Here is a 71,199-nt window from a genome sequence, read left to right on the forward strand (position 1 = left end):
AATGAATTCGATATACGAAATATAAGGTTTTCAGTGGTTTAAAAAAAAGTATAAAATTAATTAATTATTGATGGTAAATTAACAATATTAAAAGCATGATGTAAACATTAAAATAATTCATTACTGGCAAATAGATTTATTATTTTATTTTGATTATTACTAAAAAATAATTAATTCAAATTAATGGTGAGTAAAATACTGATTTTATTTTGAGTTAAGCTTTACATAACCAATGATAGATAACTCAATGGTGCGATAACAAAAGATTGCTTGTGATGGAAACTTTCAAGCTGAATTTACTGAAGTGTAAATTATTTATAAACTTTAACATCGTCTTCTGTCCTAACCAAGATTGACATCTTCAATGTGAATTGCCCCCCCCCCCCCCCCATTAAAGTCTGAGACCCAGACCTACATAGAGAACCAGGAGTTTCTTTAAAAATTAAAATTAGGTCTAAAATTATATAACAAAAATAATCCATCGAAAGTATTACTTTAATCGGGCATAAAACATCAATTGAAATTATAAAACAAAAAATCACACCTTATTTAAATAGTGGTTGTAAAATAAGTAACTTCTTTAAGCTGGGCACAATTTCGGTTAGGTGGTGTATAATTGAGTCATTGTTCAATTCACTTAAAATATTGGTTTTTATTGACAAAAGCAAAAGGGCTCAAGGTGTGTTGAAGACAATGAGATTAGCAATCGATTCTTAATGTATTTCAATTTAGGGAACGTTCATGGGGGCCCTGCGGGATTTTAACCTGGGGGCCCACCGGAAGTTTCCCGGTAGACCGGAGGGGCTACCTCCCTTAACGACCGACCTCACGTGAATGGGGGGGGGGGCTTTGGACTTCAATAGGTGTTTCCGAGGGTGTGACGCGTGAAAACAACAGCAAAACGTTATTGCATGAAACCGCTATTCGCGAAACGGCCCTTGGGCAAACGGCATTCGGGCAAGTGTCCATTCGGGCATTTGTCCTATTCGGGCAAGTGTCCATTCGGGCGTTTGTCGCATTGGGTCTAGTTTCCATTCGGGCGTTCGTCGCATTCGGGCTAGTTTCCATTCGGGCGTTTGTCGCATTCGGGCAAGTGTCCATTCGCGAAAACGGCCTTCGGGTAAACAGCATTCGGGCAAGTGTCTTTAGGGAAAACGACCGGCTCCCCTTTTTACTCTCTAGAGCTTTAAAACATTAAATTCCAATTTATAAAGGGCTTCAAAATTTACATTTAAAAACTTTCATTTAAAATTCAAATGCACTTCACAAATAGTTCATTAAAAATATTTTCCTTTAATGAAATATCATTTTATAATAAAATAAACAAATAAAACTACTGTGCTTAATTACAAATTGATTACTGTGACTTGTGGCTAATTAAGCTGGGGTTAATTAGGACTGTCAAGACCTGGGGTAACTGACTACAGTGCAGGCCTTGAAGAAATTGTTCCGGAACCCGGAACTCATGTTGTAGTAGATGAAGAAATGGATGGAGGCGTTGCTGAAGTCAAAGACAGAGATGCTTGCGGCCACCAGGACAAACAGCTTGTTGTACTTCCTCAGGAGCTGGAACTCCGGCTCCCAGAGCTGGGCGATGTAGAAGATGAGGCGAGGAAAGAGGTTGATGATGTAGACTAAGATAACAGCCAGCAACGTTTTCACTACCTGTTTCTCTCTGTTGGATATAACACAGACTGGGTTGTTCAGCTTGTGGTCAGTTTTATGTTTTAAAAACTGTGTCGATTTTCTCAGGTAGTGGACAGTGATGGTGGATGATATGGTCAAGATAAAGAACCCGGATGTCGGAATTAGAATGGCCATTACTTGGTAATAAGACATTACGATGTCGGATTTAGCGTCGTAGAAGTTACTGTGAATGTATTTGGCCACACTTGTGTTAAAAATCTGGCTATACTCGAACTGTATGTCGTACATGAAGTAGACAACGATGTAGGCCCCGCTGGCAACAACAGAAATCGAGAGCAGGACGGTGAGTGTAACCTTGGGCGTGATGATCTTCTTGGCCGTGAATGGCTTGCTCACACACAGACATCTTTCTATGGAGATAAACGCGGCCAGAGCAAACGAGACGTACCCTGCGTACATGCCCGTGAACTCGACATACGGCAGGGTGATGTTTTTCCAGGTGAGTCCTAAGGCAGGTGAGACCAGCCCCACCGGGCCTCCGAGTCGGTAGCCGATGCCACAGATGCACTTGAAGAGGGACCAGAAGGAGAGGAAGGTCATGGAGATGGTGGCGCCCTCGTGGAACCCTTGTTTGAAGAAGACGGAGATGTTGATGGAGTTGGTGATCACGCCCACACAGCACACCCCGAGCATTGTCCACACGGTGACGTAATTGATGAACACGTCCATGGCGTCCATGATGACGGTTTTAACTTGTCAACAAATATTAGCTAGTTTTCTATTTAAACGACGAATTTTCTCAATTTTATTCTTTAAAAAATTGTATGTATATAATTCTATTTTTTAACAAGATGAATTTAAATATTAAATGTGTGTATTAGAATTTCTATCGTTTTGTTTTTTTAATAGAAATTTCAATCTTAATTTTATAAACTCCAAAATTTTGGTATTATTTGTGAAGATTTATTTTCTTAAAGTCAACCTTGTCAAGCTACTTCACACAGTTGCTTGACTTAATTTCTCTGTATTCGACCAGAACGTGTTCTTAACACAAGAGCGAGTGTGATAAAAAAAAAAATAACGCAACAACATTTTTTTTAGAGATCAACGAACTAAAAAATCTTTATTTTATAAACTGTTGACTACTATTACACTTTTTTATTGAATGTTAGACGGACAAAGATATTCTTTTAACCCAAGATGATATTTTACTGAAACATAATTGTACTAAAATTAAAATTGATCAGAAAACTATGTGTTTAACATTTTATTAAAGCGTTATTTAGAACCTACTAGAAATTTTGTGGTCCAACATGTCATTAAACGAAGTACTAATTATTTCAAACATTGTGCAATTTTTTTTTACTGTTTAATTTATAAATTGATTTCTTTGTGAAATTATTTCAAACATTGTGCTATTTGTTTTAACTTTTTAATTTATAATTTTTAATTTCTTTGTGAAATTATTTTTCTCAAAAAGTCCTGATGCTCACATAATAATTAAATATAGTTACATCAATTATTTCGCCCTTTCATTATTTGATCATATATTTTCAGGGATTTTTACGAATCGTACAAGATAAAGCTTTGTCCGTGGCATTACCAGATTCGATTTTACTTTTAAATGTAGAGCATGCAAGCCAAGAAACGTGTTTGCTGAAATTTAAAAAAATCTTTTTACAGTTGTAGATGACAGTTGTGTTTGTTTCACAATGCTAAACAAATGTTAGGTTTAATGTGTTCCATATCCAAGGCTGTGGGCTAATTAGGTAATTATTAGTGTAACTATAATTAATACTTCAAAGAACTCTTTAGCCCTATATCCAGGGGTGGACAAAATAAACGCCTAACCCCCCCCCCCCCCTCCCCCACCCTGACTTAAATTTCCATCGTGTACTTATTTATTAAGGCCCGGGGTCCGCTAGGCCTATATATCACTGGTCACGTTACAAATTGCAATATAGAAGAACAACAACAAAAAATCTGAAGTTCAATTTTTAATTAGACATAAAACCTCATGAACGAACTGGAGTTGAAAACCAAAATATCAGTTTTTACCATTATACTAAAAGTGTTTATAGTATAAGTAGCTTTTTTAAAACTGGACAACTTTTCGGCAACATTATCATTATTTAGTTCCCTAAAAATGTGAATTTATTTTAACATAGATATAATATTCAGTGTGTAGGCCATAACAACTATCTTTGTAATCGATTCTTTATGTATCTCACATCATATGATGATCTCTCACAAGTTATGAAAACTGACGATAGTCAGTAAGAGTCTAAAATCAATAAAAAGCATGTTGTATGTATGTATGACCAAAGAAGTTATATTTATGTAATACAGAAGAGAAGCAGACAAGATATTTTTTCCACACGATTGGGATTTTATAATTTCCTCGATATTATTGTATTATCCACACCTGGGTCTTCCCAGAGTCCGCGTTGTGAGACGTCACTAGGTCGCTAATTAACCAGTAATATAACATTTTTATGGCCTTCACCGTCTAGATATCTAGAGTCTCGGCCTTAGCCATGTATTCGGAATGTATGAGTATTTGAACGCCATAGCCCGCAATCAGTCAAGTAAAAACTGGCTGGCACAATCGGGTGATGGTTAATATCGCGTCACATTGATCACGGATGACAATGTGAGCAGTTTCTCGTGCAGAATGAAACACTCACTTCTGATATACACTTGTTTCTTTCTTTTTCTTCTTCTTCGTTCTTAATTTTAGTGTTGGAAGGGATCCCCTCCAACACAATTAAGCACACGTGTCAACTGGTTAGGCGCCATTGAGGCCATTGACTCCGTTTTCAGCCTACTTTCCTTTTTGGATTTTACAGTTGTTTGATAACACCATCTCTTCGCTCCCCCAGTGTTTCTTCCAGACTTTTTTCTCCGGGGGGGCACTTGAAATTTTCGGGGGGGGGGCGGTAAACTTTCTTCGGGGGGGCGGACACTGTTAAAAGTATATATTTTCTATATAAATTATATAAATTTCATTTCGTTCGGGGGGCGGTAAAAATTTTTCGGGGGGGCTTCGCCCCCCCGAAGAGATGCCTGGAAGAAACTCTGCGCTCCCCCCCCCCCCTGAAAAACGTCTACCCGGAGAAAAAAGTCTGGAAGAAACACTGAACACCATGTTATGTTCTAAGCTTGTAGAAAGCCCCCTCGCTGTTCATGCAACTTCAAAAGACGTCTGTCATCTTCTGGTACGCGTACATTATCTCCAAATTTTGTTGGTGGAAATTTTGCGGGTGTGTTATTTAGCTACATGGCACTTAGAGTTAACAAAATAGCATGAGTCTGATGATGTCTGATTTTTTGTTCAATGATGACATTGCCTGACAAGAAGCTCTCCACTCATCTCCTTCATTGGTTACTCCACAAATCGCGAGGTCATAGTTGTCACAAAATCCACGAGAATAGGCTAAACTACACTCTTACACCGGCTGGTATTTAGTTCACACTATCTGTTTGTTTGTTTGTGGGATGTGGCAAACTTGTAACAAACTTGATACACTTGCCTTACACCCGTACGTACAGGAAAGACTTCTGTAGTCGACATTTCAGACCTTCATATGAGGACAGAATGATGTTGACTTTTTTTCTATAGCAACCATAGTGCCTCTACTATTACTACATTGACGGTCTATCCAGCCTATCAAAGGATTTCTCGTTATCTATGAAATTAATGTAGAGAGATGAGTTCCACTATTGGAACTGTTCAATGATGATGCGCAGGGTAGCAATTTGGTTTCTCCGTGTTTTTTTTATCTTGTTTAATAATATTCTATTGAATACTTTGTATAGGTTGGACAAAAGTGTAACCCCTCTATAGTTAGAGCATGCGCTAAGTTCGCCTATCTTTGTGAGCTTTACGGGTGAGTCCCTTCTTCCTCTCCTCTGGTATTCGTTCTTCTACCCTCACATCTATCTATATATATAATTCTCTTCTGGGAGACGCTAGAAAACAAGCTGTAAACTCGCTCCCTACCATCCTCACCCCTACATGGTCTTAGTGAGCAATGGTTCACGCTATGTTTACCTTCGTGGAGTCGGGTTTAGTGACGGCTATTAGGGGCAGATAATTTAGTTTGAAACGATTTTAAACGTTGGGGGGGGGGGGGGGGGGGAGAAGGGAAGGGGGGGGGGGGAGGTTATGGTCCTTAACGAGCTACTTATAGTGTTTTAAAGAAATATTTTCAGTGTCAGCGTTGGTACTGTCGAATTCACAAATTATGAATTACTGAAAAGTAGAAAAAACTAAATAGCGGCGTATGTTATGCCGCGGGAAGGCTCGTTTTCTTTAAGAGTGTATGAAGTAAGGTGCAATATCTGCCGTCAGTGCTGTAACGTTAAGTCCAGGTATTGCGTTGAGTACGCGACATTTTTAATGCTTACAAAAACCATATTCTGGGTGACAAAAAAAACTTTAAGATTTTACGCTCTTAAAATAAATAAATAAATAAATAAAAAAAAAAAAAAATATATATATATATATATATATATATATATATATATATATATATATATATATATATATATATATATATATATATATATATTTATTTATTTATTTATTTATTTATTTATTTATTTATTTATTTATTTATTTATTTATTTATTTATTTATTTATTTATTTATTTATTTATTTATTTATTTATTTATTTATTTATTTATTTATTTATTTATTTATTTATTTATTTATTTATTTATTTATTTATTTATTTATTTATTTATTTATTTATTTATTTATTTATTTATTTATTTATTTATTTATTTATTTATTTATTTATTTATTTATTTATTTATTTATTTATTTATTTATTTATTTATTTATTTATTTATTTATTTATTTATTTATTTATTTATTTATTTATTTATTTATTTATTTATTTATTTATTTATTTATTTATTTATTTATTTATTTATTTATTTATTTATTTATTTATTTATTTATTTATTTATTTATTTATTTATTTATTTATTTATTTATTTATTTATTTATTTATTTATTTATTTATTTATTTATTTATTTATTTATTTATTTATTTATTTATTTATTTATTTATTTATTTATTTATTTATTTATTTATTTATTTATTTATTTATTTATTTATTTATTTATTTATTTATTTATTTATTTATTTATTTATTTATTTATTTATTTATTTATTTATTTATTTATTTATTTATTTATTTATTTATTTATTTATTTATTTATTTATTTATTTATTTATTTATTTATTTATTTATTTATTTATTTATTTATTTATTTATTTATATAGTTTTAATTCCCTCGTAAAAATAAGCTATATTAATGCCTACTAAATAATTTCCGCATAAAGTATTTTTAAAATGTTGTTACGTCCCTTTGTAATAATAAGCTTCATTCAAGGGAAAATACTCTTCATTACATGCCATGCTCAACAAAAGAAGAAAGTATTTAACAAAATCAACGTATATACTATAAATATTTCTCTCATTATATAAAACTTATAGTTTTGCTTATTATTTTTATGTAGATGTATATTTTTTTAATTAATGAAATTTATTAAACAGTTTATTTTAAAATAAGCCGCCTTAGTTAAATATCTATAATTTTATCTATAGAAAACATGCTCAAACATTTTCGGTATGCCTTCGCGGCCGATACGATTCACAAATTTTATTTCGATCCCCACACATGAGGGAAATAAGCTGTATTGAATGTCTAGACTCTAGAGTCTAGCTACCATGTAACAATTATTGCAAATTAATATATTGCTGAATTTTTTAAAGTTGAAGATGATAGTTGTGCTTGTTTACACGATGTTAAACAAATGTTAGGTTTAATGTGATACATATTCAAGGCTGTTGGCAAGTTAGGGTAATTATTAGTGTAACCATAATTAATACTTCAAAGAACTCCTTAGCCCTATATCCAGGGGTGAACAAAATAAACGCCCCCCCCCCCCCCAACCATGACTTAAGTTTTCATCGCGCACTTAATTTATTAGAAAAAAAAAAAAAAAAAAAAACATCTGAAGTTCAATTTTTAATTAGACATAAAAACCTCGCGAATGGACTGGAGTTTAAAAACAAAATATCTGTTTTTACCGTTATACTAAAAGTGGTTAAAGTATAAGTAGCTTTTTTAAAACTGGACAACGTTAGGGTTACATTGGCATTATTTAATTCCTTAAAAACGCGAAGCCCCCCCCCCCCCCCCCACGAAAAATTTTTACCGCCCCCTCCCCCCCCCCCCCCCCCCCCGAACGAAATGAAATTTATATAATTTATATAGAAAATATATACTTTTAACAGTGTCCGCCCCCCCCCCCCCCGAAGAAAGTCTACGGCCCCCCCCCCCCCCCCCCGAAAATTTCAAGTGCCCCCCGAAGAAAAAAGTCTGGAAGAACACTGGATAGAATATTCAGGGTGTAGGCTATAACAAAGATCTTTGTAATCGATTCTTAATGTCAGTTGTTTCTTTCTTTTTCTTCTTCTTCGTTCTTAATTTTAGTGTTGGAAGATATTCCCTCCAACACAATAAAGTACACGTGTCAACTGGTTGGGAGCCATTGAGGGCCATTGATTCCGATTTCAGCCTGCTTTTCTTTTTGGATTTTACAGTTGTTTGATAACATCATGTTCTGTTCTAAGCTTGTATAAAGCAACTTCAAAAGGCGTCTGTCATCTTCTGGTATGAGTACATTATCTTCAAATTTCTCTGGTGGAAATTTCGCTGGCGGAAATTTCGCCGGTGTGTTATTTAACTACATGGCACTTAGAGTTAACAAAATAGCATGAGTCTGATGATGTCTGATTTCTTGTTCAATTATGACATTGCCTGACTAGTAACTCTCCCTTCATCTCCTTTATTGGTTACTCCACAAATCACGTGGTCATAGTTGTCAATAGTTGTCACAAGACAGAGGCGTAACGAACCTTCCTGGGGACAAACTTTCAATTTGGCGCCCCCCCCCCTCTATATTTTTATATATTTATAATGCAAAACTTCAGCTAAAATGAGCTTTTAATTTTTTTTTTCCAACCCATTTTGGCGCTCCCTAGGGTCGGCGCCCGGGGACATATGTAACTCCCCACCCCCCCCCCCCCCCCCCCCCACCCCCCACCCCATATAATTTTTTATATTTATAATGCAAAACTGCATCTAAAATGAGCTTTTAATTTTTTTCCAACCCATTTTGGCGCCCGCTATGATCGGCGCCCGAGGACATATGTATAAAAATCAATATATATATATATATATATATATATATATATATATATATATATATATATATATATATATATATATATTTGTATAGTTTTAATTCCCTCGTAAAAATACACCATCTTAAAACGCCTACTAAATTATTTCGCATAAAGTATTTTAAAAATGCTGTTACGTCCCTTTAAGGAAATACGCTCTATTCAAGGGAAAATACTCTTCATTACCTGCCAAGCTCAACAAAAGAAGAAAGTATTTAACAATTTCAACATATATGCTATAGATATTTCTTTTATTATATAAAGTTTATAGTTTTACCTATTATTTGTATTTAAATGTATATTTTTGTAATTGATTAAATTTATAAGACAGTTTATTTTAAAATAAGCCGCCTTAGTTATCTATATATAATTTTAACTATAGATAACGCGCTTAAACATATTTCTGTACGCCGTCACGGCCGATTTTACGTACCATAAACGATTTAAGTTTTTTTCGTTCCCCAAACATGAGGGAAATAAGCTCAATTGAATGTCAAGTTATGTATAATTTAGTGCAAATTATATTGCTAATACCAAATGGTTAAAAAAATAGAGAAAAAAAAATAAAATAAGCATTATTGAATGTACTAAACTTTCAAAAGGTTGCATACCATTTTGGAATCGTTAGCCTTAAAATTCCTATACGAAAACAATACTAATTAAGGAATGGCGGAAATCAAGTACCCTCCGCTTGAAATGCCCCAAAACACCGCCAACTCATCAATTAGTACAACATTACATAGGAACACAAAGACCATAAAAAATAAGACAGCACCATACTACTGTGGGAATGAGATGGACAGCCCCGTAAACAAATTCTAGCAATATTTAAAGGAAACAAAAAAAATTATAATAGGAGACAACATGCAGAAAATTTAATACCCTAATTATAGGTATAATAAAGAAATGTTACGTTACTTATGTTGTAACCTTTAAGTAAATATAGATAAATGTATTGTCTTGTATATTAACACGTTTTTATTCTTTAGTTTGGTTTTAATATTTTTAGTTTGGTTCTAATATTTTAGTTTGGTTGTTCTAATATTTTTAATTGGTTCTAATATTTTTAGTTTGGTTCTAATATTTTTAGTTAGGTTCTAATATTTTTTGTTTGGGTCTAATATTTTTAGTTTGGGTCTAATATTTTTAGTTTGGTTCTAATATGTGTAGTTTGGTTCTAATATTTTTTCTTTGGGTCTAATATTTTTAGTTAGGTTCTAATATTTTAGTTTGGGTCTAATATTTTTAGTTTGGTTCTAATATTTTTAGTTTGGTTGTTCTAATATTTTTAGTTTGCTTCTAATACTTTTAGTTTGCTTCTAATATTTTTAGTTTGCTTCTAATATTTTTAGTTTGCTTCTAATATTTTTAGTTTGGTTCTAATATTTTTAGTTTGGTTCTAATATTTTTAGTTTGGTTCTAATATTTGTAAAGTGTGTACTTGTTTCTTTCAGGTTTTGGTAAACCTCCATGTCCCAACCAGGGTGTACGGGTTGGTGGACACTAACAACCCAACCCCTACAGCTGGTTGCCGATTCATAAGTTATTCTTGTACACAAATACGCTTTACTTTCCTAACCACTAACCAAATCCTGATCAGGACATTCAAGATGTCAGTGTCGCCTAAGATGCAGCATATGAAAAATAAGAAAAACCAATCAGGGATCAAAACGCTGTTTTTGTTTTATGATCGACATTTTCACAAATCTCAACGCTTCAGCATCTTTACACCTTTATTAGTCGAACAAAAAAAATAGTTTCGCAGTCTTGACTGAATGTCTTTCTGTCTATACGCAGGGCTTCCCTCAGACGTATTTTTCGGGGGGGGGGGGGGGGGGGGGTGACGACGACGACGACACTGTTTTAATTTTCTATGTAAATTAGCTCTTTATATTCCTATTTTTATCGAAGGGGGAGGGGGAGTTACCACTGCAGCTACCACTTCTAACCCAAGGGAACCTGAACTGAAAGGGGCTTGACAGAACTGATTATCAATTCAGGTCGTTGCTACAGAGTAACTCTACTTCATCGCCTTTATTGACAATCAAGTGAGAAACGACAACAGTAATCTGTCATTGCTTTCCACTTAAAATTTTCAGTAGAGATTTTCGCTCTTGGTTTACTTGATTGATTTTAGTTCTAATCCCGGTATTCGATTTGCACCCCCCCCCCCTTCAAACTTTCGATTTGCACCCCCCCCCCCCCTTCAAACTTTCGATTTGCACCCCCCCCCCTCGATATTTCGATTTGCACCCCCCCCCCCTCAAACTTTCGATTTGCACCCCCCTCAACCTTTCAATTTATTTTTCCAACCCATTTTGGCGCCCCCTATGGTCGGCGCCCGGGGACATATGTCCCCCCTGCCCCCCCCCCCTCGCTACGCTACTGATTCGCTAGTACTCTGATGATAATTTTTTTATCTATATCAACCCGAAAAAAATTAAGATACAAACATCAATACTGAACAAATCCTCAATGCTTTTATATTACTTTTTTTTTCAAACTAACAAACACATAAGATAATTAGTTATATATTTTCAGTAAAAATTTTAATTAAATTTTCCAAAACTCGACCAAGCCCGCAATAAATCGAATCATGCATTGATGATGCTCATTTGTTTCGTGGTTTCTCCTTTAGACATAAGATGTTTTTAAAGTGACGTCTAAAGCTTGAACTCATCCCGTGAAAGAGAAACAAATGAATGGAAGCGTTCAGAAAGTCTAGGATAAAGATGAAAGACACCGTGACAAAGAACAGATCGTTGTATTTCCTGAGCAGGTAGAACTCGGGCTCTACCACCTGAGCAGGTAGAACTCGGGCTCCACCACCTGAGCAGGAAGAACTCGGGCTCTACCACCTGAGCAGGTAGAACTCGGGCTCCACCACCTGAGCAGGAAGAACTCGGGCTCTACCACCTGAGCAGGTAGAACTCGGGCTCTACCACCTGAGCAGGTAGAACTCGGGCTCTACCACCTGGGCAGGTAGAACTCGGGCTCTACCACCTGAGCAGGTAGAACTCTGGCTGCACGACCTGGGCGACGTAGAACACGACTCGGGGGAACAGGTTCAGGATGTAGACCAAGGTCACGGTCAGGAGCGTCTTGACCACCTGCCGTTCTCTGGCGGAGATCATCGCTGTGGACTGGTCGTTGGTGGGGTCGGACTTGTGTGTGACGAAGCGTGACAATTTCTTCAGGTAGAACACGGTCAGGTAGGAACAGGTAGAGATGACGACAAAACTGGCGGAGGGGGGGGGGAGATGATGGCGATGGCCTGGTAGTAGCGCATGATGACGTCAGACTTGTTGATATACAGCTGGGTGAAGGCAAGTTTGGCCACACTGGAGTTGAACTCCGGGCTGTATTCGTACACGACTTGGTATATACAGTAGATGATGGTGTAGGATCCGAAGACTAACGCTGATATCGCCGTTACACAAAGCACCGTGACCCTACGAGGGATGAGCAGCTTGGCTTTGAAGGGAATACTCACGCTTAAACATCTCTCTACTGAAATAAACGCGGCCAGCGCGAAGAAAGTCTACCGCCCCCCCCCCCCCGAACGAAATGGAATTTATATAGACAAATTTATACTTTTCACAGTTTCCGCCCCCCCCCCCCCCCCAGATAATTTCAAGTGCACCCCCGGAGAAAAAAGTCTAGAAGAAACACTGCTCGGGAGAGTAGTGTCTACAGTTGTGAGCCTTTGTGTGTCTTTGTTATTTTTTTTTTAATCAAAAACTCCATGGCATTTCCAATAGGCCTACACATAGCATGTAAATTGGGACATTGGAAAATACGAAGGGACTTTATCCCGTCACATATAAAACGGAATCTTTTAGTGTATTAAGTCCCCTTTTTCAAGGTAAACAATGTCGGTGACAACTGAAATAAAACCTATACAATCCCGAACAGTGAAATGTACCAACATTGTTTACTATAATTTTATATCCCACCCTATTTAAAAACTAAAAAAAAACTTTGGCCCAGTTTAAAGCTTCAATATTTGAGATGTGTTTGATTTTGAAAATAAATAATTGTTCAAGGACAGTTGAAGAATCAAAATATTTGAGGAGCAAAATAAATCATTTTGACCAATCACCCCAATGTGACCCCATATAGATCTAGTCTAGACATACTATTAATATTACATCCTGCATTTCAATAAAGCGTAAATGGCCTAAATAAGCCAGCCCGATTATGTAGGAAGAAACATTTAATTATTATTTTCAAAATGCCTACATAGTACATGTGTGTATATTATTCTTCTGATATTTTAGTGAATATAATTTGAATATTCTTCGTTACAAATCGATAGTGGAATTATTTCCGCCTACATGTCTGTCAGGCAGTTGCATCATCACCTTAGGCCTAAGTATTCTACTACACAAGTGTAATGTATTTGTTAGTTACCTCCCTTTGAGTCTACCATGTTCGCTAGCAGCTAACACATGTCGGAGTTGATACGCAGTTGGCTTGGGCGGGAACGTGTTGCTACGTGAAATAACGGTATTGTAATTTTTTAATTTTTGTTTTATATGTTTGACTATCAATAACCATCTTCGCGTTTTGATTTTTCTAAACTTCCAAATGATCTAGAAGATACTGTTCGGTTGTAGATTCTAGATCTAGATCTACGGCTAATTTACAAAAACACAACACTCCTAGTCTCTAGAAAATCTGGTCCTACGGCCTACACACAAACGCCACGGTGTGTGTCAGTGCTTAGTAACTCGTGTGGTTTTGTTAGGCCGGCATGTCAATGATGTTGCTTCACACGTGGTTTGTATTTTAGTACTGTTAATAATTGTTAATAACTGGCAGCCCAGTATTAGCGGCATATTTATTATTTGGATCTGGCACTGTCTTAATAAATAAAAAAAGATTTTAAAAACTAGTCTAGCTAACAGGCCCCATCCATAGGTCTAACTCTAACGGTCCCCTAAACTCTAAACTGAGAAGATGTCTAAGAACTGCTGTAATTGACTGTAAGTTACAGTTTACAGTACTTTACAGTAAAGTCTAAATCTAGCAGGCTCTACACTACATTTAACTTATCACTTCTTAGGTCCTAGATCTAGCTAGAAGTCTAGGTTAACTAGTTAAATCTTATTTATCTATTCTAGATCTTTGTGACTCAGGCATGAGTGTGTCTCTAGATCTATTAATCTATAGTATAGGCCTACCCCATTGGAAATTAGGGCCTAAATCCTGTCATGGTCTCCCCATTGGACAGTGTGGCCTAGTGGTAGAGCACTAGACTGTTAAAAGAAAGAGTTCAAATCCGGGTTCTAGTCAGTAGAGCATTTCTGAGCCCATTCAGCTCTAATGGGTACCTAACCCATATTAGGGAAAGTAAAGTAAAAATGGCTGGGCATAGTGTTTGTTAGAAATATTTAGTTCATCCCATCATTGTATCATGTATTGAGTATTTACTATTTAACCTTCCTGTTGTCCTTTATTTTCTTTTTTTTTTTATGGGGATGTATTTTAACTAGGCTTACTGCCTAGTTTTTAAATGACATTTTTCTTTAAATTAAAAAAAAAATTTGCTTTGAATAGCCTTCATAGTGAGGATATATTTCATCTCTTTACTGCTTAATTTTTTTTTTAAATATCCAAATTGAGCTTGAATAGTCTTTTGAGTTTTCAAAGTCAATCACACTAAAGAAGCAAGATGTAGACGTAGTAGACTAAAATTAATTACTTTTACCTACCTAAATTGATTACTTATAATCAATACTCATGACTCACAAATACTCTTTTTAAGCCTTTATTTGGAGTTTTTCATTCATAGTTCATAGATACTTGATAGTTCATTGTGTTGTGTTCTTATTTAAATTATAAATAATTAGGCAGTCTGTGTACTAATAAGTAATTAATGTGCATAAATTTTACAAAGTATGTACTTAACATTCACAGCTGAGTTGATGATGGCTTCCTGTTGCTGCTGATGTTGTAATGATCTGACAGATGTTGTGACCAATACAGAGGTCCTATTCAGTTATTCTGGACTGATTGTTGAATCAGGACATATTTTTTTTTTTACTTAGTGAAAGAAATTAGAAAAAAAAATGTCTGACGGCGTGCAGTTAAAGAAGCAAATCACCCTTTTCCAGGGTGTAGCCATTATTGTCGGCATCATCATTGGTTCGGGAATTTTTGTCTCCCCTGTTGGGATTCTCATGCATGCGAAATCCATTGGCCTGTCCATGATCATGTGGGCCATCTGCGGAGTGTACAACACTTTGTGTGCGCTGTGCTACGCTGAACTTGGTGCTTCCATGCCACAGTCAGGCGGGGAGTACGTGTACATCAAGCGTGCTTTCGGAGATTACCTGTCCTTCGTGTGCTTGTGGATCAACTTCACTTTGATATGTCCAGTGGGCATTGCTGCTCTGAGTCTGATAGCATCACTCTACATTCTGCAGCCGATATTCCCAGACTGTGAGGTTCCACAACTTGCTGGGAGGCTAATAGCCATCGTTTTAGTGTGTGAGTAGTCTTTTTGTTGCACCTAGTGTTTGAATAGTTTTTTTGTTATTTCTGTTTAGTGTGTGAGTAGTCTTTATATCACCTTTGTTTAGTGTGTGAGTTTTTACCTCTATTTAATGTATGAGTAGTCTTTTTGTTCCCTCATTTTATTGTGTGAGTAGTCTTTTTGTCACTGTTGTATGTTAAGTCAGTGAATATATCCTTTTAGTTGTGCAAAAATTGGAATTTCTTTTATTGAAAGTTTATTATTTAAGCCATTTTAGTTACAAAGCTGATATTTTTGTAAACTGTTTTAAAATTGTAAAATACTAGACTACTACAGTCCAACCTATATTTATAATTTAAAAAAACCCACAATATCCAGTACATTAGTGCCTTGTACAACAGCTCACAAGATAAGGGTTAGGATCTATATGTGATACTGACTGGGTTAGTGTAGTGACAGTGTTATGCCCAAGTGGCTATAACTGCTACCCAACTGTCTTCAGCTTAAAGCTCCATTTTTGTCAACATGGCCACAACCTCAGCTCATCAAGCTTTATGTTAGGATTGATTGACTGTTTCTGTTTTAGTTCATTTCCAGTGTTCTCTTGATAACTGGTTTTTATCATGCAATATTATTTTACAAATAGAGGTACTAAAATATTCTTTTACAATACTGAGGCATGATACAGGGTCCATTTGTCTTGTCCTTAGCACAAGGCTCAGGCAATAAATCATTCATGTTTTCTACTGTGTTATGCTAACACAAGCTTGGTTAGAATTGTGAAGTACCTGTAGCTGCATTACAAGCCTCTACATTTAAAAACGTGTGTATGTGAATTGAGATGCTTTGTTAGAATGTATGTTTTAAATATGGTCTTGAGATTTTAAGTGGCCAGAAAAAAATTGTTTTTGTAAACTAGTATATAGATCTATCAACTGAGTTGCCAGTTAGAATATAGTATTTCTAGCATAGGGTGCTACTGCTATGATATACTTTCTGATTCTTCTATAGCAACAACCATGCTTGAGTGGAAGGGGTGTGCTAATGGCCTAGCACTCCCTGTAAGCAAGGCTGCTACAGCTCTTTGTCTGTATATGTAGCTAGGCCAATGCCGCTGCCGAGAAAATCGGACAAATCGGCTTTTCCCTACCCCCTGCATGTTCAACTCTATTTTTTGCATGCTTTTATTGTGTTTATATTAACATGTTATACACCATTCTGTTCGTAATTGAATAACCTTTTAAACTGTATAAGTTTGATTTTAATATGATTTCAAACGTTGAAGAAATCGCCGATTGAATCGCATTTTTTACCCCCCGCGGCGACGTGCCGATTAAGGGGGAGGCTTTTTCACTTTTTTAAAATAGGGTGGTTACTTTGAGTCTATAGACTCTTCGAGTTTTCGCCCTTCAACAGTGAAACTTGGCAGAAATACAGATTAGATGCAGACGTATACAGCGCAGGGTTCGTCGTCAAAATATATTAAATACTTTCGGAGATATCGTACAGCAAAGTTGAACCAAGTTTCCCGCGTTATTTATAGACCGATTTTTAATTTGAACCCTGCGCTGTATTGCTGAAATCTGGACGTTTATAAATATGTATGATTTGTACTATAATGCCCTAAGATAGAGACGTCTATAGACTTTGAAGTGGACCGAAAATCAAAACATGACGCGCCGACCGCTGTCCGACTGAACCGCTCGGCTGTGCTTCGAATCGCCGTCTTTAAACAGACGACGCGTTACAAATTTTTTATACACGAATCGAGTTTACATACTACAACAGTGAAACTTGGCAGAAATACATATTAGATGTAGGGGTATACAGCGCAGGGTTCGTCGTCAAAATATATTAAATACTTTCGGAGATATCGTACAGCAAAGTTGAACCAAGTTTCCCGGGTTAGTTACAGACCAATTTTTAATTTGAACCCTGCGCTGCATTGCTTAAATCTGGACGTTTATTTATATGTATGATTTTTTCTACAATACCCCCAAATAAAGCCGCCCATACACTTTAAACTGGAGCAAAAATTAAAATTAACGCGCCGACCGCTGTCCGACTGCTTGCTCTGCTGTGTCGATCTAAACACAGTGTGGCACATCCGAATGCCTGGTCACGTGACGCTAGGCGGTCGATCCGATTGGATGATACTGTAAACAATTTCTAAAGATAGATAGGCCTACATGTGTTCCCGTGTTAGACTCGACGGCTATTTCTATTTTATATAGATTAGGTCTATAAGCCGACAGGCATGTTTCATAATTTTGTCCTTACCCATTTAAACGGGAAAAAAAGTCTTATTAATATTTACGGCTCAGGGTTAAAATTTATCTTGTTTTTAAAATTAATCCAGATGGTTACTGTCCGATTATAACAATTGTGCGTTTTGCGCACCCTAATTTCATTTAAAATTAGAGCATTTCTTTTCATAAAAACGGCTTTAAATTTTTTTCCCGGTCCCCCTTTTTTTTCACTACACATTTAGAATCTACATACGCTTAACAACGTGGAGGATAGTAGCCTGCCAAATTGACCAAAAAGGGATGGGGTGGGTGGGCATTCTGTATAACACCCAATGTAACACCCATAGCCTACGTAAGCCTCACCCCGCCCCCACTAGTCCGTGACGCGACGAGCCGACGGTCGTAGCCTTTGATGTTGTACAACACCCGTACGGTACCTACTCAGTTCGTGGTGGTTTCATACCCCACCTACCTCCCCCTTCACTTTGTGGAGTTGATGTTACTAACCCTCGGGCAAAGATCAAGAAATCTTGCCAGACTTTTGTCTCTGAAATTACATAATATTCGTCTGACACGTTCATCGGGTTGGCCGACTAGCCTATCCAGCGGTCGTGTTTACGTAATAGGGCAATAAAATTCGTTGGTCAGAAGATTTGGCTAGTCAGATTAAACAAAATCTAGGCAAAAGCTGGTGGTGGTACACGTGTCTGTGTATAGGCAAACACGGTAATCTTACACAATTTCTAGAATCTACAAGATCTACACAGTCAAGCACTCAAACACGTGCTTTTTTCTTAAGAAAATTTTTAATTGTAAAAGGCCTACAAAATACAAAAGCCTACTTACTACTAGCATAAACATTGGGCTTAAATAAAATTTATGTTATAAACCTATAACTTACACTAGATCTATACCTTGTGCAAGTTTAAAAAAAATATTTTCCTCCAAAAATTATTTTATTGAAATTGTAAAAATTATTAATTTTAATATGGATAATAATATTACGTAATTATCATCAAGCACACTCTGATTCCGATCTGACACATTTGTAACTAGACTAATTCTATAGCAAAAAGTTGTATGATATTTAAAATAACAAGAAATAAAATTATAATGAAATAGGCCTACATTTTTGGAATAGAGTAGGCCTATAGTATTGGACATAGATTACATAACATCTTTTAAGAAGTTACATAATCACAAATTTACTATTGTAATAGCATTCTTCTCTTTGTATTGTAAAACTTGATTAGTTATATTTTCTTTAAGTAGGCTATTAACTTGAAGTTAACTGACAAAAGTGATTTCAAAACTAATTCATGGTATATTTTGAGCAAAGGGTGGTATTACATAACCTTAACATTTGATAGTTATGTAACAATGTTGGACCATTTTAAATACTACCATTATCTTCAGCATATATAAATATCATATTATAGATTAAAACAGTGTTACATTTAAACAATGACTTCTTATCACATTGATTATTAGATGTTTTAAAAAAATTTAAAGGGGGGTATTACATAATCTATGAGATTAGTCGATTATGTAATTGAAGGACACTTTTTAAAACAGCGTCATTGGATTCGGCATACAAAAATCTATAAAATATCCTAAAATGATATCAATTGGTGAAGTCTACTTGCTTTTATACCACTTTTAGTGAAAAACTCTTAAAAATTTGGTCCATACCCTCCCAGTATTTTTCCTCTTTCAGGGTCTACCCCGGTTGTCTGAAAAAACTGCTGTTTTTTAATGACAAAAAAATTCATAACTTTTTTGTTTATGGTCAGATTTTGAAAATTCAAACTGATCTGTAATCAGATTGACAGCCCCTATCCAAATATGTAACTATTATATTGTTTTACTGAAATTAAATTTTTGCATTGGCCTAGCTAGTATATGGGAGTGGGCCATCCCCCCTTTTTTTTTACTGTTACCCTATTTCTAAAAATATATACACGTGCTCCTTTTAGTACTTTTTTTTAGCCTGTAAAGGGTTGGGGTTAAATAGTATAACTAGATTGGTTTGCTTTGAATTTTAACCACATGTATTTACATAAGTATTTACCAGAGTTGAAAGTTTTTGTGCCACTATTATGGATGTAGGTAGGCTACAAGTACAAATAATATCAGTGTTTAAAGTACTAAATGAGATAGCTGGTTGTTTTTCTGTTGAACGCCATATGTTGCATCTTAATCAATGTTAAACGCTGCCTGAGGTACAACCTGTATCTCAGTGTTAAACGCCCCCCCCCCCCCCTGCGGTACGGCCATCCGAAGAGTGCACGTGTACGTTTTTATCGTCTGCTTACATTGGCGGAACAGAGTTGTTTTGAAATTATTTCAACAAAATTAGGCTAGTTAAATTAGGCGTTTGTCGGGGTCATTAACTACTTGAACAGATGGTGTTGTTGATTAACGGTCGTTAAAAATTTGCCCAACTTTCGAGATGGTGGGGGGGGGGGCGAATTGAGGTCATAACTTATTCTTGCCGTGAAATTATTTAAGTTACACCTTTGAACCAGATCCCCCGAGTGTTACCTTGTGGTGACGGTTCTCACCTGCCTGCAACAGATTCCAGGTCTTAGACCTCACCTTCCATATCACATCATCATTTTTCTTCCCCGCATTCTTCTCTGATTTCTGGTTCAGAGTTCTATGGACGACTTTTTCTCAACGGTTTTGCCTTCTTTTTGTTGAAAGCATTGACCGAAATACTCAATTCAATCTGTGCTTGATGGAAGGTTTGTCCACTTTTAGTACCCTTTACCCCCGGCCATTGTCTGATTGTTTGGCTCGGCTCCTGGGCAAAGGGAATAGTTTTATTATTGTATTGGGGCGAGGGGCTAGTTTTTTCACAGTAAGGGTTGACATGGGTCATAGGGTCATTTTTTCAATACTCGGGGTCGTGGTGGGTCATAGGGTCATTTTCTCGATATTCGGTTGGGTCATGGGATAGTTTTCTCATTATTGGGGTCGTGCTGGGTAGAGTTTATTCTTCTCATAGCTAGTCTGCGTTATCTCCACGACAGTCGGGTTATCAGCCAGTTAGTTTGTCGTGGACTATGGAAAGTACCCCATTGGTAATACATTATTTAGTTGTCTCTCCTTCTTTCCCCCACCCCCCTCCCTCACTTGTCAGTGGGATATTTTCCTCCTGGTCATTAAACTCTAGGTCACGATGTCAGATACCGTTAATTTATTTAGGTCACATCGCAAACGGTGTGTTGCGCTGTAGATAACGCTCACTCGCTCTATCAAGGGGAGGTGATCCTGACCGTCTAGGAGAGTTACGTCCCTTTGTTGTGTTTGTCTAACAATACACCGTCTTAAAACCCCAAGAATTAGCCCGTGGTTACAGCTATTGTAAGAGACCGATGTTTACCAGGAGACAGGATAAAATTAACCTTCAGAACCGTGGGCTTGTAAACCCACCTCCCTGCATGCTAATGTTAACCTTGAGAAAACCTAGAAACTTTGCCAAAAACTTGTCTGATCCGAAAATGTCATTGACGCACGTTCTTAAACGGAGACTTTAATACAGGTGTAAAGTACGCTGTGTTCACCGGCGGTCTACAATCTTGTTTATGCGTAGATTGTTTAAATGGACACTCGAACATGCATTAACCTTTAAAACTAACCTCAGTTATTATGACTTGAGTCAAGATAACATCTTATCTTTACCTTCCCCCCCCCCCTGTTGTTGTCTAGAGACGCTTGTAATTGACGTCAGAAGATATTTTTTAACACATGTGGTTTTAAGAAAGGCTATAACATTTTCAATTCCTAAACAAAACAAAAAACATTTTAACTTTTGGCAAACAATATTCCTCCTGTTTCTGGATAGAGAAGTAAGTCCCACTATTGTAATAGGTATTTTTAAAATGCTAAAATCCCTTAAAAGAGAAAGAGAATATAGTCTAGTTTTACTGTTACATAGACGTTTGAATGTGTATGTTTAAAGTCCATCAATGTAAAGGTAGACGTTTCCTCAAGCTTTATGTATACCTAGAAAACCCATCTCTTCTCCTTGGGTGGTTGAATGTTTCTAGGACAAGGCACGCTACCTAGGGTCGTCCATATATGACGTCACACTCCAATTGGTTGAGGGGGGGGGGGGGGATTAAGAAAGTGTGACGTCATGTTTGAGGCTGAATTCTAACCGCTATTGCAGTGTGTCTTGTTTGGTAGACTAATAAAAAAATGGATCAATATACTCTCTGTCGAGCTCAGTTTTAAAATAGAAAAAACCTTTTAAAAGAGGTGCGTTGAAGGCTGACCGAGGTGGGGGGGGGGGGGGGGGGAAGGCGGTGTAGATTGGTGGGGGGGTGTGCTGACGATAATGAAATAGGAAGTATCGTTTATGGACGACCGCTTTTATTGAAATAAATCTACATAAAATAAAAAATAAAATAAAAAGAACATTTTGATGCGATAACACAATGCTAATCAACCCTTTCCTGTCAACCACCTATTAAAGGACCATCAGTGTATATTAATGTACGGGAAGCCCATTGTTAATTTTTTTTACCGTTAACAAAACTAATTATCTTTGACTCACATCACTAAATATTCAGGGATTGTATGCATAAAGTCTAGCTCACCATAAAAACGACACCATTTTTTTTAAGTTTTTTTTTCGGGTATTTATCTTGTATTGAAAAATTCTATTTCTGTAAGTGGTTCCTAGTATAACTCTGATTGTCTTAATTCAGATGTTGTTACTGGCTTGTTGACGTAAAATGGGAATTCCCCTAGCCGTTCTAGTTGATTAGAAATGCGGTGTTCGACAAAAATAGTATCCTGTTTACCAAAGTACCGCCAGTTATAATAACATCACTGTCTTCATGTTTACTCCGTGACACCACCCCTTCGGTGTTAATGTTTTTATTCTATGTGTACTGGTGTTTTGTGTAAAGTATTTTATAGTGACGTTGTCCACGTGTGGAGGGGGGGGGGACTGGGAGATTTCTTATTTATAGATAACTTCAAAAAAAAAAGGGGGGGGGAGGTTGGTGGAGAGAGAGAGGGAGGCAGATGGATGAAAAAAGTAACATACACTTTTCATTTATTAAAGACTAAATATAGTAATGAATAAATAAGCATTCTTCAATGTCACAATTAGATCTGTAGCATAGCTAATGGGTTGGTATGGAAGCTTAACCTTGTGTGTTGGAGGTCTTACGTTTTAGGACGTTGTGGGGGAGGTGTGCCTAAAGTCATGCTCAAATAGCATTATCATATAAATGTACAACCCTGTCTAGCATGGTTGTTATTAATTTTACCACTTCCCATCAGTAAAACATGGATCCATAAAATCCTTTGTTGACACATCTTTATTGTACAACACATTGCAGCTCTAGTGTTCTCTAGCCTAGCTGTTTGTGCAGGACACATCCGTTTACAATGTAAATTATAATAAGCTGCAGGCAGTTTCATGCTCGTCTGTAAAATATAATAATTTATTGATCAATAATTATAATTCACATACTTCATTATGCTGAACAGTAAAAGTATTGTTGGAGGTTTTGCCAAGTTAAATTAACTGCATTTCATCTCAAACAAATGGTAGGATAATTAATTTTGTTTACTTTGTTGCAGGGCTCTTAATTTCCGTCAACGTGAGGAATGTCAAATGGGCGACCAGAGTCCAAGTGGTCATCACAGCGTCCAAGCTGATAGCTTTAGGGCTGGTCATCATTATAGGCATGGTGTATTTAGGCAAAGGTAAGCAAGGGCAAGTACCCAGGGGTGGTTCATATTTAGACAGTAGGTCCTGTTATCATTTTAGGCAAAGGTTAGCGAGGGCAAGTACCCAGGGGTGGTTTATATGGATGTATTTAGGCAAAAAGGTTAAAATTGTTAAAATTAGCTGAGAGTAGTTTGTATGTGGGTTGGGAGGAATTAGCTGTATTTTAAGTTGGTATTCTGTAAACTATTATCATTAATATTTTCATTAACATTAATTGAAGATGAAAAAATATCCCATTTGTTGGTGTGGGGTGGTGATATTTGTTCCTATTTCCTTCACTATTGTATGATACGGTGTAGTCTGGTAAATATAGAGTCCAGTCTTTTATACTGGTATAAAGTTGCACTAGAACTTTTAAATCATTGAGTTAGAATGTTGATTCTAAAATCATTTTCTGTAGGTGACAGAGAAAGTTTCCAAGATTCATTTGCAGAGAGTGATTATGGGGCAGGAGCTTTTGCCTTGTCCTTCTACTCAGGGTTCTGGGCCTTCAGTGGATGGTACGTTCCATTGTTATTTAGTGATCTCTTGCTATGTGTTGTCTTTTTGCTACTTTCCTGCGTTTATGTTAGTCTATGATTAAGTAAAGTTTATTATAAAAGGTTTGCTTTTAATATCATTGTTTAAAAGACAAGTTAGATTTAGTCATAATTTATCAGGTTTACAAATACTTTTTCTCTCTGCAGGAGCTATTTAAACTTTCTCACTGAAGAGCTTGTCAACCCAAACAGGTAAAAGTTTAGAAAATTACTGAAAGTTTTTGTTTAGTTATGCTAACCCATTGCTTGCTGTAGCATCACTGAGGCTGTCAGAAATTTTCATTGTTCTGTTAGCCTGTGACTGTTTTTGTTTGTATTTTCAAATAGCCTTTCACAACTTAGGAGCCATTGATTATGTATTTATTGACCAGAATTTGCTAGTTGCCAAGATTCAACAATAATCTATGTTTCTACATAAATCTGATAGCCAGTTATCCTCTAACTTGTGCTTGTATTTCTCTAAATATCTGTTGGCCATCATGGTTTTCACACAGCATGTATATATTTCCCCAGAAATCTGCCTTTGGCCATCATGATCCCATGACACATGTTTGTATTTCCCCAGAAATCTGCCATTGGCCATCATGATCCCATGACACATGTTTGTATTTCCCCAGAAATCTGCCATTGGCCATCATGATCCCATGACACATGCTTGTATTTTCCCAGAAATCTGCCATTGGCCATCATGATCCCATGACACATGTTTGTATTTCCCCAGAAATCTGCCATTGGCCATCATGATCCCATAACACATGTTTGTATTTCCCCAGAAATCTGCCATTGGCCATCATAACACATGCTTGTATTTCCCCAGAAATCTGCCATTGGCCATCATGATCCCATAACACATGTTTGTATTTCCCCAGAAATCTGCCATTGGCCATCATAACACATGCTTGTATTTCCCCAGAAATCTGCCATTGGCCATCATGATCCCATGACACATGTTTGTATTTCCCCAGAAATCTGCCATTGGCCATCATGATCCCATGACACATGCTTGTATTTCCCCAGAAATCTGCCATTGGCCATCATGATTTCTATGATCACAGTGATCTGTGTCTACCTGATCACCAACATCGCCTACCTGGCCGTGCTATCCCCTGCCCAGATGTTGCAGTCAACAGCTGTTGCTGTGGTAGGTGTAGCTCTGTGCTGAAGGTGTTTTATTGCTTTCTGCTGTCGACTTTTCAAATTGTTTTCTAATCAAATATTACATTAATTACATCATACATAAACAAGTGGTCAACACATGTATTAAAAGATAACTTTTTTATAGTTATGTTAGACATTCCACAAATTACATTGTATTTATAAACCTCATTTTTTTTTAAAACCCTTGTAAACACAAACTTCTATAAAGCAGATACAAAAACCTTTATAATAACAAGGTTTCTTAAATGCACTTAAGATATTTTTTAAAAAAAACTTTCTTTAGTAAAGGGGTCTCTAAAATTGTGTGAGTTATTATTTTAAAAAATTAATCTTTTATTTTATTTTCAATGAATTGTTATAAGTAAGGTTTTTATATGTTTAGTCAACACAAGAATTTTTTAAAATTTGTATTAAGAATTTTTAAAAATTTGTATTAAAATTTTTAAAATACTCATGACTAACATGATAATTTCTAGACCTAGAATGTAGATGTAACAATTTTTCATTGGCTTGCAAAAAAAAAAAAATCAATATTCTTTTTCTATGAAAATTCCATCACACTTTCACTAAAAATCCATATTCACTTATCAAGTCTGAGAAACCATTTTTTTTCACATAAAGACTTTATTTTGAAAATCTTCGTCCCCTCATGTAGACATTTGCGGAACATACAATGGGGGTCATGCAGTGGTTGATGCCAATCCTGATTGCCATATCTGTGTGTGGGACCATGAATGGGACAGCACTCTCAATGTCTAGGTAAAATTACTTTAGAAACGTAGGGCTAATTATTACAAGGCTTAAGTTTTATGTAAAATATAAAATTTCGTTATTTTGTCTATAACAAATCTCTATAATTTTTGTTCTAGGTTGTTCTTCATTGGCGCTAAAAATAACCACATGCCTGCCTTTATGTCCATGATTCAGTACAAATTTCTAACCCCAGCCTCTTCCCTGTTCATCATTGTAAGTGTTAAGTCTTGTTCACTCTATTTCACACATCAAGTTTAAGAGTATTTCTCTTGCTGACTTGATGTGAATTTTTCCTGTGATATCACCGTATGTTGATGTTTACATTTTGATCTTCTACCAACAGCTTGCGTTAACATTGTGTTTCCAACTGTCGGATGACATTTGGTTCCTTATTGAGATGGAAGGCTTTGGCTTTGCCTCTGTGTTGACCATCGTGTTCGCCGGACAGGTGTGGCTGCGCTACAAGGAGCCTGACATGCCCAGGCCTATCAAGGTAAGTCCTTTTTCAACATTCAAACATCTCACACTGTTGGACGGGAACCCACTGGGGGAAAAAATGTGCAGGCCTAGAAAAATATTAGAGGAAGGGCTGTTAAATACCAACAGGGTTGTGGGGCTTACATGGGCTTGCTGGAGAAGTGCACCTGTAGCCCTTCACTGGGGCTTGCTCCGTAGTATTAAGTCAAGTACCGGATTCCCTGTAGTTCTGTCCTTACCTGTTAACCCTTTAGTTTCAGGATTAAGACAAGTATTCAACCATTTATTACCAGATTCCCTTTAGTTCTGTTCTTACCTGTTAACCCTTTAGTTTCAGGATTAAGTCAAGTATTCAACCATTTATTACCAGATTCCCTGTAGTTCTGTCCTTACCTGTTAACCCTTTAGTTTCAGGATAAAGACAAGTATTCTACCATTTATTACCAGATTCCCTGTAGTTCTGTCCTTACCTGTTAACCCTTTACTTTCAGGATAAAGACAAGTATTCAACCATTTATTACCAGATTCCCTTTAGTTCTGTCCTTACCTGTTAACCCTTTAGTTTCAGGATAAAGACAAGTATTCTACCATTTATTACCAGATTCCCTGTAGTTCTGTCCTTACCTGTTAACCCTTTACTTTCAGGATAAAGACAAGTATTCAACCATTTACTACCAGATTCCCTGTAGTTCTGTCCTTACCTGTTAACCCTTTACTTTCAGGATAAAGACAAGTATTCAACCATTTACTACCAGATTCCCTGTAGTTCTGTCCTTACCTGTTAACCCTTTACTTTCAGGTTCCTATTGCTCTACCAGCTGTCCTATGTGTGGTCAGCTTGGCCGTCGTAGCCCTCACATTTTACCAAAAAACAACAGAAAGTTTACTGGCCCTGGGGCTGGTGGGAGTGGGGACAGTGCTTTACATCATCGGCAATAGGTGGACAAACAAGCCGGAATCTATCCAATCAAAAATTAGTAAGTTTAATAATTACAATACTAATAAAATATAAGAATAATTGTAGTTTAAGATGAATTTTTTATTGAATTTGATTAACTCATGAACCTACCAGGTTACGTTTAAAATGTATCCAAAAAGTTTTGTCTAACCACGTATTTTATATCCATTTCAGCATTTATTAACATCTTCTTCCAAAAACTGTTTTTGGTTGTGCCTCAAGCTAATGAAAAAGACATTCAATGGGAATAAACTAAGGTCAGATCTGATGCCTTGGTCACTGGGATCTGTTTTCACTTACATCATTTTTTTTTTTTTTTTGTTATTAAATTGTAAAAAAAAACATTTTTTGCTTTACTAAAATTGAAGAATTTTTCAGTTTTTTTTTTTTTTATTATAAACCAGTTGAAGCTCTGTGTACATAAGTTTTGAAACTTAATTTACATATAGCAGTATTTTAAACGATAGTTTAAACACAAATCTCAATATTCATGTTCTTATCTCTATTTATCTGTTCTCAGATAATGATATTTTTTATTATCTTTGCTGGCATTTAAAAAGTACAGCAGTTTTAATAATTGTACATTAAAGCACACAAGTTTCTCTTCTTGAAATGTTGAACCTTATTACTATTTGTTACACAACTAAAAGCTTGAGATTGTTGTTGATGCTGGAGTTGTATCAGCCAATTTTATTTTGTTGGCAACATTTTTAATCTTTCACTCAGCTTTTAGCTGTAAATTTGTCAATATATTATCATTTTAAACATTAAATATCATTTTAAACATTCGATATAATTTTAAACATTAGATATCATTTTAAATATATGAAATATCATTTTAAACATATTAGATTAATTTTAAACAAATGAGATATCATTTTAATGTAATTTGTTCATTTCCCTTGACACTTTTTATCACTAAAAACATGCTCCATATGGTGACCGTTTATGGAAGTGTTGTCCACTAAGATGACCATTTAAGGAAATGTTGTCCACTAAGATGACCATTTATGGAAGTGTTACTGCTAGCTATTCCTTCTGTTATTTAATGAACGACATTATTCTTTTGCCCATTCTTGGTGTGATATTCACAATCTAGAGATTATTGTTGTTTGTATATATTACTCATTATGCTAGATCATAGGTTTCAGAATTTATTTATATTTTGTAGCCAGGGGGAGGGTGATTTTTAAATTTAAAAAATAGCTTTTACATTCCAGAGTTGCCTACCTTTACACAACTTGTAGAGTTGCGGGATAGTTCAGTACTGATGTAGGCTTCAGTGTAATACTGAAATTTCCCACTGCAAAGCTGTTTGTTTTCAGTTATTAATATATGCTCTTAAATGCTTCAGTGCTGTACATCACCAATATTGCATGAAGGCTGTTTCATTAAGTTGAATAACACTAGCAGCCACAGGTGCTTTTATGCTATGCTGGTTGTTCTTTTGTTAAAATCAATATTTTGTATACTGTGGTGGATTGTAAGACTGGACTGTAGGGATTGAAGGATTGGGGATTATAGGACCATGTGAGGATTGTAGGGATTGAAGGATTGGGGATAGGATGTGTAGACAGCAGTCAGCATATGAGGGAGAAGGTTGATGACCATAAGTAGATCTGTTTATCCCATGTAATTAAATTTAAATGTAGTTTATGGCTCACTAACCTGCTTAAGATATTTTAGAGGCAAACAAGTACACTTAATAATGTATCATAAAGTATAGTTGTTGAAATGAAGGCTGGCTGTAACATCTAAAAGAGGTTTGTTTGAGTATTGTTGTTTAACAGTGTGAAGGCTTACAATCTTGTGGTATGAAATGAAACCCTTCTAAAGTACTGTTCAGTATTATTGGCTTAGAAACATTTTGTGAGTTGATGTTAGCAGGGTAACCACTCAGGAATGGAGGGAACCTGTGATTGGTTGCCATTTCAATTTAAACAGGTTTTTTTTTAATTACACTAGTGGTGTGTAATTGTTTTAAATTACTGGACAATCATCAAATTATTGGTTAATTTGTTCAGGTTTTTTTTTTAAAATCTATTTAATTTCTTGATTGAAAAAAGACAATTTATTTTATAAATTTTGTGCCTTTTGATTGTACTTTTTTCTTTCTTTTTATGTATTGGATTTGTCGAAGAGATTTTTTCTACATGGAACATGCATTTGTAATTATCTGAAAACTTTGCGTGTATTTCATAGTCATAATAATTTGTGTTGGAAGAAATGTAACATTGAATGAAATCCTACACTGCGCCCTATGTATATACTGTTATGTTTTGAGATTTGTGTTCAGATAATAATGCAAGGAAAAATATGGAAGTGACAATAGTGAAGAATAATGTTGGCAGGTTGATAGACTTGACATTTACCTGATAAATGATGAGGTTTGATGTCTGGCTATGAAGAATATTAATTGTGACAGATTAGACATCACATACAACAAAATACTGTCTGTTAGTTAGACGTAACACTTCACATATGATGTAAGATAGTTACTGATTTTATCTTCTCATATGAGAGCCCACATATGTGCCATATGTTTCACATTTTATGCTAAAACCTGTTTGTACCCCACATTTAATGCTACTTGACATTTGTCAGTCTCCCCTTATGAATTGCTGTGTACATACTGTTGGTTATTGATTTTGTTCAACAAGATTTAGATTTATTATATGTATCAGATGCAAACATTACAATGACTGCATTACTTTGAACTTTGATGCTACAACATTTTATGAACCCCAAGTTTTATGACCTGTATATTTTATCCCCGTATAATGACATACACAGAGACTGGTGGCTTGTTTGATCTAAGAATGTGTGATGGCTCTTTAAATGGTGGAAGGTTCCAAGTCTGATTTTTTAATTATTATTTTTTTTCTGCTTCTTTCCTGTGGCTGGTGTCAAATTATCTTTTATATCACTGGTCCAGTGCATGTCTCTAATATTTTGACTTCTCCTGTTTTTCATGTTGGCTGCAGTTTGCTATGTACCCCCAGGTCTATAAAACACAATTTGCTATGTACCCCCAGATCTATAAAACACAGTTTGTGAGTGCTTATAGAATGCATGCTGGTTTACCATTAGTCTTCCATCTTTGTTTACACCAATTGATTACCACTAATTAAACGTATTTTTGCTACATTTTTTTGATTGATAATGCAATGTACAGGTTATAACGTTTTAGTACTGGGATAAATCTCACTAAAGATAGTGACTAGCCAGCTTTTTATGCCATGGACATATTGACTGGGGGGTCTAGTACATTTATTAATCCCCCCCCCCCTCTTCCAAATCTCATTGGGTTTTAATTTCTCCTCTTCCCTTACCCCCCCCCCCCCCTGGAGCATATTCAGCTCTCTAACCAATCCTTACCCGGATCTATCTTTAAGTGGGGAGTTAACGTCCGGCTTCCCTTGAATAGCTAGCGTTAAGTCATGTTGATTGTAGGAGGTGGTCACGCTAAGCTAACTGTACGGGATATAATCTCTATTGATGTGTAAGTTACATCTAGATCTCAGGTTCTGATTTGACCCTCAGTTAAAATATACATGTTCTCAACATTCATTCATCAGTGTCATGGAGTGGTCCTAGTTGCACTTAAGTCATTCATGTAGGGTTGTGCCAACCACGGGTTTAACTTTGTGTGAATGAGGCTTCCTATTTATGTAACATTAGTGGAGTTGTGGGCCTTTAAATTGTGTGAATGAAGCTTGCTGTGTAACAACATAGTGGAGTTGTTGGCCCTTATCTTCCACGAGAAAGTCAGCTGTTGCGAGTGTTGTAATCAATTAGACCAGTGTTAGGTCACGTGTGTCTGGTGTTGGTTCTACTCTTTAGTGCTTGCTGATGGAGAATAAAATATTTGAAACAATGCTCAAGTCTTCTTATGGTTAACTTCTGTATTTTTTATCTGCGTGAGTAAAGAAGTCAAGAGACTGTCGCATTAGTACATTAAATTTTAAGCTTGTTAGAAATATAAAAATAACGTTCCCCATCTAAAAAGTATGTAGGTAAATTGTGCTAGGGTTTATTATGGTAATTCTAGCAGGTCTGTAGCGTACTGTGTAAGGGGAGAGCAATAAAATTAACATCTCAGCGGTTCCAACGTTCCTGCTACACTCCCTTCTGGGCAGATGAAGTAGAGATGTTTTTTGACCTCAACATATGTAAGGATAGTGTGGTCAGCACAATGCCCAGCCGGATTTACTTTCCCTAACTTAAGTCAGGTACCCATCAGAGGGGAGGAGTCAAGGACAAGCTACAGTCACAAACGATCAACCACGCCGTCCCACTCCTTCGTTCTTTTATATTTTTTTTGGGGGGGGGGACAGTAGGTTGAACAGAATGATGATTAGCCTTAAGTAAGGCTCCAGTTGTGCAGATCAGAGAAACATGTTACAGAAAATAAGCTAATTAAACCAAAACAAATATCCTGCGACTTGCAGTATAAGTAACTTTAGCTCTATCTTGATATAATGATACTCAATCAGGATGCGTTATGATTTAAAGGGCAACCTTTTACACCAGAGTTTACTGGAGTTACTCTATTGTTTATGTTACAAGATGACCATATTAAAATAAAAGCTTTGTTTCACACACGTTTTATCCAAGTATACCAACACATACTAAACACATAGGGCTTAAGCTTAATTTTTGTCTTGGTACTGAATCATCATGATTTTTTCTATTAATGTTTATTTCTCCCCCCCCCCCCCCCTTCCTCTACCTACCCTGGAAAAAATGAAGCATCCCAGCTAGAGAACCACTGTATTAAACTTGTAGGTCAATATCGACCCCGGCGTGGCAGTAAAAGATCGATGCGAGTGACGTAAGGTCGTGATAATCCAACAGCACTCACACACCGTGAACAGACCACTCGCATTGTTGCTGGCTACAGGCGGTTTCCTTCAGGAATTTTAAGTCATCGACCTTGGTGATGTTAACCTTGTGAGCCGCATGCTAGAGGCAAGTGATTTTAAATATAGCTGATGTGTGTATGCATATGTGAGGGGGGGGGGGGAGGGCGGGGGTTTGTTTGCTGACGTCAGTGTTTTACCGTGTTGGGTGTCATGGGAATGGCGGCTAACTAGAAGACAGAAAATGTCCTGCATTAAAGCCCAAACATGTCCTGTATTAAAGCCCAAACAATGTCCTACACCAGACCACAAACATGTCCTAAACCCAACCAGACAAAATGTCCTACACCAGACCCCAAATATGTCCTACACCAGACCCCAAATATGTCCTACACCAGACCCCAAATATGTCCTACACCAGACCCCAAATATGTCCTAAACCCAACCAGACAAAATGTCCTACACCAGACCCCAAATATGTCCTAAACCCAACCAGACAAAATGTCCTACACCAGACCCCAAATATGTCCTACACCAGACCCCAAACATGTCCTAAACCCAACAAGACAAAATGTCCTACACCAGATCCCAGAAAAGTGCCACCAACCCAGGTTCAATGGGTACTGAATTATATTTTTTATGAGCCTAACAAACTTATGTCTGAAGTGGGGGGGGGGGTAGAAATACCCCAATAAATACCAAAACAAACTTCTCTAAAGGGGGTAGAAATACCCCAGGAAATATCAAAACAAACTTTTATGAAGGGGAGGGGGGTAGAAATAACCCAGGACATACCAAAACAAACTTCTCTGAAAGGAGGGGGGGGGGGATAGAAATACCCCAGGAAATACCAAAACAAACCTCTCTAAATGGGGGTAGAAATACCCCAGGAATACTGCTCTACTATACCCGACAAAATAGCCTCCACTAACCCCAGAAAGTTGGGTTGTACCTGACCTAGGTATATTCAAACATAACGACTGCTCCTTAATTTTATTGGTGGGGTGGGGTGGAAGGGGGTGGGTAGAAACGACCTTCGCAGTCGACAGTGGTGAATTGATTAGCCGTGAAATCAGTAAAATCCCGGTGCCCCCTTTAACCTTTGGGGTAACTGCCTCTCCTTACATGTAATTAAATGGGTCGGTGGGGTGATGGTTGTTAAATCAATTTGTGTTGTACTAAGTTTCCCTGTAAACTTTGAGCTGACGTACAAGAAGAAGGGTGTTTTTGCTGATGTCTATTGAATAAGGGAACCAACTCAACAAGTTGCAACATCCACAAGATTTAAAACAAGATCTGAGTTCACAAATGTGATCACCAAGTCTAGTGTCTCTCTTTAGACTGGGTTCGTCAATAAAATGACTAAAGTCTCTGCCAACCCACAAAAAATGTTACTGCCATTTCATTGTCAGTAATTATCTTTCGACAAGGGGAGAGAATCTAAAAGGGGAATGAAGCAGCGGAAATGTCTTTAAAAATACCAAGGAATCGAATCGATTCCTGCTCCCATAATGCTTGTTATTATTAGAGTTGATTTTTCCATTGAAAAAAATCAACATCAATTAAATAAGCAAAGCACGATCTTGTGGGAGCTGGGGACTCATTGAGTCTAGTGACGCACAGCAGTACACTGTCGTGTGAGGTGGTTCTTTGGTTTCTGTTAGGTTGTGCTATCTTCACAATATTTCTTTAAGTGTCTTTTATCTTCACATATTTCTTTTAGGTTGTTTTATATTCACATATTTCTTTTAGGTTGTTTTATTTTCACATACCCATTTTAGTTTGTGCTATCTTATAGTTGTGTAAAAGTTTTATTGTTAATTTATTTAATTCGTCGGAATACACTGTCTAAATAAAGTAAGTTTTGGTGTGTGTTTTTATTAAATTAATTACCTTCAAGAAAAGTCTGCGCGATGTGAATAGACCCTGTCGCAGTGGCTCCCAAACTGGGAGGCCAAACTCCGTGTGGGTGTGGAGGTGTTAAACGTTAAAAATACAGCTTCGTTTGTAAATTTTATACGTAAACATACATGAAAATATATATGTAAACATTATAACGGAGAAATAAAGTTTAAAGACATGTTTAAAAGTACAAAATTTGATAAGAGAAAAATATATCGCATTACAATGAATCGATTGGTAATGACCTAGTCGTACTGTTCCTGTATCTGAATAACATCAAACAATGTATGTTATATGTTGTATTTGTATCCTTCCTTAATCAGCGCCGCTGGAGTATTTCCAAACTAGATTCTTTTATTTTCTGGGGCGGGGGTGGACAGGCTTAAAAGCATGGTATACACACACACACACACACACACACATATATATATATATATATATATATATATATATATATATATATATATATATATATATATATATATATATATATATATATATATATATATATATATATATATATATATATGACCAAAAATATAATAATAATATAATTATAAATATTTCATTTTCATGACTAATCCATGAAAATGTGTATATAAAAATATGTAAGATTAAAGCGAGGCAAAGATTATCGTTGTAAATCAGAATATAACATGTGTTACTTATTGGTCTCTAACACGATGTCCCCACCAATGAGTACATTATAAGGATATCCGTTAAGGCATACCTAGAGAAAACAGCCTTCATACAATTATACTTAATGTTGGTAAGTTATTATACAAATGTTGTGGCAATCTACTTAGCACCGTCGAACTCCTTATTTTTCTCGTTTTTAGTTGCGTCTCCCAGTTTAGTTTTTAATATTTAAACATTGAATGCAAGTAATTTATTCTTTTTGTTCTCTGCTAAATGTTTAGGCCAATATTTGGAGAAACATTTTCATACAAAATGGCGGCTATAGAAAGTGATGAAACTTGTTGTGGCAAATCAGAGGCATGTGGTCAGACATGCCACAACCAATCAAAAAATTGTGACGAAGAATGTATCAGCCAATCAAAAGAACCTTGTCATGTCGGTATCAGCCAACCAGAAGGCCAGCCGTTGTTTCTGTCAAAATTTCTGGAAGATAACAGGACACCAGAAGACGGTAATTCCAAATTCTAGATTTTAAATAGGGCGGGGGTAATGTAGGAGGGGATAGCTTGCAGGTACATACATTTTCAAAAATAAACCAAGGGAAAAAAAAAGAAACGGTTGATGTTTGTGAGAGCGGGTTTGGAATATGAGCCAACATCAATTCACGATACCTGTAAAATAAATCAATATCATGATACATTTTAAAATTATTTAAATTTTTTTACTATAACGTTATAGTTTTTATTTAAAGGGAAATAATCGCATCTCAACAAGTTTTGTATTTTTAGTTTTTTATCGATTCGGCACTGTTATGGATTAATTCTTATTGCTAAAGGGGTAGAGGATCGTGAAAATACCCAAATTAAATTCACAACTCCTACACAAGCCTTAAGCAATCAATTGTAACGCATACGATTCAGTTCTAGCCATATTTTTCTCCCGCCCTTAGTGCTGACAGCAAGTCGCGTGGTTCTACCGAACGTCGATGTCGTCAGCTACTCCGGGTACATCACAGTGAACCCAGAACTGGAGCACAACTTGTTCTTCTGGTTGTTTCCCGCCAAAAATGTGAGTCTGTTATCGGAGCTCAATGAAACTTTAGTCGTGCAATTTTTTACATACCACTTTTTCTTCGTATTAGAGTTGAAATTGTTGACTGAAATAAAGATTGTTGTTGTGGTTAGGCCAAGTCAGAGAAACCTCCTCTCGTTTTATACTTGAATGGAGGCCCGGGCAACTCGTCAATGATTGGCTTGTTTGAGGAGGTGGGGCCGCTAAAGGTTGGCCCTGATGGAGAAAGTAAGTCTCGTCACGTCTCACGTTCTCGCGATGTTTGTCTTTACTAGCAATGAATTTCGACTATACGAGAAATATATTTTATATTAATGTCACAATGATTTTTTATACAAAGGGCATAAACGTACTGTTCAAAAGTATGTATCCTTCACCTTTGCAACATTAATAAAACACATTTCCCACTCTTATTACATCATCTCATAGTTGCTGAAAAAAGTACTCACTGGGCAAAAGATTTTTCTCTTCTGTTTGTTGACAACCCTGTAAGTAGACATGTTTAATGATCTCTTAATAACTAATCACTGCTAATCACTGCCTACAGAATACATGTATCTGACGGAAATCATACATTTAAGACAGTATTACTCAACTCATTGAGTTACACTACAACTAAAGTGCTAAGGGGAGGGGAACGTTGATGAATTACGTCTCAAGTATGGTGAATATTTGGTAAATGTTCTTGGAGACGTGGAGGGCACCATATTTTAACTGAGCTGGTGGACTGGCATGACGCACAAACTTTGATTTTCTACTTTCTATCCATTATTTTAATTATATGCTGATATTTTCTAGAAATTATTCACTGTCCTGTCAAACTTCATAAAACACAAAACCAATGTACTTAATGATTTATTAAATTTTATTTCAATGTTATGATCTGTCTATTCTTTTAAAGTTTGTCAAAACTTGGAATTTTTTTCAGGTGGGTGTTGGCTTCAGTTTTTGTAAACCTGACACAGAGCTGAAAACAAATCTGGCAGTTGCAGATAGCTTGTATGAGTGGGTATATCTTTACTGTGTGTTTTTTGTTTGAGTGGGTACATATTTTCTGTGTGTGTTTTGTATGAGTGGGTACATTTTTACATTTTTCTGTTGTCCGAGAATCTATCTACTGGATGTCAATGCGAATTGTGTGGGTGTGGGGGGGGGGGGGGGAAGGGGGGTGAACGGTTGGACGTCACACCTTGAAGGATCAGGCTTTTTCCCATGCAACATGGGAAACGGGAGGAGGGGGGGGGGGGTTATAAAGTTAACTCAGCGTGGTTTTTTTTAAGCAGAAATATGATGAAAACATGTTAATTTATGCTAAAATTATGTAGCAGAATGGAAAAGATGTAAACATCCTCGGCAATAGCATGAGCTCATTATACCGACCCCCAAATGGGTCTCGCTGTTAAAAATATAAATTAGTCAAAAGTAATTAGAAAATTGAAATTTGAAAAATAAATCGCGACATCTTTGATCTGTGTCCAGGTTTCTGATCCAGTTCCTGCAACTCTACCCCCAGTTCCAGCAGAATGACCTTTACCTTGGTGGCCTGGTCAGTGTCTTTACACTTCTACTTAACCAGTATTTAAAGACCGTTGTACCACCTAATATATGCGTGTGTAAGACAGAGCGACCTAATACATGCGTGTGTAACTAGCGACCAAATACATGCGTGTGTAACTAGCGACCAAATACATGCGTGTGTAAGACGTAGCTAATACATGCGTGTGTAAGACGCAGCGACCAAATACATGCGTGTGTAAGACGTAGCTAATACATACGTGTGTAAGACGTAGCTAATACATGCGTGTGTAACTAGCGACCAAATACATGCGTGTGTAAGACGTAGCGACCAAATACATGCGTGTGTAAGACGTAGCTAAAACATGAGTGTGTAAGACGTAGCTAACGTCCAGACGTCCCACAGTCGTATGCTGGCAAGTACGTGCCTGCGTTTGCCCACAAGATACACCAGGAGCAGACGACAGAGGAGGAGCCGCCACGTCTGCTGGTCAACCTGAAGGGGATTTTCATCGGAGGTGGTTTTTGTAGCCCAGAGAAGGTGAGACGTTTTTGTAGCCCAGAGAAGGTGAGAGGTTTCCCAGAGAAGGTGAGACGTTTTTGTAGCCCAGAGAAGGTGAGAGGTTTTTGTAGCCCAGAGAAGGTGAGACGTTTTTGTAGCCCAGAGAAGGTGAGAGGTTTCCCAGAGAAGGTGAGACGTTTTTGTAGTCCAGAGAAGGTGAGAGGTTTGTGTAGCCCTAGAACGTGAGAGGTTTTTGTAGTCCAGAGAAGGTGAGAGGTTTTTGTAGTCCAGAGAAGGTGAGACGTTTTTGTAGTCCAGAGAAGGTGAGACGTTTTTGTAGTCCAGAGAAGGTGAGAGGTTTGTGTAGCCCTAGAACGTGAGAGGTTTTTGTAGTCCAGAGAAGGTGAGAGACATGGAAGGATGTGGTTCCCTGGTTGGTCGGTGGGTTTTACAATATGTGGTACCATCGATCCCCTGAAGCTATCTGGGTTCCTATCTATCCCCAGATACTATGGTAACATGGGTTCCCCTCTATTCCCAGATGCTACCTGAGTTCCCTTAATGTTACATGTGTTCCCTTAATGCTACCTACGTTCCCCTTTATCCTCAGATGCTACCCATGTTCCCTTAATGCTACCTGTGGTTCCTTAATGCTACTTGTTCTCCCTTAATGCTACCTGTGTTCCCCTCTATCCCCAGATGCTACCTGTATTCCCTGAGTTCCTGACCGCTGTAGGCATGCTGACAGAGAGAAAGAAAGAAGCGATGGTGGACAAGATTCAGTACTCCATTGACAAAAGTCGCCACTTGGCCAAACACGAAGAGGCGGTGACGGTAAGCTAAAGGGAGGGAACTCAAGTCGTTTTCTAAATAATCAAGGGAAGCAATACACCATAAAGAATTACTCGATGATCCTAGACCCATAAAGGAAATTGGAGACACCTATACCACTTTATTTTAATATGTGACAATGCGTGTGTGTTATTGAAGTCGAAGTTCTATAGAATTTAAGATGTCTGGTTAGGCTAGTTAGGAGTAGACCGGTGAAGCCACCAGCCATCATTGAACAGACCGTCTGTCTCTTTAAAAACCAAAACACACCCTTTCAAATCGAGGCGAGGTTTGCAGAGTCACGTAGCGTCAAGTAAATGATGTCATCAGCTAATCTTAAAATGATGCATTTATAATCCGGCTAATGACATAATTACTTAACCTATTTACTAATTAGGGGTCGTTAATTATTTCTTCCAGGACATTGTGGACATTGTGTTTGGTAACTCACGCAGAAAGTTGGGATATGAGGAAGTTGATAATCTTTTGATTACAAAGGTTGGGTTTTACTCATTTTTTTCTGGCCACTTTTAATCACGACCATCATTTTTCTGGCAATTTAAAATCATAAACAAGTCTTTCTGGCAACTTATATTTTGCCAGAACAAATTTTACAAAATATTACAAGTTTTATGAAAAAAATTCCTGAAACTTTTCACTTTTTTTTTCTGGCATATTTAATGACATGGTTTTGTGAAGCCGGTGACAATAGAGATTTTGCAATTTTGTTATTGAGCTAATTAGCATCAGAGGCGTAGCGAGGGGCGGGGCGGGGGTGACACCAGGTGACACCAAAGCAAAAAATAGCAAAATATATAGAGAAAAACTTGAGGGGGGGGGGGGGTGCAAATCGAAAACTTGAGGGGGGGGGGGTGCAAATCGAAAATTTGTCCCCGGGAAGGGTCGCTACGCCTCTGGGGGGGGGGGGGTGACACCATTAAGTGCCGCACCGGGTGACACCCGACCTCGCTAGGCCACTGATTAGCATTACAACCTATAATCATATAAATGTTTTACATCAAACTCTGAAGTACAATGGCAGTAAGTCTATAGAAGAACATTCCCAGCAACAGACTTACATGTTTTACTCCCCGTCCATCCTGCAGGAATATGAGTGGCACTTTGAGCACTATTTGAACCGGCCAGAGGTCCAGCATGCCCTACACGTACGGCCAACACAGTACACGAAATGTGCGGACAAAATGCCGCTCACCATGGCCGGGGACTTTTTCTCAGGGGTCGTGTCAGAGCTGGAGCTTCTGCTGGAGAATTACAAGGTGAGGTGTAATTGTAAGGTGTAATTAGAAGGTGAGGTGTAATTAGAAGGTGGGGTGTAATTATAAGGTGAGGTGTAATTGTAAGGTGAGGTGTAATTATAAGGTGAGGTGTAATTATAAGGTGAAGTGTAATTAGAAGGTGAGGTGTAATTATAAGGTGAGGTGTAATTATAAGGTGAGATATATTTACAAGTTGAGGTGTAATTTCATGGTGAGGTGTAATTAGATGGTGAGGTGTAATTAGATGGTGAGGTGTAATTAGAAGGTGAGGTGTAATTATAAGGTGAGATATATTTACAAGTTGAGGTGTAATTTCATGGTGAGGTGTAGTTAGATGGTGAGGTGTAATTATAAGGTGAGGTGTAATTATAAGGTGAGATATATTTACAAGTTGAGGTGTAATTTCATGGTGAGGTGTAATTAGATGGTGAGGTGTAATTATAAGGTGAGGTGTAGTTACAAGAAGAGGTGAAATTACATGGTGAAATGAAGTTACACATTCAGGTGTAATTACAAGGTGGGTGTAATTACACAGTGAGGTGTAATTATATGGTGATGTGTAATAAGAAGACATGTAATCAGGTAATAATTTATCAAATTATGTGTATTTTAAAGTGATTCTATATCAGGTGAGATATAGTCATGTTAGGTTGAATCTTAAGTTAATATGTTGTTACAGGGAGAAATGCATGAATTATGAACTGGTTAAAATATACTCAGGTTAGGTGTAAGAAGGTGAGGTGTAATTAGTTGTGTAATTATGTGACATACAATCAGGTAAACTGGGTAGATGTAATTAAGTTAGTTGTAAGAAGGTGATATGTAAATAATTAACGGCTGATATTCCTCAGGTACTAATGTTCAGTGGTCAGATGGACCTAGTGGTCAGCACCCTCATGACTGAGCACTTACTCAGCGACCTCTCGTGGTCAGGGAGAGACGACTACCTACAAGCCGATAAGGTCACGTGGAAAGACAAGCACGGAGAAGTGGCTGGCTACGTCACCAAAGTCAACTCATTCACAAGGGTAAGCAACTCACTTTATTTTCTAGGGTTATCGTCCTTGGTTACTATAAATTGTTGAGGTTTGGAGTCTTGGTAAATTGTTCAATGTAATGTTTTTGTTTTGAGCAGGTTGTGATAAGAAACGCGGGTCACAGGTCAGCTATTGACCAGCCTGAATGGACATTGGAAATGATAACCAAGTTTATCAATGATGAAGACTTTAGTAGGCCCACAAATTAATTACTATCAGCACAAATTGTATCTTAATCATTAATCAGATTATTAACTGGCACTTTTATTTTACAAATAAAAAACAATGCACACAAAAAAATTGTGCAAGTTGATTTTTTGTTTTTATGAGCGTTTCTCTGCCTCACTGTAAATTCTACTTCTATAGAATACTTAGAATTTTATAGAATAACAGTTTTAATACAGAACAGAAAAATTTTATGTCCCCAAACTTTTATTTTATGCTTAGAAATAAGAAGTATTTCAGTCAACCCCATTGTCTCCAAGTTTTTTTGTTTTTTTTTAGTTCAGAACTGTTGTATACAATGTTTCTTTAGAAAATGTAATACTACCATGCAAAAAGTTAAATTGCATTGCAGAATTTACATAAAATATACCTTATTTTTTTAATCAGTTTTATATATTATTTAAATTTAAAGAAAACAGTATTTTTAAAAACACACATAGTGTTTCAGCTATTATAATACTGTGTACTTATCATCTTTGATCAAACCACAAATGAAATGTAAAAAAAAAAGTTAAAAGATTATAAAAAATCACAATCTACCACTAAAGATCTGACTCAGCAATGTTAAAGTGTGCATTGGTTGTGTTGCTCAAACAAAGAAATGAATAAACCACAGATTTAAGGACATTTTTTGGGTGGGAATAATTGAAAAATCAAATCTTATGTCAAACATAAAACCAACACAGGAGATTTTAAATATGTAGAGATATTTAATAATATACTGGTAAATACTGTAAATATATGAATATAAAATTGTGTATATAATTCATAAATATAATACTGATATAACAAAATTCTTGATGAACTGTGTACAATAGCAAGCAAAAATATAGTTCACCCTGATGCAAAGTGTGTTAGAATAAAAGTGGAATACAATGTTTGTACATAAATAGAGTGTGAAAAACAAACACAAACTTGATGACAGATAAAACAGTTGGTATATGATATATAGGTAGTACACCTTGTGTGACACTCATGTGACACCTGGTCTGATACACAGGTGTCATATCTCATGTATGAGACAGGTAACACTCCTGGCAAAGTTCATTAAAAATACTTCAACTTAAATCTTTAAAAAAAAATAATCTGTAAACTTTCAAGCTGTAATTAATAAAGTCAAATTCCAAAATCATGGTTAAAGCAATACTGTACAAAACTGGAATGTATATAATATAGCCTTTCAGAAACCCAACAAATATTCTTCAAATGAACTGAAGCAGATGACTCTCAATTGAAGCAGGTAAGTAAATGCTGGCCAGATACTACTCCAGTATCACCCAAAATAATCTGGTACAAGATTATAGAATATAAGTACACATGTATGGTGCAAATCAAAATATTGTATACAAAATTTTTAAAGTTGTACTGGCAAATCATTGACATTCATAACAGACATAATTTTCTTTAAAACCCAGTGGCATCTATTATTTTTAACTTTGCGTCAGTGAAAATAAGTGTGAATATTAGAATAGATAAAGTGAAGATGTAAGACAATCAGATGACAGCAGTAGAACTTAGCTCAACTTTCACATTCTGTTATAAAAATAACAGTTTTGGATGAAATAAATCACAGTTTGATTTGAGCATTGTGTCAAAGCACCAAGCCAGCCTCTAGCTTTTGAAAAACTTTTAACAGAGACAACCTCATGGACAGAAATTATTTTCTATGTTGGAAACAGGTTGCGTTATCATGTTTCCCCAAATAACCCAAGGAATGGGCATTTAATACAGGTAAATGGGAAATTTTAAAAAAAAAATCTAATTATTTAAAAAAAAAATTTCTTCATAATGTTTGAGGAAATATTTTCCTCTAACAAATCTGTTTCCTGAAAAATGGGTAACAATATCTCTTCTTTTAATTATCAATACAGCATGTATCTGACTGTAAGGTAAATAACTAATGGGGCAGGGCTGCCCTCCAGCCCTTGTGTAACTGGTCAGACAAAAATCTGACCAGGCCAGAGCAATGTTTGAACGAGGCAATGTTGTGAACTTCATACGGGTCAAGCATCCGCAGGTAAAGCTCCTGCCCGTAGAGGTCCTGCCAGAGAATGGAATAGTTACCAGGCAGGAACCCGACCCACTCCGTGTAATGGAAGTCCTGGGTCCACATGCTGTAGCCCATGATGCGGATGTCCTTAAGGTGGGGCTTGTCGCTATCCTCCTGTGGTTCCACTGATGGCCGAGGGTACTGACTAAAAACTGCTTTTTTCCACTTGTCGCTAACAGCCATTGAGGTAAAATTTGGATGACATGTTGATGCTAATTTCTCAATAGTTATCTTTTCATAAGATTCAGAATTACATCCCTTAACATTAACAGCTTCATCAGTATTGGTAGACAAGTATTTATCTCTTTGGATAGTTGGGTCAAATTCTGTAACATGAGTTTTTGTGACGTTCTCAATCAAAGGGACTAAACTCATACCCTCTGTGCATAGCCAGGTGCTGAAAGGATTTTCAGGACATAATGGAAGTGTTGGTAAACCTGCCAGTTCAGCTAAGGTGGGAAACAAGTCCACTAACTCAACCAGAGCTGAAGTTTTAAATCCCTTTTGCTGAACACCCTTCTCCTGAACACCATCAGGAACTGACCCAGTAACATTTTGCTTGACATCTTCTGGAATTAAATTTCTCATTTCATGCTCAGACCTAAATTTTAATTTCTCATCGCTGACAGGCTCTAACCATGTCCCAGGTTGTGTGTGTTCCTTGTGAACATATTGTAAAGGATTGAAGAAGGGAAAAATAGTTTCCTCTTGGTGCTGCCTTGTGTGGGTAAGTCCTGGGATGTAGATGATCATAGGAACCCTGGCTGCCACATCAAACAGGCTGTACTTGGACCACTCTTGGTGTTCACCCAGTGCCCAACCTGCGCACACAATTTTGTGAGAGAATATTCAAGTTAGTAGTTATCATGAGAGAATTGTAGGTCTTTAAAAAACTATTCATTCAATAATAATAACTACATGTAGCAACTTGAAACTTAGATATTAAGTTTATTAATTAACTGACATTCATTTTGTTTACTTTTTTTTAGGAAATTCAAAAGTTGATCTGGTAAGTCTTTGAGATTCAGAATTTCAAGAAATTAAAATAATTTTAGAATTGGGGTATGGTGTTTAAAAATGTGGGATTTGGTGGGAGATATTTTGCTGAAGTGGGGAGGAGTTGGGCTGTCAAGACTATTTTTTTTAAAAATATTGTGATATAAACCATATAGTTTACCATGATCTCCAATAAAAGATATGATTGTGTTATCTGCAAATCCGTATTTCTCCAGGGCAGACAAAACTCTGCCAAGCTGTGAGTCCATGTACGATGTGGCGGCGTAGTAACTCTGTCTCATCAGAAGCTGGAAGACATTTTAAAAATTTAATTGTGAATTAAAATGTTTTTCATTCTTAGGAAGACCTAGGGTTGAAACATTTTTTATCAAGTTTGTTTAAAGACAGGTCCAAAATATTATTATATGATACAAGGTTATGGGCTGGAAAGAGTTCATATAAATCATGTCAAAATATTATTATGTGATACCAAGTTATGGGCTGTAAAGAGTTAAATCATGTCAAAATATTATTATTTATGTGATACAAAGTTATGGTTTGTAAAGAGTTAACACAAATGCATCAGTGACCTGGTAATTTGTTGGGACCGGCCCAAAAGGAAAACTTATGTTCAGTTTCTGTACATCGTCTCGCTCTCTTAAATCTGTCCATGGATTCCATGCAACAAGAGGCATCCGTGGCAGATAAGTGTGATGTCTGGCTAGTCTTATTTTGGAGAGTGGATATAAGTCTAAAAATAATAAATATTTTATGATTTACATTCATATGGGCATGTAGGTACATGTTTTTTATATAAAGGACTACACTATGTTAACTTCTCTAGCAACTACATTTTAATCTAGGTGAAGTAGATCAGATGTGAAACAAAACTAAGATGCGTTGAATATTTCAATGGGGTTATTGCAATCCAGGGAAGTTAGGTTACGTTATTGAAGGTAAGTTTATATTGTTGGGTTACTTTAGGTTACGTTAAGTTAGGTATTTTAAGGTAAGGTTATGTTATTAAAGGTTAGATCAGATTCGTTTATTTAAGGTTAGGAAAGGTTAGGTTATTTAAGGTTTTTTTTTTTTAAAGTTAAGGTAAGGTAAATAAACCTGAAACACACCTAGGAAGTCCTGAGGATATTTCAGCGGGATGTGGGGCTTTTGGAATCCAACACCAAGGAAGAAAGGCTTCTCCTCTGTCGTCATGTTCTTTAAAAACTCAACAGCAAAATCTGCGCACTGGATATCTGGCAATGTTCCCTCGGGCATCTGGTCCAGCTCAACAGGGCAGACAATGTTCATGCCCAGAGAACCATCTGTGTTGGGGCACACCTAAAGAGGAACATTTTAAAGTGACTAACAAGGAAGTAAACAAAATCAAAGACTAGATTGGTTTTTTAATCATTAAATATATTCTTCTATTATTATTATTAATTTTAAAAATTTAAAGAATTAATTAACCTTTGACATTTTATATTTCTCAGTAGACGGGTGATAGGGTGGGTTAGTCCAGCTGTATGGCGAGTCATCACTGTAGTTAGAGGCCAGATCTGAGGAAAACAAAATACACAAAAATTTAAAAAACTGAGCCTGTGGCTAGAAGGTGAGCACAATACAAACTTCTGATCACAACTAACAGCAAAGGCAATCACAGTTGATATTCAAACTCAATGCAACTATTTCTTTTTGTATCATAGGCTATAGTGAATTACTTAATAATGTTTAGCTTAAACTTAAACTAACAAAATGCAACGTATATATTAACTAGAGTTATATATGATCATTATCCTATACTATGAGTTGTTTTTCTGCTTCATGATCAAACAAAAACAACACAGCTAGATCAGTGGTTCCCAACCTTTTTCGAGTGGCGACCCCCTTTTATAAAAATTAAGTGACCCGCGACCCCCATAGAATTAAAAAGCCGAAATTATTATGGAAATCAATAAGCACTAAAATAAGATTTTTTGGTAGACTTTCAATATGAACTACTCTTGATAACTGTTTTAATACCATGAGTAAAATTGCATACTATTCACTCAACATTCGCGGTTAATTTTTTTTTAAAGTATTGTTTTTTGTTAACGCTAACATATGTCATTATCATTATCTTAATTTTGTTTTTAATCGAAAAATAGTGTTGAAAATCTATTCTCGAAAAGTCAATCAATTTTACGTTTGGGTATGAATGGTGAATACTACACCAAAATTGAGTGTGCAGTTTTTTATCTTACGCGGAATCATTCAACAAATCAAAGAATTCATCTTGTAATTCATCGTGAATGCTGGAAACATCGAGGGAAGAAGAGAATGGATAATGCGTCAATGCAGATTTTTTTTTTCAGCTCAGAGAAATAGCGCTGCAGTTCTTTTTTAATAGATTCAAGATGCCCAGAAATTTCTTCTTTCAAAATTTTAATTATCTCATAATTAGATTCATCTACCACACTGCAGAGTTTCTCAAATTTACAATATTTCCAAGATTTATTTTCTTTGCCGATTTTGCAGCTTTGATAAAATGCCCCGAGATAATCATGGAAAGTGATAATATTCGCTCATTTTCCCTGAAGCTTCAGGTTATGCTTATGTTGATGTTCGAACACATCTGCTAGGTATGATACTCTCTCCAACCACTCTATGTCGTTTTAAGTATACCAAAAGGTCTTGTTTCCTTTGCATTTCCAAGAACAATTTGATTTCAGATTTCAATTCAAAAACACGATTCACAACAATTCGTTTGACAGCCAGCGCACTGTAGTGTAGAAGAGCAGAACCTTGTGATCTATATTAATGTTTTTGCTCAGTTCTTTGAAGGCTCCAGATTTTATATAATTTACCACTTATACCAGCAATGGAGTCTTGATGGCGATTGGTGAGGGTAGTGGTTAGGGAGCGAAATCTTTTCTGCTTTCTGAGAGCCCGATTTTGACCTAAACATAGATGGTGCACCATCCGCACAAACCCTCACAGCCGTTTTAACCCATTTTAATCATCCAATTTAAAAAAAAAAAATTATTTTCTCCATGCTATCTTCACAAAAGAACAACTCTTCTTTGCTATCATCTGCATGAATATAGACAAAGACCAGCAACTGCGAACACGAACTAATGACTGTTGATTTATCAACTTGAAAAGCAAACAATGGTGAACGCTTAATTTCAATAAAAATGTGTTATTTAACATCTACGGACATGTAAAAATTAACTTCACCATCTTCAACATGCAGCGTTTGATGAGATTTTCTCCTAATGTGTTTTTTTTTTTTGCTTGGCATTTTCTGTCGCGACTTCATGTGATGCTTGCACTAATGCTGTGTTTTGTTGGTGAAAACGTTCTGTTCGATCAAGTCTCTGACGTTTGCAACTAGCTTCATACCGACGAAAGAACTCCATATCTTTTTTGGTGTGATTCGAATGACTCGTCTCAAATGACGTTTTAGTTTTGAAGATTTCATAAACTCGTGACTGAGAACAACTTTGTACAGTACGCTTTGCTTCTTCTCTATTCCCTTTCCAGTGATGTTAGTAAAGCCGAATTTCAAAAATTCTTCTAAATATTTATGTTTTGTTTCAAATTACTAAGGTTTAGTATACCAGTTGGCGACCCCCCAGAAAGGCTTTCGCGACCCCCAGGGGGGTCGCGACCCCCAGGTTGGGAACCCGTGAGCTAGATTAACCTAAATCAACTAACAGCCAGATTAACCTAACACATACTACCAAGCCAGATTAACCTACACAAATAACCAAGCCAGATTAACCTAACACAAATAACCAAGCCAGATTAACCTAACACAAATAACCAACCAAGATTAACCTAACACAAATGACCAAGCAAGATTAACCTGGGTGAAAAACCTTGCCAATAGACTGGGTAATGTAACCATTTTCTTTAAAATGTTGCGGCAGTGTTGTAAAGTTTCCAGCGTGAACCCTCCAGTAGGAGTAAAAGTCATACAATCGTGTTGTGTCAGGTCGACGACTTGTTAGGAAAGAAACTCTGCTGGGCCCACATATGGCTTGCTGTGGGATCATTTATAAGTAACTTAATACTAAATGATCCTTAACAATAATAAAGCTGTGAAATGTGTAGTACTTATTACTTCAGCTTCTATATTGCCCTGCTTATAAATTGGTCTTTGGCTCAGGCTCAAGACATCCCTAAACTCACCAATACACCTTATATTTAAAAGTAAAAGTCAATTTACTATGTTACTGTTATATTGACCAAAATTCCCCTTGTATAACATTGCCACAAAAGCACATGAGCTCAGTGCTACAAACATCTGCTAGTTTAACCAGCAGGTCCAAAATATATTTACTTTGCATTTTAAGGGAGAGATATATTAATTTTACATAGGACTTATAGTACTGAAATATAATGAGATGCTGTATTTCTGATATTTTAACTTCAAGAATCAAGTCTAATAACTTTGTTCAAATGGCTTCAATATAATCACATAATAATTACTTGGACAAAGGCTTGCTCAAATAAGATGGATTTTGAGGCCAGGTTATCCACATTAGGCGTGTGAAGAACAGCTTCGTCATAATCATAGCATCCAAGAGTAGGTCGGAGGTCATCAATCACCACAAACAGAACATTTGGTTTAGAGGATTTAGTCTCATGCCCAACTGATGGGTAAACTGGAAAAGATGTTTATTTTATTTTTATTGCATTTGTTATTGAGTGTCTTCTCACTAAACTATGGGGTTATGTTACATGACAGTGACACAGGATGGCCTGGCCTAGCGATAGAGCGATCTAATGATCGATGTGGGCAAATATTTGAGCTAACTGCTAACCTCGATGTCTCACTCAAAGTTCAAGTCCCTGAGTCCACCCAGCTCTAATGAGTACATGACTCACATTAGAGAAAGTAAATAAAGGCAATAGGGCTTGTAAGTAGGTCATAACTTCTCGCTCTAGTACTTGCCAGCTAGATCTAGATCTAGATCTAGTAGATTTTGAGACCGTGCCGTAGAGACTTACAAGCCCTCCTTTTACTTGCTGACCACAGGTCACAGAAACAGGTGAACTCTACACTATTTGACACACACTTGAGTACTTCACTTACCCCAAGGACCATCACTCAGGTAGGGAACTATACTATTATTACTATAGACTATAGCTAACTAATAAATTATACTAAAACTAAACTATAGAATATTATATAATAATAGTGAATAGAGGCCTACTTCTTAACTAACTTATTATTTACTTTACTTTTTTTTTTACTGTCACGAATGTCCAAACCACAAGACTACATACATACTACATACATACTACTACATTACAATTAAATCTACATACATATTACAAAGAGTCAGAAAGACTGAAGAGAGGTAGGGGAGGGGCATCTCTAGAATACTCTAGATCTAGATTAGAATTAAGAATATGGATCTAGAGAATCTACCTACCTTTGCAAATTTGAATTATCAAAATGCTTTTTAAAATAGAAAAAGAAAATTTAAATGGCATGGTTATAATTTTGTTTTTTTGTTCAATTATTTATTGACTTTCTGAATATGAATTACTTGTAGTTGTTTCACTTTCGATTTCATTTTACACTTCCGCTAATTCCAATAATCGAGATATAGAGTCTAGATCTAGACTCTAGTCTATAATTCGATTATGGATCTTGGTCTAAAATTGCAAAGATAAATGTTAAAAACAAGTTAATTAAAAATAAGTCTAGTGACAATTTTAGCGCAATTTCCTTATATCGAACCTCAGCTTATTAATAGGGTACAAAAATAACGTTTGATTTAATAAGTAAATTAAATCGAGATAAATCATATATTGAGCAAATAAATAATGCAACACAAGTAGATCTAGTTTTAATAATTCAAAACAAAATAGAAAAAATATTTATTAACGAGATTTTTTAAAAAATCCTTTCGAACCTCCGCTCATTCGCTATGGTAAAATCCTTTCGAACCTCAGCTTATTAATAGGGTACAAAAATAACGTTTGAATTAATAAGTAAATTAAATCGAGATAAATCATATACTCAGCAAATAAATAATGCAACACAAGTAGTTTTAATAATTCAAAACAAAATAGAAACTAGCCTCCCGTATCAGTCGAAAAAAAAGGGGAGAGTAGCCTCCCGTATCAGTCGAAAAAAAAGGGGAAAAATTTTAAAAATCCTTTCGAACCTCCGCTCATTAAAATCCTTTCGATCCTCAGCTTTTGCGCTAAAAACCTACAAGACGCTCAGTTTAAAAATTCTTAAATTAATTAATTTTTTGTGACCGAACGAAAGGATATTTTTGAAAACTTTCTTCGGCAATATTGGTTTAAATTATGGCAGGAATCGATTGGTAAATGTTTCAAGTCGCTAAGTGGTCTGGTTGCCTAGATATGTAGCAAAAACTGAATTTGTTCGAGGTTTTTTTAGCTTTTACGGGAAATCCATGAAAGAAACCCGGAATTTTTATGGCCTATGTTCATCCTCGTAACTGGCTTAACATAATTGCTTTTGGAACTAGTCATCGATATTGCTTCGTTGAGGAGGAGATACGACTTAAAGCTGCGGACACACATTCATCCATCCATCCATCCATCCATCCAGAAATCAGTGGCGTAGGCAGGGGGGTTAGGGGGGGTCATAACCCCCCCCATAGACCCCTCGGTATATATAAAAAGTATGAGGGGGGTGCAAATCGAAAGTTTGAGGGGGGGGGGGTGCAAATCGAAAGTTTGAGGGGGGGTGCAAATCGAAAGTTTGAGGGGGGGGGTGCAAATCGAAAGTTTGAGGGGGGGGTGCAAATCGAAAGTTTGTCCCCGGGTAAAAATTGGAACCCCCCCCCCCCCCCCCTTGAGACGATCCTGGCTACGCCACTGCCAGAAATGACGGGTTAATAAACGCAATTCTCCAGAATGGAAATTGCGCTAAAAAATATCAAATGTATTCTTAATAATTTATTTCATGGTGTACTGAATATTGATGTTTTACAATTAAGGCTATATTTCAATTAATTTTAGCTCAAGAAAACTTTCGATAAAATAGTCGACTACGTTTATTTACAAATGTATGGCGAAATAAATACTGACTTGTGCCCCCTTTGTGTTTTGTTTATTGTAGTTACAGTAGCTTACAAAATATAGGCATATAGGCTAATATTAATAAAATAATATGTAAAATAATGGGAAAAAAAACATTGAGATGGTAAAAAATCATACCATTAAAAAAAATTAAATTAAAAGAGTTTATTAATTTTTTCCGCACTAATCTTTGCCCTAACTGATTTTAACATAGAATCTAATACTAGAACTAGCAGAGTTACTTTCAGCAGGTATCTCTCGGAGGGCGATGGGAATAGGTACTGCGGTCCGGAGCATGCCCCTCCTCCCCCCCCCCCCCCCGACTAAATAGAAAAATATATAATTTATTTATAAAATAGCTTACATAGCCTACTTTTACTCGTGTCCGAAAGTTAACACCCCCTCCCCCCACGCCCCTTGACGACATTTTTAAAAATATATAATTTATTTATAAAACAGCCAAACATGGTAGTGAGATATGACCTGTGCACAACGATCCATAAAGACCTAGATATAAATCTAGTTGTTTACTTGAACTCCTTCTTCTAAAGTACTAGTCGCAGTCCCAGACATGCTTTAAAAAAAACTTCAGAAGAAAAAAAAAAATTCTGCCAGGGTTGTCGAACCTGAATGTACCTTAAAAGGGGAATCCGTTATTTGTTTGGGTCGTCGTTCGGCGCCTCTGAATGGATCGGATACGCTATGTCGATCAACAGAGATATGAATAGGGCCTAGCTAGGGTGTGTTACCTACCAAGCCCGGTCGCTTTAGCAATCTGCCGACTCGCAGTTAATGGGCTTATATTTGCAGTAGTCGAAAATGTACCTCATGTATGTGGTCTGTATTTTGGTGAGAAGACAGTGGAGGTTTATGGGCACCTTCACGTGATATCAGTCGGACAATCAGGTAGGAAGATACATTCGATTTATAATTTTGTTTACTTTTTTTTTGACGTTCGAAGTAGTATGATCGAATCGAGTTCTTGTTATTTTTAGACGGTTGATATTTTGGAGTTCCGAGAGGGGGGGGGGGGGGGGGATAAATCTCTATAACACTCCCTGTCTCCGCCACGGTATCTACACGATACATCAATTAAATATTTCATGAAGCTGAAACAATATGAAACTTTTTTAGGAGGACAATTACTATCTACTACTGTAAGATCATGTAGATAAGGGAAGATGAGGCTCGGTAACTGGGAGCAGCAGCCCTTCTAGGAGAGACAACTCCAAAATCAAACAACTGCAGCACTGTAGTTTGTTCTTGGGTGGACAAAAGCTATGGCAGCAAATCGAAAAAGAAAAGCAAGCTGAAATCGAAGCCCACGATATATAAGGGGAATAACATGTTCTCCTCAACATCACAACCAAGAACGAAGAAGAAAAATATATTATTAATGTTTAAAAATTCGGTTTTAATATATTTCTGCGCCTCAAATGTTTTACTACTCTAGATTCCGTGCAATGACCTTTCCCCCCAAATTCTAATGTGATATTTTCACCAAATTATATCCACCTACCCGCAGATTTGCAGCAACATGCCACGGAAACGGGTTGTCCTGCTCTACCTGTACGCCACCGTCTACCTTTTGGTTGCCATAGCAATCCTGATGCAGGTCCAGTGCACCTACACAATCAGCAATGACCCAGATCACCATAGAGGAGTAATGTGGAGATCATCAAAAGCGAGAAATCAAGAGATATTCCTCCTGTAGCCCAGACTGCTGAGTACTTAAACACTCCATCGAAAGCAAATCATTCTTACGTCTCCATGGAAACGGAACTCTTACATAAAAGAACTAAACATTTGGAGAGTCAAATTCTGTTTCAAAAATCTGTGATCTCGGTTCTCACACTTCCGGTTATCAACAACCATGAGTTTGTTTACATACACAATCCACGAAACGTCTGCTCTGGTCACGTGAACGTGTTGATTGTCGTCCCTTCGGACCTAAGTCATTTCGACAAAAGGGCAAAATGTCGAAAAGGAAGTCGTGGACAGTACGCTAGGAACAGAGGCAACCATGCTAGGTTGCTGTTTTTTTCTGGGTCAACCCCCAAACAACAGCGATAGCCAGCTGCAAGCTAGAATCGACAACGAAGCTCGAGTGTTCGGAGATATCGTCCAAGAAAGTTTTGAAGACGTTTATCACAACATAAGACTAAAGGCTGTAGCCATGTTAAAGTGGGCGTCGACGTTCTGTCAACAAGCTAAATACGTCATACGTACAGACGATGACGTAGATGTTATTTTCCCCAAATTAGTCGACGCTCTAGAACGACAAAGTGCGACGCATGAACATTTTATTTTGGGTAGGACAAACGTCAACAGGATTCCAATTCGTAGCAGAAACGTCGCGAACGGAAAATATTATGTGTCTTACGACGAGTACCCGGAGAAAACCTACCCGCCTTTCGCATTTGGGGGTCTACTCGGGTACCCACTGAGTACTGTAAAACTTCTATATTTAGCCGCCTTACGGCTGCGGCCGGTATGGTTAGATGACGTCTTTATTACTGGGATTTGTGCTCATAAACTAAACATTAATCTGTTGAGTGATCCAAGTTTTACATTCGCTCACCTAGATAACCACAGTCAAGCTCAAAGTAAAATACAGTCACAGAAACGAACATGAGAATAGGGGTGTGTGTCTAATTCTTATGAGATAACAAGCAAAATTGTATTTATTTATGCTCACAAGTTGTGAAAAGATGAGTCGTATAATAAAAAATAAAGTGCAATTGAAACGATTCGCTTACAGTTTCGTGAATGTATTAACACCGTACATAATGTCTCAAGCTATAGACTATATAAAGAAGCCGAGAACTTTACGTGTTATGCATGAGTGATTCGTCGCTCGGTATTTTTTTTATTTGTGTGCGTGGGGGTGGGAGGTGGGGGACGGATTTGTACATTTTGCTATCTCTAATGTCCTATTTTCAAAAGTGAACACGCAAAATAATTGACAGACGTTATTTTTCCGGCTGAATGAAATGATCATTTAAAGGTAAAGCTACCATTCAAAATGTTTGCAGGCGATTCGCAGAGGTGTTTCTAAGACTCTATATTTACTTAGACCCGTTATTCATGCTTAAAGGTAGTCACTTATAGTTACAACGGGGTTCAATACCCCTTCATATATATATATATATATATATATATATATATATATATATATATATATATATATATATATATATATATATATATATATATATATATATCTAGCAGGATTAATGTTGAAAGTTGTATCCATTTCTAACAGCTTAGGCTTATGCCACCCAACTTAAGCCGATTTTGATGAATACCCTCTTCTATCGTCACAAAAAAAGCCAAACACCATACAATGACGCCGGAGAGTTCACTCCCCCCCCCCCCCCCCCCAACACATACACACCCTAAAACCAAAATCACCCTTATATGTTAGTCAAAGGAATCTCATTATTTTCGTTTTTTGTTTAATTATTACAAATAGAAAGCGTAGGCCACCTCTAGCACATATGACATAGCCACAATATATACCCCCCCCCCCCCCCTTTAGCGTTTCACGTCAATCAAATATCCCACATATTTTTCGTGCTCTAACAGGCGTGGCAGCGAGCTATGGCCCCTCCTTATAAATCTATAGATCGAAAGGTCAGCCACACCCAGTACACACCATTCGTATGTGTAAATGTCATGCGTACATTGAATTTAAGAGTGCCATATGATATAGCGATGACATTGGTGACGTTAAACTCCTGGGCTAATTTTTTTCAAGTAAAATGTAATTGGAAATAATCAAATAACGGTGGTATTGTAGAACTAATTCAGCAAAACAAACATAGTGTGATTGGGTTTAACGATTGGTGTGTTGTAAAGGTTGGTGTGTTGGAAAGGTTGGTGTGTTGGAATGACTAGTGTGTTGGAAAGGTTAGTGTGTTTGAAAGGTTAGTGTGTTTGAATGACTAGTGTGTTGGAAATGTTAGTGTGTTTGCAAGCTTTGTGTGTTGGAATGACCGGTGTGTTCGAAAGTTTTGTGTGTTGGAATGACTGGTGTGTTTGAAAGTTTTGTGTGTTAGAATGACTGGTGTTTACACGAGACGGTCTTGGTGTCAGGTTTCACGGCGTGAACAAAAACCTTTGTCATGGTTTGATGAGCACGATTAAGTAAACAACTTAACAAGTGAGTCGTGACTTGGTTCACGGTGATATGCGAATAGACGTGTGTCTGTGTGTTTGTGGACGTGTGCAGAGCCGGCGTTAGGGATACGCGGGGCCTAGTGCCAACCATAATAACAGATAAATGTTTTGGAGTCTAAAAGCTAATGCCAAACTTCTCACTATAATAACAAATGTTAACCTCTCCCACGTTTTACTCAATGTTCTTAATTGTTCTTTTTTGCTAAGATATTAAAAAACTTTTTACAGTTATGTAATCCATACCAAAACACTCAAGGAAATTCAATGACATGCCCAAAAATTAGGACATAAGTTTTTTTTTTTTAAATGGTTGTTAATGTCCAATAGTTAATATAAGTCAAGCGTTTTAGGTGTATTTAAAAAAGAGAGTGTACTGTTCAGTGGCGGAACTAGAAAAAAGGGGCCACCCCGCAAAAAAAATTTTTAGGCCCCCCCATATAAATATATAGGCCTATATATGTATGTATATATATATATATATATATATATATATATATATATATATATATATATATATATATATATATATATATATATATATATATATATATATATATATATATATTATCAAACACAACATACGAACATAGGATACTTATTCATGCTGGCCTGTTCGTGTTATGAGAAATAAGTGGGTTTTTTTTTTAAATTAAAACAAATTACAACATCATATCATGAGTGTAAGTGAAGCGGAAGAGCCAAAAGTTACAATTTTCAAAATTTCCTTGGTTTTAAAGAGCCTCTAACATTTTTTTAATTTCAAATATCTTATTTTTTATTAAGATTATTAGTATTTGTTCAAGGAGATGGAGAGCCGCATCTTGATATCAAAAGAGCCGCATGCGGCTCGCGAGCCGCAGGTTGCCGACCCCTGGTATAATCAGTTTTATATTATCTCTGCATTATGACCAATAAGCTCATATCGGTCAAAAGAATATACAACATGAAAGCTTTCTGTAAATAATGGTGTCTCGTGTCATGTTTATTTTTATGTTTTTTGTATTTATTTTATTAATTTTAAATATATTTTCTTTTTATACAGTGTCATTCTTTAGTAAATAATTTAGAAAGAAATAATAATAAAGAGAAATAATTGCTTTTTAATATGTTTAGTACAAATCTATTAAAAAGAGGCTTATGAGCATCACTATTTGACCATTTAAAAAAGGGAAATAAGTCATGGAAGTGGTTTGAACGTTTGCTTATCTTTGATAAGTTTCATTGTAGGAGGAAGAAGACTCGGCTTTCACAGTGGTTTAAAAACGAAGGAAAAATGAGCGTGGGGTGGTGTCTATAGAATAAAGATAATCCAACCGCAGCTACGGTAATCTTTTTTACAAAACAAACATTAAGTCAAAAATGCAAGAACATTTTTTTTAGCTATAAAATTTTTTTTATGGTCGGCCTTGGGCCCCTAAATGGCGTGGGCCCCCCCCCCCCCCCCCCCCGCATTGCGGGGTTTGGCGGCACTGTAGTTCCGCCCCTGGTACTGTTAGTAACGTAGTAAGCGCAGAATTTTAGACAATATCAACAAAACAAAAGTAATTAAAGTTAAAACAAATAGAAAAACGATAGCTTTTGGACTTAGCTCGAATCGTGAATTTACACTGGTTACGAATCGTAAAAACCCATTCTATGTTTATGGATATCCAAAAGAAATTATATTCAAATGTACTCACTGAGGCTCATTAGGAAAATTGTGGGTTTAAATCTATGCCTTGGGTTGCCAAACCCTAAGAAAAAAAAGTTCCAAATTCGAGTACTACGTTACTGGATCTCTGACCGGAGAAGGTTTGTGTTTATAGAGAGTCCACGTATTACATTACCTGCCATGAACGCGGTCTCACAAGAGAAGGTTCGTGACTATAATTAGGGAGAAAACGACGTGACAGCCAGCTACACTTTATTTATTAGTTTCCCGACGGCATGTTCGGGCTGCCGTGAATGCCGGTACTTTAGACGTGTGAGAAATCAGGACAACTTTACAATAAAGCGAACTCGGCCCGAGGTATCAAAACAGTAGGCCCTATAGACTTCAAAACTTGTTTAGATTCCATACAATATTTTAAAACCAAAATCAGTATGGTCTTAACTGTTGTAAAGGATATCCTACAATTAAAAAAATGTGCGTTTATTAATGACTACAATATCACTGCCCTTGAACGATGCCCATTCCTCCATAATAGTTGTGCGACGTGGACGATTCGATGACTATAATATTATGTTAGCACCATTGGAAACGATTGTATATAACAATTTGAATGAATTCGGTAAATTAATAATTCTGTTTGGGAACGGATGAATCTTTAAGATGACACAACATAACAACAATTTTACTTTCTTCCAAAAAAAAAAATAAAAATAATGAATCACTCTGTTGGATGCCCCCCCCCCCCGCCACCTGATGTGGATCCCCCACCACCACCATCCCAACCCCAAAACGTCTTCATCACCCCACATACAATAGGGTATCTGATTACTGGGTTTCCAAATTTTCCTCCCTGGTAAGTTCGGGGGCTAATTCTAGTCCACCCATCTCCAGTCACCTCAGGTTAAATGCGAGGCGACCGTACCCTTCACACAGGGAGGTGTGTGACACTATAATTTACGGCCTGTCCCAGTTTAGGTGGGTGATAACTCAATAGCATCAACCGGGGCCTCAGTTATAACAACCAACAACGTCGGCATTCGACCATTTCGTTTTTCCCAAGCGAATTCAGCAAAGATTATTTAAGTTACAAACGAATTCAGATAACAGTGACGACGCTGAAGCGCGGGGCCCCTTAATATGCGGGGCCTTGGGCGGCCGCCCCGTTCGCCACCCCCAAACGCCGGCTCTGCACGTGTGTGTGCGTGTTTGTGGACGTTTGTGTGCGTGTTTGTATACGTTTGTGTGTGTGTTTGTGAACGTTTGTGTGCGTGTTTTGTGAACGTCTGTGTGTGTGTGCGTGTTTGTTGACGTCGAGCCGTGCCAACAATACCACTCTTCAAAATATTATAATACTGTATCAAGGGAAAATTAAATAATATTGCAAAAATCCCATTACCTTGATGTCTATTTTTGGATGGGGCAAGAGAGGGGGGCACGCTCTATTGCTGTCTACTCGTTTGGGCGATTTTTATTTTACTAATGCTATTTGATCTACCCAAACACAAACTGGTGGCGGAATCCCCACTTTGGTCAGTCGAGTCAAAAGACTAGAGCTGAGCGAAAAGAAACAGACGCTCGTCATGTTCAGTTTCAGCTGAATAAATGTACATATTTTTTTTCTCACTAGCTTCAACCAAAACACATGTAGACCTATATGTTTGATGCGAGAACCAGTAAATTCCACATCTCTATCTAACTCTCCTCAGGAGCTACAAAGGAAAAATGATGATGAATGATGAATTAGTGCGCCATAGACAATACAAATTAATGATGACAAAAGGGATACATGTAAAATGGGGTGTTTTATTTGTAATGGGACTAGAGGCACATACAGTGGTCTTTGTGGCAGTTGTCTCACGTTCGTTACTTTTTTCCCTTGACAGCAGACTTGTCATGTGTGCTTTCGATTTCTACAATTTGAGTCATGAAAAGCTCAATTTTGCCCCCCCCCCCCCCCACACACAACAAATCCTGCTTAAGCAACTACACGGACAATATTATATTAAGTAATCGAGCTTGAGGCTGTTTGGATAGCACATTCTGTTTCTAAGAGTTGCCAAACATTGTCAGCATAGCCTGCTTATTCTCTTTAATTCTACTCCATATAACAGCCTAAATGTTATCTGTGCTGATTTTACTCCACTGTAATAGACTATATAGCCGCTCGTTATCACAAAACCAACGGCGTCACAAGACTGGGGCGGGGGATGCGGTTCGAAGCTGATGACGCCATTTAGGGAGTACACAAAGACGAAAGTCATAATATTTACTGTCAAAGCAATGTTGTATCCCGTTAAGTTGTTAAGATAAAAAACTTGTAGGGGCAGAGGACAGAGTTTCTACCAGGTATCTCTTCGGGGGGAGGGGGCAGAAGAAAGTCTACCGCCCCACCCCGAACTAAATGGAATTTAAATAGAAAAAAAAATATTTTTAACAATGTCCGCCTCTCCCCCCCCCCGGAGAAAATAGTCTGGAAGAAACACTGGCAGAGGGCGTGACACTAAGCCGAAGATGCTAATTGGGGGGGGGGGGTGATACCCTTAGTTATCGCACCGTGTGACATCCGATATAGACAGTGACGCCACTGACTTAACCCATCTCTTTAGAAAAATTGTAGTGTTAGATCAGTCTAGATTCTAACAAATCGTTTTACAAGTAAGAAAACCCCATCTCTCTTTATCTAGTAGAGTAAGTGTATTCATGATTGATGTACAGCTGAATTCACGCTGGAATAATTGTCTGAAGTAAAGGCCTACGTAACCATATGTTTAAAAAAAAACTAGTTAGCCTGTAACTAAGACTTTAAACTATTTATTAACACTCAGTGGCGTAGCGAGGTCGGGTGTCACCCGGTGCGGCACTTAATGGTGTCACCCCCCAGAGGCGTAGCGACCCTTCCCGGGGACAAACTTTCAAATTTTTAATTTGCACCCCCCCCCCCCCCTCAAACTTTTGATTTGCACCCCCCCTCAAGTTTTCAATTTGCACCCCCTTCAAGTTTTTTTTATATATTTTGCTATTTTTTGCCTTGGTGTCACCCCCCTAAATGGTGTCACCCGGTGCGGTCCGCACCCCCCCCCCCCCTCGCTACGCCCCTGTTAACACTATTAGTCTAGATCTAGATTAAGTAGTATATCGAGAATAAACTTCATCTATAGGCCTAACTTATGAGCGAGTTAGAAGTTAGCCTAGCTAGGGCCTGGTTTGTCTGAATTATTCTTTTGGTTTTTGTACAAAAAAGAGTTACACTAACTAAATCTGACTGCTAGAGTAGGCCCTAGACTAGAAGGAGTAAGTAATGAAATGATGAATAAAAAATTACGAAACACAAACACTAGATTACTAGATCTAGATCTAAAGTCTAGATCTAGATTTTGATCTAAAACTAGATCTAGTGGTTCGTACTAGATCTAGAATTAATTTAAATCTAATCTAGATCCAGATCTCTAAAAAAAAATACTAATCTAGTCTAGCTGAGTCTAGCTACTGTAGTAACAGTGTAGTAGTAGTAGTTTATTATAATAATATTAAATATAATATAAATATAGGCCTAATATATATATAATAATATATATTACACTGATACAGACAGTGTATAGTCACAGTGTATAGTCTGTAACACACACAGTCACACAGTAACAATAACATTACAACTTAACAAGTTAGTAACAACACTATTGACTATTATGATCATAACGAGAAAAATGGCCCGTTGAGGAAGGATACACCGGGCGCTAGGCTGATAGTGCTGTCTCTTTTCTCTAAACTAAAACCACCCCAGCCCCCCCCCCCCCACACACACCCCCACCCCCCCCACACCCCCCACCCACCCCACCCCCCCCCCACACACCACCCCCCCACCCCCCACACCACCCCCCCCCCACACCCCCCACCCCCCAAAAAACATGTATACCGTCCCATTCAACGAAATATAATTATATACTTTTTCCAGTGTCCGCCCCCCTCCCCGAAAATTCTACCCCCACCCCCGAAAATTTCAAGTACCCCCACCACTCTCCGGGGAGGAAAAAGTCTAAATTAAAACCACCCCCCCCCCACTCACCCCCCCCCCCTCTAAAAAAACATGTCTACCGTCCCATTCAACGAAATATAATTATATACTTTTTCCAGTGTCCGCCCCCTCCCCGAAAATTCTACCCCCGCCCCCGAAAATTTCAAGTACCCCCCACCCCTCTCCGGGGAGGAAAAAGTCTGAAAGAAACACTGGTGTCGCGCTTAGCCACTACGCGAAGAATTGCATTAAAGAAATTGCGAGAAAACCACTTTTTAGATTAGACACATTAATTAGGCGGTAATTTTATTATAGAGTATCGATGAGGAAATTTCTTTTGAGTTGGGGAGGGGGGGGGGGGGGCTCAGACGTTCTTACGCGGGGGGTGGGGCTTCGCCCCTACTCGAAGAATTCTATGCAAGAAACTCTTCACGCAAACCATTTAGATTAGACAACATTTCCTTTTTTTCAATGTTTCAATGACGTCATTACATTACTGTGTGCACTCTCTGGTTTGAGATTATGTTCTACTCTACGCTAAATGTGTCGACGTCATATTTCGTTTTTCGAATTACTGTGCAGGTTTTTAAATTCCTTGTGTTTTCTCTAGAGCGTTCTTGTCAGACAGATAGATAGATAGATAGATAGAGAGACAGCGAAACTATTATTATAGATTCATAGATCTATATTAATTATTTAATATTATTTATATATTAGGCCTATATGTAATTTATGCAGTTATTGTCTTTGTGTAATACTTGTAATTGCAAGCTTAAATTAACTAAATGAATATGCTACAAAATGTTGTATAATTTGGAAATAATTTCTTAAACATTTTCAGATGAGATGATATTTCAAAGCTAACAATGAATTCACTCGAACCAGTCAACTGGGAACTGGTCACGTTCAGTGAACTGGACATGATTTTACGCATCAGTGGCTTTCTGGATGAGTCATACATCGACAGTGAGCTAAGCATATCCCTAACACCCTTGTGTCTGGCTTGCAAGTACAACAGAGAGGACCTTGTTACAGTACTTTTGCACCATAATGCTCAAGTCAACAAAAGCTCTTCATATTATAATAGACTTCCTCTTCATTTTGCTTGTAACCATAATCAGGGAAATGTGGGATTAGTACGCAAGATTATAGAAGCAAAAGCAAACCTAAATGCATCAGTAAGCTTCTTGTATTTTGTTGTATAATAGTTATAGTCCAATTTAGTGGGATGTCCTGGCCTAGCTGTAGAGCATTAGACTGCTAACCCAAAAGTCTTGAGCTCAAATCTTGTTGAAATTGAAATCAGTTGAACATCCCTGAACACCCAGCTCTGATGGGTACCTAACTCACTTTAGGGAAAGTAAAGGCATCTTAGCATAGTGCTGATCACAATATCCCTTCATATGCAGGGGTCTCAGAAACAGGTGAACTCTACTTCATTTGCCCCATGGACTATCAGGTTCAAAAAGGGAACTTTACTTTTTTTTTTAATTACAACTGTCTTACAATTTTTAGGTATTATGCATTTTAAATTTTTAAAATTCAATTTTACTTTTTGTTTGTTGTTCTTGTTTTTTTATGAGATGTTTAAAAATATTAAATCACATACATTTTAAGTAATATTCCATTACATTTCACTACATGAGTATCAAAATAAAAATGTTGTATTTTATTTTCTAGGACAGCATAGGAAATACAAGTCTTCACATAGCTTGTGCTAAAAGCAATATTCCTGTTGTGAAACTTCTTATTAAAAATGGTGCTAGTGTCAATATAAAAAATATGAAAGGAGACACACCTTTGGTAAGGGCCTGTATTACTCAGTGCATAGAGATAGTGGAAATACTGATTAAAGCAGGGTGTGATACCAATATACCTGATGGACTTCCTTTAGAAATTGCCATACAAGTTTCATCTGTTGAAATTCTGAGATTACTGATTGAGGGCGGAGCCAATCTTCATGAAGGACCTTATATAAGCCAAGCTTGTGAGCGTGGAGACATAGAATCAATGAAGGTTGAGTTTTAGTTGTATAAATAATTTTGTTACAATACAAGAGCATTTAATTTTTAATCAGGTATAAAATCAGTTTAAAAAACATCTTTTAATTTAATTGCAGAATATGATTGTTTTTTAAATTAGGTTTAATGTTAATGCTTAGAAATCTATTAACGCCTGAAGCTTGTTTTTTTAATTTGTTATAACATTTTTTTGTTAATAGATCCTTCACAGACATGGAGCAGATGTAAATAAAACAAATAAGCTTGGCATGAGCCCGCTACAAATAGCTTGTTTTTCTGTGAGGCCACAACAAGAGGTGGTCAGGCTACTCCTCAAGTGGGGGGCCAACATCCATGCTTCCTCCCACATGAGAGCAACTGCCTTACATTTTGCTTGCCACACACACGACATTGTGAAAATCCGTTTACTTCTAGCATACGGCGCAGACGTCAACGCCCAAGATTCGCTTCAGTTTTCTCCCCTGATGATGGCAATACAAAATTTCTCACCGCAGTCTCCTGAGTCGCTGCTCAACAGTGTGGTTGTGATTCGCTTGTTGCTTGCAGCCGGAACTAAGCTGAAGAAGGACAACTTTGAGAGGGTGAAGTCCATGATTTTGTTTGTTCAAGAAAGAAAAGAAGAGTTGGTTAACTTGCTGTATCTGTGTGTGTCCCAGCCAGCTGATCTACAAGCTCTATGTCGTGTCAGCATACGGCGACATGTTCGGCCAGATATTGACCAAAACATGGATGTTTTACCTTTACCTGCCCAGGTGATACGTTACCTTAAATTTTTAGATATTTTAGATTCTACATAAATGAGACAAAATTAATTAGTCAAAAAATTGCATAATAGTTTAAACATTGCAACATTATATAAGAATTCTTCTATAGTGTGTTAATAAACACAAGGTATCAGTATTTCACTCAACCTGAAATATATAAGATCTAAAACTTATAAGAGAATTATTGTTGCATTTGTTTGAAATAAAATCCTCTGCTTCCCTTTCTTTTTGAAGGGAGCATGTAGGCTTGAAATGTTTTTTCATATTGAAGAGCACATTTCTTTGCTGTATAAGATGTTTTCCTTTAGCCAATCAGTTACGTAACATTACATTCAGCACATACATGGAGTTATTTCTTGCCCTGGAGATATCAAGTTATAATTACCTGAGTTGAATTGCACTGTATTGGATAAAGCCAATACTTTTTTATCCTCAAATTGAATTGTGCTGTTACTAGTATCTGGTAGTTTAAAATTTGACTCTGATAGTGATAACCTTCTCAAGACTATTATAAATGTATTAAATCTAGAGTCAAAGAAAACAGTGTTTAGTCATGGACTTGTAAGGATAATGTATGGTGCTGGCCCCACAATGAATTAATATCATGGGTGCACTGATACTGGCTAATCAATTCATTCATATGGCTGTTGTAGTAGGCTAATAGCCACAATCCATTCATATGGCTGTTTTAGTAGGCTAATAGCCACAATCCATTCATACGGGCCACAATCCATTCATACGGCTGTTGTAGTAGGCTAATAGCCACACAATCCATTCATATGGCTGTTGTAGTAGGCAAATAGCCACACAATCCATCCATATGGCTTGGCTACAGGAAGTTTTATTTGTGTTTGCATAACTTATTTTGTAAACAATGCTTATTTATACTTGTAATTGTTATAATTTGTCTTGAGGGTAGCTTGCAAGGATTTATTCAATGTAATAATTTGTTTTGTTCATGCTTATCAATGGAATGTTTTTGGGCAATGTAATGTTATATTTAAAAAAAAAAACCATTTATTTTGTAACACAAAATAAGCCTCATCCCACACATCCCAAAAAATACACTGGGTCTACTTCATCTACACCAATGATGATGTAAAGAAATAGTTTTATCTAAGAAAAATAAAAAATGTAATGTAAACTTTTTAAATTAAGTATTTAGTGTGTTAATGTGAAATGAAAATAAACAAAACCAACAAAATTTGTCAAAACTAAAACTTTTTATTATTTTTTCCACCGTGTTTATTGTTGTACTGGTGCTTTTTATCATTTCCCATATTCTTCTGGTTGCCACCCTGTTTATTGTACTGGTGCTTCTTATCATTTCCCATATTCTGATTTCCACCTTTGTTTCCATTTTTGTTGTCAAACTTCTTCACAGCGTCTGTTCAATAAACAATATAATAAATAGATTTTTTAAAAACATACTACGACAAAGAGAACAAGTGTGGACCACTGATTGAAGAAAAATTACCTTTAGGTAAAAAGGTGGCAGGGATCCTATTATTTGTGACGTGATAAGGAAGCAAAAGTGTTGGGTCGATAGGTATCCATGGAATGATTTCATCAACTGGTCTTTTCTTCTTTGGCTGGTGCATGGCCTCATCTCTTTCACTAATATCACTGAGAAGTTTAAATATTTACACATATAATACTTTTATTCTTCAATACCATCCTATGCAAGATATGTGGGATACAATTTTTTTTAACACACAGGTAATTAGGTAAATTGTTGTAGCTTATTCAGTTGTTATTGTGTAGCAAGCTACTTTTATATTAGACTTAACAAAGGATAAATAATAATTTAAAAATGATTTTAAACAGATTTGATAATTTGGGTTTCTATTATTAAAGTCAAGCAATTTTACAATTTTATACAGTTTACATACATTTTAAAACTTAAGCATAAACACTTATCACAGCTAAATTAATTAAGTGATTCACAGTTATTTTTTACCTTGTGATCTTCTTTTCAAATTTAATGACACAGTGATCTGCACCAGGTTCATGAGATATCAGATAATTGCCGCACTCAAGGCTGAAAACAATGACACATATAAAGAGTTTCTAAAGAGTTATTACTGAAACAGTAGTTAGTGTTGGGGTACAGAACAAAATTTTAATTTTTAAAGAACTCTAATCTGAAAACACATTTTTTCCCCCAATTCTTTATTTACAATTTCAAATTATTAAAATTTCAAAGGCTAGGACTCTAAATGCATTTTGATACTAATGCTAATGCTTGATAAAATATAATAATTTATGTTCTTTTTCTAACAATGTTTGGCAAATTCAACTGACAGAAATAATTTATCAGAAGGCTTATTTAAAAGTATGATTTCTCTATACTTACCCAGTCAATTGCTTCAAAAGATTATTAACAAATTCAAAGGAAGAAGAAGGTCTGTAAATATAATGAGACTTTTAAAAAATATATCTAGCAATATTTTAATTAATCAAAGTGGTTTTGATTTGTAGCTCACCAAACTAAGACTGAAAAATACAGCATATTGCTAAATAAAATATCTGAATCATCAAAATGTCCCAGAGTTCACCCAAATCTGATAAATACAAATTAAATTCAGAGAAAATTAGGGCTGCATGGTATAAAGATGACCACAAAATGTCCTCACAAGGTCACAAAAATAGATTATCTCTAGACCTACTGGACCAACAATTTATAATTAATCACTGTAAGTATAACTTACTAAATCACATTTTGTTATTGTTTAGATTGTTTAAAAAATAAAACTAGGCATACTTAAAATTTAATGTGGACTGTAACATTTGGTGTAACTGCAATTCTTCATACATCAATATCTGTGAGGTGAAAGCATTGATTCGAACTGAGGAATAAAAGAAATGTTGGTCACCCAAAACCTAAATCAACCAAACAGCAAATGCAAATATGTACAACTAAACGATGCCTGGCTATCAACAGCTTACAATGTATGTAAAATACATCTAAATAAAATATTATGACTTAAGTTTAAACAAACTAAAGGACCTTAGAATCTTAATGCTATTGTCCTTACCTCTAAGTAAATTTGTATTGTTCCTTATAAAACATGAGGTCCAGCTTTTCACCATCTCCTCCAGTGTGACTTGTTCTAAACCATAGCAAGTCTGGTACTCCATTTTAGGGCTTATATACACTGGCTTTGCCTAAATGTAGAGAACATCTATTTACATTTCAATGTTAGATCTATACATAAGTATAACATTTTAAGGCTAATATACACTGGCTTTGTCTAAATATAGAGAACATCTATTTACATATCAATGTTATATCTATAGATAAGTATAACAATTTTTATGCCCTACATGAATTAACAATGGCTGAATGCAAAAAGGAAATCTATATACACTGTTTACCTTAATTAAATGTTACATTATAATATAAGGCTTTTGTTCGGATGTAGTTTACTTCTTACAGCTTAACATAAAGATAGCTAGCATCTGCCTAATGATAAGAATACAAGCAATAAGTACAAATGTGTTTGTTACCCCTTTCTGAGTGTTCAAGACTCCATGACATCTGCACCGAATGAGTACATCAGTGGTTCCAATCTTCCACCAGTTGTACATGATGCTGGAGTGACTTTCAGTGGGAGGGAGATACTCTGATGGATCCTCTGTCAACAGAAAATACAAGCATTACACTGTTGTATAGAGAAACTGATGGATCCTCTATCAACAGAAAATACAAGCATTACACTGTTGTATAGAGAAACTCTGATGGATCAATATTATAATATCAATAAAATGAAAAACATACAACTATTACACTAAAGAGAAATTTATAATATCAAGAGAAAAGACCAGCATACACTATAGAGAAATGTGAGGGATCCTACAATAGAAGACATGTCCATTACACTGTTGTATAAATATATATGATGCTACATTCATGGCCGAAGTGGGGGTCAGCCTTTAGTAATAAGGGGTGGGGGATAGAATATGGCTAAAAAATGCATGTCATACATTCACATTAAAAACTCAAGTAGTTTAATAACTGCTAAACTTGGAACGATATCCCAATAATACACCAGTTTTAAACTTAACAGTATACAATTGGAAAATGATAAAATAATACAGGCCAAGGTTCATGCTGAAATCAAAGCATTTAAATACTATATAAAAACCAAAATTAATAAAGTCTCTTTATCTTTAATTGCTTGAGTCATATTTAAAAAATTAGATCCATTATGTTTATAACGAAGTGCTGTAGAAAAAAAAAGACTAGTCAAAGTTTGGACAGAACTTTAAAAAACAAATTGTGACTATAGAAAGTGATCCAGATTACCTTGTGAAAATATAGATCCTGAAGAGTCTTGGTTGCTTTTGTTGGGGCCTAGAATAGAGTCTAGTGGGCTGAAAAAGTTGGTGGGGATTGGAGGTTTTGTGGTTCTAGCTAGTTTCTTGGGTAGAGGTGAGCTATCCGGAGACAGTGGTATTATCCGTGTTGGCATGGAGGATGTGGCTGGCTCATCCGAGGTGGGGGACGTAGGAATCTCCTGGATGTTTTGGCACCTTGTTGGTGACTCAGGGCTGTGTGGAGTGGTTGGTGACTTGGCGCTAAGTGAAGTGGTTGGTGACCTTATGTTGTGTGGGGTGGTTGGTGACTTGGCACTAACTGAAGTGGTTGGTGACCTTATGTTGTGTGGGGTGGTTGGTGACTTGGCACTAACTGAAGTGGTTGGTGACCTTATGTTGTGTGGAGTGGTTGGTGACTTGGCACTAAGTGAAGTGGTTGGTGACCTTATGTTGTTTGGAGTGGTTGGTGACTTGGCACTAAGTGAAGTGGTTGGTGACCTTATGTTGTGTGGAGTGGCTGGTGATCTAGCGCTGTGTGGAGTAGCTGGTGACCTAATGTTGTGGGGAGTGATAGTTGACATGGTGCTATGTGAAGCCAGGGATGAGCAAATGCTTGTTGAGGACTGAACTTGCTGTGGAGAAGACACTGGAAAATCTACATTTCCTATACTCTCTGGGGCGACGACCTTTTTTGGTCTTCCTCTCCTTCTCTTAAAAGTCTCAGTGCTACCTGTGGCTAATTCATTTTCATTCAGAATTTGTTCTTTTTCTGAGTGACTTTCATTGTCAGTGGCTTTTTCATGAGATACCTTTTTAGGCCTACCTCTCTTGCGCTTGACCACTCCGGCCTGGTCAGAGTTCTTACCCTCATCATTACTGCCCACAGCAATATCCTCCTTATGGCTATCTCCCTTCTCTAGCTTTTTCTTAGCTAACCGCATGTCTTCTGTGTCAGTCTCCGAGCTGTGATTGTCTTTACTCACAGTACGGCAGCTTCTTAGTGATCGAGTTGTCTCTGAGGATTTGTCGTCATCGGGTGCTGTTTCTAGCTGACCACTAGACTTACTACCCTGGACTGTTGATGGAGTCTGACCACTTGATTTATCACCCTGGGCTGACACAGATACCTGAACAGAGCTAATTTTCCTCAACTTACTCAAAGGTTCATCATCTTCTGAGATCTCAACTCCATCCTTGACCAAATCAACCTTTCTTACACCACAGTCTTCCCCCTGTGGCACTGATTCTGTTGCCTCCATACCATCATAATCCATGTATTTGGATTTACGCGCCCGTTTTTTACCCCGTCCACTGGGGACATTCTGGCCGTCAGGGACATTCTCTACCAGGAACTCTGTGTTTGCAGCACTTCTACTGGCACTGCCGAATGTTTCAAGGTTCACCACAGATGAAGAAAACATGTCAAACGGATCATCCAATGTTTTTTCACCGCCAAGATCAGTTTTAAAGTTCTTCAGCTGCTTCAGTGTCTTGTTGAGCTTTGGGTTAGGGTGAGAGATAAACGTTCGCACAGCGTACTTGTGAAACATGGCGTTGTAGTCCCTCATGCGAAGATCATCTTCAAATACTGGCTTATCAAGGTAGACAACTTTGCAATGTTCACCTGTCAGATTGAAACATAATATTAATGAGAATGATTTTAATTAAAGATTTTGAGCCACTGGATATAATATGTTAATGAGAAGGGTTTTAATGAATTATTTTTTGCTACTGGCAATACAGTTGCATGAAATCTCCCATTCATCATCCTGTTGTGGGGTGCCATACTTAAGAAAGACAACTTAAGTTATTAGTGACAGGGATTTGGTGGTATAAATAAATTTTTAGATCCGGATGTCCATTTTAAAGATTAGGATGAGTTCTGTGGCCTTGGCTTACAAAAAGATTGTGTGGTCAGATGTCTTTATTTTACCCAACTCAACATTCTGAGGATCATAAACCATCCTCAGAGAATTGGGCTCAGACCTGGTTAAGATCTAATGTCTACTGTTCATTAATGTCTTTTAATTCATTAGGGTGTCCTAGGACTCGTCCCCCAGCCATTATACTGGACAAACACAGGGAAGTATCGATCGATGGGTCACATGCTGACCACACAATTCTGTTAGACTTTAGACAGCTACACGGACAGCACCATCTCAGTTTAGCTTGCTAACATTGTAATGGATAGGCAAGTAACTAAAAACTGACCCATGGTCTCAGTATGGCTTATTTAAATTGTCATGGTGCAACAAGCGGATAAAAACTGACCTATGGTCTCTGTATAACTTGTTTAAATTGTCATGGGTAAGTAATTAGACAAAAACTGACCCATTGTCATGGGTAAGTAGACAAAAACTGACCTATGGTCTCTGTATAACTTGTTTAAATTGTCAGGGGTAAGTAATTAGACAAAAACTGACCCATGGTCTATGTATAACTTGTTTAAATTGTCATGGGTAAGTAATTAGACAAAAACTGACCCATTGTCATGGGTAAGTAATTAGACAAAAACTGACCTATTGTCATGGGTAAGTAATTAGACAAAAACTGACCCATGGTCCCTGAATAATTTGTTTAAATTGTCATGGGTAAGTAATTAGACAAAGCTGACCATCTGACACTTGGTCCTTGATGATGACTGGAATGTTCCAAGCTCTGTCATAGTTTGGCCCGTGGTTGTTGAAAAGACACTTGACCACACTGGATGACATGACCACTGGAATCTTGTACTTACACGCCAGATTTTTTACATTGTCATCACAACTCACAAACTGTAACAAGTAAAGGCAACTTAAGACTCCTACAATGTACCAAACAATTGAATAATCACAACGCACAAACTGAAACAAGTAAATACCACGTAGGACATGGTAGGTTAATTTATAATTACAAAATTTATTAACAAATAGTTATCATATTATATGATTAACACTAGCATTAACACAGTATTCAAGCAAAATTATGGGCCTAATTACTTCATGGTATAGTTGCCATGATCTTAT

General features: G+C 36.8%; 7 protein-coding genes across 8 annotated transcripts in view; 4 read left to right on the forward strand and 3 right to left on the reverse strand.

The window, feature by feature from the left end:
• Positions 1-1,401: 1,401 nt before the first annotated feature.
• Positions 1,402-2,385, reverse strand: LOC131939058 (uncharacterized). Its single transcript, XM_059297305.1, has one exon. It carries the CDS (start codon positions 2,383-2,385, stop codon positions 1,402-1,404), a length of 984 nt encoding a protein of 327 aa, XP_059153288.1.
• A 10,830-nt stretch (positions 2,386-13,215) lies between these two features.
• On the forward strand, positions 13,216-27,621 carry LOC131938516 (large neutral amino acids transporter small subunit 1). Its single transcript, XM_059296574.1, has 11 exons — positions 13,216-13,423; positions 14,837-15,409; positions 23,249-23,374; positions 23,800-23,899; positions 24,086-24,130; positions 24,956-25,079; positions 25,752-25,855; positions 25,966-26,062; positions 26,193-26,342; positions 27,126-27,303; positions 27,459-27,621. Exons 2-11 carry the CDS (start codon positions 14,989-14,991, stop codon positions 27,533-27,535), a joined length of 1,422 nt encoding a protein of 473 aa, XP_059152557.1. The 5' UTR covers positions 13,216-13,423; positions 14,837-14,988; the 3' UTR covers positions 27,536-27,621.
• Positions 27,622-34,976: 7,355 nt separating this feature from the next.
• On the forward strand, positions 34,977-41,335 carry LOC131938526 (putative serine carboxypeptidase CPVL). 2 transcript variants are annotated; one of them, XM_059296594.1, is made up of 13 exons: positions 34,977-35,198; positions 35,637-35,755; positions 35,872-35,986; positions 36,188-36,246; positions 36,687-36,763; positions 37,238-37,304; positions 37,680-37,794; positions 38,052-38,071; positions 38,475-38,609; positions 39,027-39,104; positions 39,713-39,883; positions 40,735-40,911; positions 41,019-41,335. In XM_059296594.1, the coding sequence occupies exons 1-13, from the start codon at positions 35,000-35,002 to the stop codon at positions 41,127-41,129; spliced, it is 1,443 nt and encodes a 480-aa protein (XP_059152577.1). In that variant the 5' UTR covers positions 34,977-34,999; the 3' UTR covers positions 41,130-41,335. The 2 variants fall into 2 exon arrangements, with proteins under 2 accessions (XP_059152577.1, XP_059152569.1); XM_059296586.1 differs by lacking the exon at positions 38,052-38,071 and having other exon boundaries at positions 37,680-37,814.
• Positions 41,336-42,994: 1,659 nt separating this feature from the next.
• Positions 42,995-49,826, reverse strand: LOC131939068 (iduronate 2-sulfatase-like). The gene is made up of 8 exons (XM_059297309.1): positions 49,615-49,826; positions 48,665-48,840; positions 48,039-48,216; positions 45,659-45,747; positions 45,319-45,529; positions 44,782-44,942; positions 44,373-44,499; positions 42,995-44,016 (listed from the first exon to the last, which is right to left on the reverse strand). Exons 1-8 carry the CDS (start codon positions 49,673-49,675, stop codon positions 43,043-43,045), a joined length of 1,977 nt encoding a protein of 658 aa, XP_059153292.1. The 5' UTR covers positions 49,676-49,826; the 3' UTR covers positions 42,995-43,042.
• A 2,074-nt stretch (positions 49,827-51,900) lies between these two features.
• Positions 51,901-54,089, forward strand: LOC131936933 (beta-1,3-galactosyltransferase 1-like). Its single transcript, XM_059294074.1, has 2 exons — positions 51,901-52,150; positions 52,770-54,089. The coding sequence occupies exon 2, from the start codon at positions 53,268-53,270 to the stop codon at positions 53,877-53,879; it is 612 nt and encodes a 203-aa protein (XP_059150057.1). The 5' UTR covers positions 51,901-52,150; positions 52,770-53,267; the 3' UTR covers positions 53,880-54,089.
• A 101-nt stretch (positions 54,090-54,190) lies between these two features.
• On the forward strand, positions 54,191-65,115 carry LOC131938536 (putative ankyrin repeat protein RF_0381). Its single transcript, XM_059296608.1, has 4 exons — positions 54,191-54,251; positions 61,931-62,267; positions 62,770-63,105; positions 63,311-65,115. Exons 2-4 carry the CDS (start codon positions 61,956-61,958, stop codon positions 63,905-63,907), a joined length of 1,245 nt encoding a protein of 414 aa, XP_059152591.1. The 5' UTR covers positions 54,191-54,251; positions 61,931-61,955; the 3' UTR covers positions 63,908-65,115.
• The window catches only part of LOC131939079 (uncharacterized), an 11,056-nt gene continuing 4,941 nt past the window's right edge, over positions 65,085-71,199 (reverse strand). Inside the window, exons 8-16 of the mRNA XM_059297314.1 lie at positions 70,809-70,968; positions 68,184-69,818; positions 67,385-67,512; positions 66,913-67,042; positions 66,639-66,723; positions 66,231-66,281; positions 65,835-65,915; positions 65,352-65,500; positions 65,085-65,261 (exon numbers count right to left, since the gene is read on the reverse strand). Coding sequence (XP_059153297.1) covers positions 65,089-65,261; positions 65,352-65,500; positions 65,835-65,915; positions 66,231-66,281; positions 66,639-66,723; positions 66,913-67,042; positions 67,385-67,512; positions 68,184-69,818; positions 70,809-70,968 — 2,592 coding nt within the window. The 3' untranslated portion in view covers positions 65,085-65,088. The remainder of the gene's footprint in view (positions 65,262-65,351; positions 65,501-65,834; positions 65,916-66,230; positions 66,282-66,638; positions 66,724-66,912; positions 67,043-67,384; positions 67,513-68,183; positions 69,819-70,808; positions 70,969-71,199) is intronic.

Source organism: Physella acuta, unplaced genomic scaffold (assembly GCF_028476545.2).
Source record: "Physella acuta isolate Inbredline_101_S28 unplaced genomic scaffold, ASM2847654v3 ptg000017l, whole genome shotgun sequence".
NCBI lineage: Eukaryota > Metazoa > Mollusca > Gastropoda > Physidae > Physella > Physella acuta.

Bases quoted from the DNA above. Each gene is read 5' to 3' on its own strand.
- LOC131939058 (XM_059297305.1), bottom strand. From the start codon at position 2,385: ATGGACGCCATGGACGTGTTCATCAATTACGTCACCGTGTGGACAATG.
- LOC131936933 (XM_059294074.1), top strand. From the start codon at position 53,268: ATGCTAGGTTGCTGTTTTTTTCTGGGTCAACCCCCAAACAACAGCGAT.
- LOC131938526 (XM_059296586.1), top strand. From the start codon at position 35,000: ATGGCGGCTATAGAAAGTGATGAAACTTGTTGTGGCAAATCAGAGGCA. The intron at 36,764-37,237 runs GTGGGTATATCT...ATCTGTGTCCAG, and splicing joins GTTGCAGATAGCTTGTATGA to GTTTCTGATCCAGTTCCTGC. The intron at 39,884-40,734 runs GTGAGGTGTAAT...GATATTCCTCAG, and splicing joins TTCTGCTGGAGAATTACAAG to GTACTAATGTTCAGTGGTCA.
- LOC131938516 (XM_059296574.1), top strand. From the start codon at position 14,989: ATGTCTGACGGCGTGCAGTTAAAGAAGCAAATCACCCTTTTCCAGGGT. The intron at 15,410-23,248 runs GTGAGTAGTCTT...ACTTTGTTGCAG, and splicing joins AATAGCCATCGTTTTAGTGT to GGCTCTTAATTTCCGTCAAC. The intron at 27,304-27,458 runs GTAAGTTTAATA...TATCCATTTCAG, and splicing joins ATCTATCCAATCAAAAATTA to CATTTATTAACATCTTCTTC.
- LOC131939068 (XM_059297309.1), bottom strand. From the start codon at position 49,675: ATGCCATTTAAATTTTCTTTTTCTATTTTAAAAAGCATTTTGATAATT. The intron at 48,841-49,614 runs GTAGGTAGATTC...CATCTTTTCCAG, and splicing joins GATAATTCAAATTTGCAAAG to TTTACCCATCAGTTGGGCAT. The intron at 44,943-45,318 runs GTGTGTTTCAGG...TATTATTTTTAG, and splicing joins ATATCCTCAGGACTTCCTAG to ACTTATATCCACTCTCCAAA.
- LOC131938536 (XM_059296608.1), top strand. From the start codon at position 61,956: ATGAATTCACTCGAACCAGTCAACTGGGAACTGGTCACGTTCAGTGAA. The intron at 62,268-62,769 runs GTAAGCTTCTTG...TTTATTTTCTAG, and splicing joins AAGCAAACCTAAATGCATCA to GACAGCATAGGAAATACAAG. The intron at 63,106-63,310 runs GTTGAGTTTTAG...TTTTGTTAATAG, and splicing joins GAGACATAGAATCAATGAAG to ATCCTTCACAGACATGGAGC.